This window comes from Neoarius graeffei, chromosome 4 (genome assembly GCF_027579695.1).
Source record: "Neoarius graeffei isolate fNeoGra1 chromosome 4, fNeoGra1.pri, whole genome shotgun sequence".
NCBI lineage: Eukaryota > Metazoa > Chordata > Actinopteri > Siluriformes > Ariidae > Neoarius > Neoarius graeffei.
In genome coordinates, this window is record NC_083572.1 from 6399492 (window position 1) to 6471580 (window position 72089).

Consider the following 72089-nt stretch of genomic DNA (forward strand, 5'->3'; position numbering starts at 1 on the left):
CTCTATACACCTATGGAGATATTGCACCAAAAACCAGACATTTGCAGCTAGAATAGTCATTTAGCACATTAGCAATGTATAGAGTGTATTTCTGATTAGTTTAAAGTGATCTTCATTGAAAAGAACAGTGCTTTTCTTTCAAAAATAAGGACATTTCAAAGTGACCCCAAACTTTTGAACGGTAGTGTGTATATATATATACGCACACATACATATATACACAAAATGGAATCATCTGCTGACAGCTCAGTCCCCCCCAGTTCAAAAATCCTATCTGCGCCCCTGGTTGCAACACTGCCTGTGTGCCTGATCATGTAGCGCATGCCAGACAAAGAGCATCCTGATTGGGTTACTCAGCAAAATAAGCCAATCAGCTTTCAGTGTGGGCGGGCTTTTATCCCTTTTCTCGAGGACCAAAGCTTTCAGTTGAGTCAGTGCAGCCTACAGGACCAGCATAGCAGAGAGAGAGAGAGCGCGCGCCCCAAAAAACGAAAGTGCAAAACCCACTTCAGCTCAGATTACACAAAAGAATCTCCCTGTCTAATAAGGGTAGAAAATAATGACAGTTTCACACGATGTACTGTTTGCAGCAGTGATTTCAGCATTGCCCATGGTGGCTTAACCTCCTAAGGCCCAAGCTGTTTTTTTACATGCATTTTTTATTTCTCTTTGCTATTTGGGCTTATTAGAACCTGAATAGAATAAAAACTAAGCATCATCTTTTGATAAGATGTACTTTTAGAGAAAAAGTATGTCCACATATGTGGATTCTTGTTCCGAATTTCTAAAAAGTGCTGTCCACGCATGTGACCGCTAAGCCCTAGGAGGTTAAATGATTGTAAAGGACATGTTGAGGTGAGGAGTGTCATTTCATGTGCATTATATTATTTAGGTCTACAACAGGCTGTCATGAAAAGACCAAACTTATTGAAGATTTCCGTAAAGTAACAATGTATGAATATGCATCATATATATCAAATACACGTCATATATAAGTGTGTATCTTTTATAAATGAGGTTAGCTTGTCTAATGTAGCATGTTGGGGAGAATCATAGTATCATATCTACAACCCCGATTCCAAAAAAGTTGGGACAAAGTACAAATTGTAAATAAAAACGGAATGCAATGATGTGGAAGTTTCAAAATTCCATATTTTATTCAGAATAGAACATAGATGACATATCAAATGTTTAAACTGAGAAAATGTATCATTTAAAGAGAAAAATTAGGTGATTTTAAATTTCATGACAACAACACATCTCAAAAAAGTTGGTACAAGGCCATGTTTACCACTGTGAGACATCCCCTTTTCTCTTTACAACAGTCTGTAAACGTCTGGGGACTGAGGAGACAAGTTGCTCAAGTTCAGGGATAGGAATGTTAACCCATTCTTGTCTAATGTAGGATTCTAGTTGCCCAACTGTCTTAGGTCTTTTTTGTCGTATCTTTCGTTTTATGATGCGCCAAATGTTTTCTATGGGTGAAAGATCTGGACTGCAGGCTGGCCAGTTCAGTACCCGGACCCTTCTTCTACGCAGCCATGATGCTGTAATTGATGCAGTATGTGGTTTGGCATTGTCATGTTGGAAAATGCAAGGTCTTCCCTGAAAGAGACGTCGTCTGGATGGGAGCATATGTTGCGCTAGAACCTGGATATACCTTTCAGCATTAATGGTGTCTTTCCAGATGTGTAAGCTGCCCATGCCACACGCACTAATGCAACCCCATACCATCAGAGATGCAGGCTTCTGAACTGAGCGCTGATAACAACTCGGGTCGTCCTTCTCCTCTTTAGTCCGAATGACACGGCGTCCCTGATTTCCATAAAGAACTTCAAATTTTGATTCGTCTGACCACAGAACAGTTTTCCACTTTGCCACAGTCCATTTTAAATGAGCCTTGGCCCGGAGAAGACATCTGCGCTTCTGGATCATGTTTAGATACGGCTTCTTCTTTGAACTATAGGGTTTTAGCTGGCAACGGCGGATGGCACGGTGAATTGTGTTCACAGATAATGTTCTCTGGAAATATTCCTGAGCCCATTTTGTGATTTCCAATACAGAAGCATGCCTGTATGTGATGCAGTGCCGTCTAAGGGCCCGAAGATCACGGGCACCCAGTATGGTTTTCCGGCCTTGACCCTTACGCACAGAGATTCTTCCAGATTCTCTGAATCTTTTGATGATATTATGCACTGTAGATGATTATATATTCAAACTCTTTGCAATTTTACACTGTCGAACTCCTTTCTGATATTGCTCCACTATTTGTCGGCGCAGAATTAGGGGTATTGGTGATCCTCTTCCCATCTTTACTTCTGAGAGCCGCTGCCACTCCAAGATGCTCTTTTTATACCCAGTCATGTTAATGACCTATTGCTAATTGACCTAATGAGTTGCAATTTGGTCCTCCAGCTGTTCCTTTTTTGTACCTTTAACTTTTCCAGCCTCTTATTGCCCCTGTCCCAACTTTTTTGAGATGTGTTGCTGTCATGAAATTTCAAATGAGCCAATATTTGGCATGAAATTTTAAAATGTCTCACTTTCGACATTTGATATGTTGTCTATGTTCTATTGCGAATACAATATCAGTTTTTGAGATTTGTAAATTATCGCATTCCGTTTTTATTTACAATTTGTACTTTGTCCCAACTTTTTTGGAATCGGGGTTGTATATTTCTGATAAAATTTTAGGTATGATACCGTGTATAACTCTCCTACTTATTGCTCATTTCATGGGGGGGGGAATTGCTGGGATGTGCCGCGCAGGAGCGTCTGCCCACATTTTTTTAGGCCGAGATGAACTTATAGTTTTTGATTTTAAAAAATTTTTCCAATTTGTAATGCCCATTGTACATGCCTGTTCTTTAACTCAAAATCACCATCTCGATCTTCAAACTGACCATATGGTATCTGCATTACATTACACAACATCCTGTCCAGATAAAACCTAGTTAGTCCACACAACAGTTGAAAGGGAAGTGATGAGTGATGTTGAATGTTGCCTGCTTAATATGCAAGAGCTCCTGCTACCATGATAACATCAGAAGAAAGCTTCAGAGAATTATATGACAGAACTTTTTTCTGGTTTGCACTTCATTGTAAAGGATTAGAGTATTCAAAGACATGAATAGCAAAAATGCAGAAATATAGTACTGTAGAGCTCGTTTATATTAAAAGGTGCATTGATTTTTTGAAATCATCAAATGTGAATTGATTTAAAAACAAGTCTCTTGTACCATATTAATCATTTTCACCTGGGAGTCCACCAAGAAGGGGAATTTATTTCCAAATACATTGCAACTTCTCATCTCATCTCATTATCTCTAGCCGCTTTATCCTTCTACAAGGTTGCAGGCAAGCTGGAGCCTATCCCAGCTGACTACGGGCGAAAGGCGGGGTACACCCTGGACAAGTCGCCAGGTCATCACAGGGCTGACACATAGACACAGACAACCATTCACACTCACACCTACAGTCAATTTAGAGTCACCAGTTAACCTAACCTGCATGTCTTTGGACTGTGGGGGAAACCGGAGCACCCGGAGGAAACCCATGCGGACAACATGCAAACTCGACACAGAAAGGCCCTCGCCGGCCCCGGGGCTCGAACCCAGGACCTTCTTGCTGTGAGGCAACAGCGCTAACCACTACACCACCGTGCCGCCCCACATTGCAACTTTTTGCTGATAAAATTAATGGTTTTGGGGTAAAAATAAATAAATAAAAAATAGCCAAAAATCATTAGCCCCTGGAACCCCTGGGCCCCGGGCCATGGGCCCCGCCCCCTTGGGCTATGGGCCCCGCCCTGGTTTTTTCAGACTTTTTAAATATTTTTCATTCTCATCCCTGGTACAGAACATAACATGTTGAAATGGACATGTTTCTAACACCCCTGTTACTCATCATTTATCTATGAAATCTAACAAGGTCTAAAAATAAGTGACTGATTTCAGTTTCATGGCTCATCTTCAGGAACTTGCAGCTGTTTATTTTTGTCAGCATGAGGTTCGTGTTTCAGCTCTGAGAGCCAGCAGCTGCTCCTCTCATGCTTTCAACAGTAGGCCTCGTCCACTCTCTCTCTCTCTCTCTCTAAACACTGAAGTGTTCTTCTTCAATGTCAGTCTGATCAACTTTTCATTGAACTCTTTAACCACAGCCTGGAGATGAATCGTGCAGGAGTGTGTCTGATTGCTGGGATTTTTCTTCTTCTAGTCGGTGAGTTCAGTCTGAGGGTCGACTCGCTGAGTAGAAATGAATCGCTTGTTATTTCTAGGCAGGTAAAAGTATCAAAGGTAAAACCTACATCCTCAGTTACAGCCGAGCTCTCCAGCATCATGGAAGAACTTCTAGAAACATCTGAAACAAGCCAGAGGTTAAACTATTTCTCTCACAAGGGAGCTGTTTCAGTGTGATTGTTGTTAATTGTTATAGTCCAAGTGTTCTTTGTTATGTCTGAATGTTGTGTTGTCTTTTTTGCCCAGGGCTGAGAGATAAAAAAAAAAAAAAAATTGTCCTAATGTGACTACCCTGGTTAAATAACCTAAAGGGTAATTTTAAAAAAAATAATTCAAGCATTATAGACATTTAGACATATAGACATTATAGACACGCTTATCCAGAGTGACATACAGCAAGCACGCGCGCACACAGAGCACACCTGGAGGTTAGGCGCCTTGCTCAAGGGCACTTTCGAACCAGCAACCAGAACCAGCTACCCAAGGCTGCTTCTCTAACCTTAAGGTAATGGCTGCCTCATTATTGCATATATTCTAATAATCTGCCGGTGGAAATGATGCATAGCGTAGCCTACTTGCTACAGTCTGTCATGTGTCCAGCTTCATTTGTTCAGATCACATTATTGCAACATTAAAGTCAATGAGATCCTGCAATGTACAGTGTGACTGAATGCTGTGTTAATTTTTAAAGGCTGCTGTGAATGGGCGAGGAATCCTGGGAACGCGCCGCTATGTGCCACATGCCTCCTGTTTCTAATTCTGGTCAGCACCTCACACTTGCTTTGTGCCCTTCATTATTAGAGAGTTTTAAGCTTTTCAGGTCCTCCTTTAATTAAACGAAACGCCACGGAAAACAGTTGCGACAGTGTATAGGGTGGGTTGGTTTAATTTTTTGGGGAATTTCAACCTCATATGAGATGAGTTCCTATCCCACTTCTTCTTAAATGCTTTTTCTCACTTCTACATGGGGTCGATTGGATATAAGTGGGCTGGTAGGGTAGTCCAAGGGTCCAACCATGGCAGCTTGGCAGCACTGGGGCTCAAACCACCAACTTGCCAATCAGTAACCCAGAGTTTTAACCTGTTGACCCACCACCACCCCTTTATGAGCTATTTTTCCCCACAAGTAAGCCAGAATCCGTCAATTACACACTACATTTCTGAAATCCTCCAAATCTTCATTGTCTACCTCCATGAAATGTAGCACATGTTGAGATTTAATTTTATTAATGGCTTGGAGAATTTGCACATTCAAAATAAAATCCAAATTAACCTTCAGATAAATGAATATCTAGAACTTATCCAAGAAAAGTCAGGAATTCTAATGTCGAACATGTACGTTTCTAAATTCCTCATGCTATTGGGTGTAAATAGTTTGTGTTGCTGTAAAGTCCAATCCATTTATAACATCAGCACGCTTCCAGAAACAGTGCTGGCTCCATACAGTGGCTTGCATAAGTATTTAGACCTGAAATGGATTTAATTGGAATCGTATATCATGTAAAATGGTTTGGAAGTGCATAAGAAATAATTTTAGCCACCATCAGAAGTGGCATAAATATTTGAATGGCGTTTACCTGCGTCCAATGTTTCAGTATCTGATTCTGGAAGAACCTCAAGTTTGTTAGAGAACATAACTAAACAATGAGCATCATGAAGCCCAAGGAGCTGTCAGACCAAGTTCTGGAAAAGTGTCCCAAGCTTTGAACACAGGAAGAATATGGTGCAAGCAAAGCACGGCGTCCACCAGAAGATGTATAAAAAGGGGTTTAGTCAGAGAAGCAACCATGTGTGCAATATGTAAAATATTTCACTCTAGGTCCATCAGTGAGCCATTCAGGACTACTGACTACCCTTTCATATGAAGATATTGATGCTAAACCTTCTGAGAATGGTCTGGTCTGTCATCAAACTCTCCAAAGATCCTTAGTTATGTCACAGGTGGCCAAAATGAAAGGTCATATCAAGGGCAGCTGGTCTAAATGTACTGTTTCATCCGGGTTCTTTTGTGCCATTGATATATAATTTGTTGTTAACAAGCCAGATTATTTAGGATATTTGTAGAATTTCTAGTGTGACAGCAGCACCGAAGAAACGAACTGCGAGACTGGGGCTGATTTCTTTCTCGACCAAACTGTAGATTCATGCAGCCAATCCAGTGACAATCATGTCAGGTGATTACACTGAATGACACGCCTCCGAGATTTCATCACCATATCTGGGCTGATATTCAAAGTAGAAAAGTTTTCATTTAGTTTGGTGGAGCATTACAGATTTGAAGATACTACCAGAGATCACAAATGTAGCTTGTCTGTCTTTAAGCGTGTGATAGTTTCTTCCACATCATTCTTATTACATCATCGATGAGACCTTGTGTTGAATAACACTGAGTTATAGATAGATAAGATGAGATATTATCTTCTCTATTATTTGCTAAATGAGATGCTCATGTACTGTAACGTTTACTCACATTTCAAATTGAGAAATAATGGCGCCAGTTCTCGACAAAGTAAGCTGAAGCGGAAATGTAATCGGTAAGCTGATCCAAGAGCCGGAAAAGACCACGGTGATGCTGCAGCGTGCTTGACATGACGAGGCATATCCTCCAGCAGCTCAGATGGTGTGTTTTTAGAGGTGTCATGTGCAGTTGCTTGTCTCTGTCAGTTCTAATCCCCCTTGCGTGCGTGTGTGTTTGCGTTTGTTCGATAGTAGGGATGCTTTAGAGTATCTCAAACTAATTGTGTATGTGTGTTGCAGGCCCAGGTCCAGGTCAGTGTTCTCCTGATGAGACGAGACTGGTAAAGAATCTGTTTAAAGGTTATAACAAGGTGGTCCGGCCTGTCAGCCATTTCAGCGACGCTGTGGTGGTGACTGTCGGGCTGCAGCTCATTCAGCTCATCAGTGTGGTAAATCTGCACCTCTCACTGTGGTTATTTATTTATTTATTTATTCAGAACATTTCAGCAATTACTAAGCACAAATCCATAATGCAGTAACATATTTCACTGTATAGATGGCGTAGCTTGGTTCCCCCTACCCACACACACACACTTAGTGCTTGAAGTTCACACATGATACACTTTTAAAACCTCTGCAGCAATATTATGTTCCTCAGCTGCAATTTTTAACCATGGATATCTCTAATAAACCACGTCGATAATAATCCTGTATATTTCTTGTTTATGTCGAGGTGAGTGTCATTAAAATGCCACGCGTCACTGTTTTTACATTTAAAATCAATTTTCACCTTTCATTAATTTGCACATTTTCATTTTCAAGCATTTATTATTATTATTATTATTATTATTATTATTATTATTATTTCATTCCTCTCAACAGTTTTATGTATGGAATGCCATTTAAGTCAATATAAACAAGTGTTGCCAGGCAAAACAAACCTCGCCCGGTAGCACTTCTGATGAATATGAAGGAAGATATTGTGAAAAAAGTAGGTCCCCTATGGGTCCATGTGGCTACTGCTTATAAATAAAATAGTTTTCTGATCCCATGTCCATACAGTAAATATAGCATATATATTTACTCGATGAGGCCGTAGCCACAAAAATGAAGCGTAATCAGAATATAAACAGAATTAATATATACCAAGTGTCTGTACTTTATATTATTCTACTCTTACAGTTTTTGAAACTGAAACCTCCGACCCGAGGCTGACATACACACGCTGTCGCCATGACCCAAACTCTTATTTCCTGGAAATGGCCCGGCGCTAGAGCTCAGTGGAACGCACTTTCCCTGTGTAATAAAGCATAAACATGTCTGAAAGCCATTTCTTTAGTCCATTTCTTTCGAACGGTGAACCGAATTGTACACTACCGTTCAAAAGTTTGGGGTCACTTTGAAATGTCCTTATTTTTGAAAGAAAAGCACTGTTCTTTTCAATGAAGATCACTTTAAACTAATCAGAAATCCACTCTATACATTGCTAATGTGGTAAATGACTATTCTAGCTGCAAATGTCTGGTTTTTGGTGCAATATCTCCATAGGTGTATAGAGGCCCATTTCCAGCAACTCTCACTCCAGTGTTCTAATGGTACAATGTGTTTGCTCATTGCCTCAGAAGGCTAATGGATGATTAGAAAACCCTTGTACAATCATGTTAGCACAGCTGAAAACAGTTGAGCTCTTTAGAGAAGCTATAAAACTGACCTTCCTTTGAGCAGATTGAGTTTCTGGAGCATCACATTTGTGGGGTCGATTAAATGCTCAAAATGGCCAGAAAAATGTCTTGACTATATTTTCTATTCATTTTACAACTTATGGTGGTAAATAAAAGTGTGACTTTTCATGGAAAACACAAAATTGTCTGGGTGACCCCAAACTTTTGAACGGTAGTGTATACACTCACTGGCCATTTTAATCAGAACACGTGCATGTGCAGTGCGTGACTGTTCCACTCTTACATTCTTACAGCATGATGACGTAGTGGCTAGCGCCTCTATATGAGGCAGTAGCCACAACAAAAACAATTTTGACCTTTTTGGTGACCTTGACCGGATAACCTTCAAAATGTTGGAGGTTCTATTTGAGACCAATGCTCATCTATCCCGAAGGTTTCATGAAGATTGATCCAGCTGTTTTCCCCTAATATCGTTCACAAAGAAAACAAAGAAACCCGACCGAAAACAATACTGCGCCCCCTGGTGGACTCCGTCCCAGGTGAGGAGATAGATAGATAGATAGATAGATAGATAGATAGATAGATAGATAGATAGATAGATAGATAGATAGATAGATAGATAGATAGATAGATAGGTTTTATTTCAAAATAAACGTGGAATTATGAAATAAAAGTAATCCTTTGAAAATGTCATTTTGAAATAAAAAAACCTATTTATTTTATTTATTTATTGAGCTATACTGACTCATTTTATTTATTTAGTGTCTCTCTTATTATTATTTATTTCAGGATTTATTTTATAGCTATATTTATTTCATAAATGCTACAACCCCAATTCCAAAAAAGTTGGGACAAAGTACAAATTGTAAATAAAAATGGAATGCAATAATTTACAAATCTCAAAAACTGATATTGTATTCACAATAGAACATAGACAACATATCAAATGTCGAATGTGAGACATTTTGAAATTTCATGCCAAATATTGGCTCATTTGAAATGTCATGACGGCAACACATCTCAAAAAAGTTGGGACAGGGGCAATAAGAGGCTGGAAAAGTTAAAGGTACAAAAAAGGAACAGCTGGAGGACCAAATTGCAACTCATTAGGTCAATTGGCAATAGGTCATTAACATGACTGGGTATAAAAAGAGCATCTTGGAGTAGCAGCGGCTTTCAGAAGTAAAGATGGGAAGAGGATCACCAATCCCCCTAATTCTGCGTCGACAAATAGTGGAGCGATATCAGAAAGGAGTTCGACAGTGTAAAATTGCAAAGAGTTTGAACATATCATCATCTACAGTGCATAATATCATCAAAAGATTCAGAGAATCTGGAAGAATCTCTGTGCGTAAGGGTCAAGGCCGGAAAACCATACTGGGTGCCCGTGATCTTCGGGCCCTTAGACGGCACTGCATCACATACAGGCATGCTTCTGTATTGGAAATCACAAAATGGGCTCAGGAATATTTCCAGAGAACATTATCTGTGAACACAATTCACCGTGCCATCCGCCGTTGCCAGCTAAAACTCTATAGTTCAAAGAAGAAGCCGTATCTAAACACGATCCAGAAGCGCAGACGTCTTCTCTGGGCCAAGGCTCATTTAAAATGGACTGTGGCAAAGTGGAAAACTGTTCTGTGGTCAGACGAATCAAAATGTGAAGTTCTTTATGGAAATCAGGGACGCCGTGTCATTCGGACTAAAGAGGAGAAGGACGACCCGAGTTGTTATCAGCGCTCAGTTCAGAAGCCTGCATCTCTGATGGTATGGGGTTGCATTAGTGCGTGTGGCATGGGCAGCTTACACATCTGGAAAGACACCATCAATGCTGAAAGGTATATCCAGGTTCTAGAGCAACATATGCTCCCATCCAGACGACGTCTCTTTCAGGGAAGACCTTGCATTTTCCAACATGACAATGCCAAACCACATACTGCATCAATTACAGCATCATGGCTGCGTAGAAGAAGGCAGGGGCGATTCTAGCATCTGATCTTTGGGGGTGCTTAGCCCCCAGAGCTGACAGAGGCACCTGGCTTGAACGACAGTGTTTCCACGTTTATTCCGCATTTAGACTAGACTTAACTAGACAAGAAGACTAGACTAGACAAGACTAGACTGATGCAATGTTTTAACAGAAGCTGACCCAATAAACTATGATATCTACACATTTACAACCACTGACACAGATATTTACGTTATATTTTTAACTAAACAAGACCTACTACTGCATTTGTAATGTTGGAGCTATTCATTTAGAACAGTGGTAATTGTTAATTAATGTGTTATTGTGTATTATGTAATAATAGTGTGTATTATTATGATTTTACATTAGTTTACATTAGTTTATATTTTTTGTTATATTTGTTATATTTTGGTAGTGTTCTTTTGAAAATGTAGGCTATATCCAAACCACACTCACTGTCCCCCCAGACAATGACCAGGGTTTGGATTTGTGAATGATAAGCAAACGTAAACGCTATGTTACATTAAATAAAATTGACTAACACACGGTGGTCTAGCACCGTAGCACTTGTACAGCTCTGCACAAAAGTATCTCGATATCATATCGAGATACTTTTGATGATCGATGATAAATGTCATTTTTATCATTCTGTTCATAGACCAGGGAACATCAATATTGCATTATGCATATTATTGTGTTGTGTTTAACAATTGTAACTCCAGTCCGTACCTTCACATCTCGCTATGCCAGTAATACTCAGGTGCTACTTCGAGTTCCTCATCAGCGTGGAATCCAGTTAAAAAAAAAACACCATGTCGTAGCAAGCACTCGTGCGGACAGGCAACCCAATCAGAGGGGACGCAAGGAGGAGAGGTATTTTACTGGTCATAGACTATCACGTAACAGGTGAATTCAAGAACACACACACGCCCGCGCACACATTCATTGCGCAGTGCGCAAGGGCACTTATTTCTGAAAATTACGTCCAAAAGCAGTGTTTTTGAGGGTGCTGAGCTAGGGGGTGCTGAGCTCGTTTTTGGGGGTGCTTGAGCACCCCCAAAAATAGGCTAAACACGCCCCTGGAAGAAGGGTCCGGGTACTGAACTGGCCAGCCTGCAGTCCAGATCTTTCACCCATAGAAAACATTTGGCGCATCATAAAACGGAAGATACGACAAAAAAGACCCAAGACAGTTGAGCAACTAGAATCCTACATTAGACAAGAATGGGTTAACATTCCTATCCCTAAACTTGAGCAACTTGTCTCCTCAGTCCCCAGACGTTTACAGACTGTTGTAAAGAGAAAAGGGGATGTCTCACAGTGGGAAACATGGCCTTGTCCCAACTTTTTTGAGATGTGTTGTTGTCATGAAATTTAAAATCACCTCATTTTTCTCTTTAAATGATACATTTTCTCAGTTTAAACATTTGATATGTCATCTATGTTCTATTCTGAATAAAATATGGAATTTTGAAACTTCCACATCATTGCATTCCGTTTTTATTTACAATTTGTACTTTGTCCCAACTTTTTTTGAATCGGGGTTGTATTTATTTATTTGATATTGACTTAATTATCATTCCAAACTTTTGAACTATCTTTCAATGATTTTATTCAATCTTGAACTAGATATATTTATACATAATTATTATTATTTAAAATACACACAACTGTGAAACCAAAATCTTTGTCTCAAGGATGTGCAAACTTTTGAACTTAACTGTAAGTATTTGTTTCATTTCATTGAGTTCTATCAGTTTGTCCATGCTCATCTCTCTCTCTTGCTCATATCTTACACAGACACTCACATTCTGTCTCTCTTTCTTCACCCACAGGATGAAGTTAATCAGATCGTCACCAGTAACGTGCGTGTCAAGCAGGTCTGTGTCTCTCTCCATGTCTCGCTGAAAGTCACTGTAGGAGCTTCATCCTCACTGAACTCTTACCACATGCTTAGGACTTTAACCGGGTTTAGCTGTTGTTTAAAAGGTTAGACTGAAACATTTTTCCTCAAGCAGTATCAAGATGTGAGAAGTCAAAAGCCACGTCAGTCAAAAACCTCAGGCAGATGAAAGATAACTAACCAACTAAACCGTCTGCATCGCCGAAACGTAAGAATATGAAACAGATGAGAATATTGTATTAACAGGCTCATTCTAATATGGTATTGTTTCTGTAGTAACAGCTCATTCGCAGGGACTTGTCTGAGAGATGCGTTTATTTAACATTTGTGGAAGGAGTCTCCAGTGTCAGCGCTCAGTAACAGTCAGAGTTAAAGCGGTAATCTTCAGGACAGGGGAGTTTCTACTTTGCAGTTTGTCTGTAACATGGCAAGCTGCATTTCTTTATGAAAAAAGAGAACAAAGAGACTGATTAGATGACCACCGTTTATAGCCGCTATAATTAAGTTATTCCACAAAATCGAACCGTACGTGAGCTGATAGCCAATGAGGTATTTGGTGTAGCGACAAGATTGAGTGGAATAACTGTTTTATTCTATCCACATTCACTGGATTTTGAGAAACAGAGCATTTTTATTTAAATTTTTTGCAAATTCGATAAATAAAATCTTTATACAAAACGTCCGACAAAATCATTTCCGCTTAGAATGTAAACAAACCGGTGAAATGACAGGAGCGATTTGTGAAAAATGCGATAATAATAATAATTCTTGAAAAATTAAAAAAAGATACGTTCTTACCAGCAAATAATTTTATTCCATATTTTGTTGTGCTTTTTTTCTGTATTTTTTGGGATTTTGTTTTCGAGTAGTTTTTATTTCATCCTCGGTTGGTTCAACAACACACTCCACCATTTTGTTGTTCTTCTTTAGGGTTTTTTTTGGCGGTTGGCAAACCAACTTAACCTCCTAGGGCTTAGCGGCCACATGTGTGCACAGCACTTTATGGAAATTCGGAACAAGAATCCACATATGTGGACATACTTTTTCTCTAAAAGTACATCTTATCAAAAGATGATGCTTAGTTTTTATTCTAATCAGGTTCTAATAAGCCCAAATAGCAAAGAGAAATAAAAAATGCATGTAAAAAAACAGCTTGGTCCTTAGGAGGTTAAAGATGCATTACTGCCACCGACTGGGCTGGAGTGTAGAACAGGAGATATTGGGGGGGGGGGAATATATTATTTTACCTATTTCTGTTTCTTTTAAATATTTGATAACAAAGTGATATATCTGACTTGATGCGCGACGCCGTTTTTTCTCTCTCCACTCACTCGGTATATGAGCTGATATCCTAGTAGTAGACTAGCCAATCAGAGTGCACGATTTCTCATATCCAGTGAATGTGGATAGAATATTGTAAGTGATAACAAGAATGAAGTTGTCTCACAGACATTCTACAACACTTTAATGAATGAAGATTGCAATTGCTGTGGTGTAAGAGGAATAAAACACTTCAGGATGTGCTCTTATTGAGAAATATACTTCAGACCGTAACAATGACTCGACTACATCGCACCAACCTGTCACTGATGATCAATTTTCCGCTGTCTCATTGACTTGAATCACTAAAAAGAATCATTTTGCAGTGATAAATGAAGCAGAAATGTATTCAGTGGTAAATACGGTGTGTTTTATTCCCTTTATCATTTTCTTTTTTTCATTCAGCAATGGAAGGACGTGAACCTGAACTGGAATCCAAACGAATACGGAGGAATCAAGAAGATTCGAATTCCCTCCTCCGATATCTGGAAACCAGATTTAGTGCTTTATAACAAGTAAGCTCATGATACATTTCTGTAGACTCTTAAAAGGACACATCGGAAATGTCTAACTGGTTGTGTGTGTTATTTATTTGTTCATAATGAGACGTATTGCGACTGTTATATTTCACATTACGTGCAAAATTGGAGTGTGCATGTCCATTTAAATGAGCACATTCTGTATGTGGAGTGATTGGGTGTGATAATGTGTGTTGCAGTGCTGATGGAGACTTCGCCATCGTGCACGAGACAAAAGTCTTGCTGGAACACACTGGGTCGATCACGTGGAATCCTCCAGCCATCTTTAAGAGCTACTGTGAGATTGTTGTAGTTTACTTCCCTTTTGACCTGCAGAACTGCAGCATGAAGCTCGGGATATGGACCTACGACGGCAATCTGGTTGTCATCAACCCGGTACACACACGCACACAGTTGAACGTAAATACATGCCTCACCTTTCACACAAAGAAACAGATCAGACACATGCTTCCATAGAAGCATTGAAGCAGTTTGTGGATAAGTGGTGCTTGAAAGTTTGTGAACCCTTTAGAATTTTCTATATTTCTGCATAAATATGACCTAAAACATCATCAGATTTTCACACAAGTCCTAAAAGTAGATAAAGAGAACCCAGTTAAACAAATGAGACAAAAATATTATACTTGGTCATTTATTTATTGAGGAAAATGATCCAATATTACATATCTGTGAGTGGCAAAAGTATGTGAACCTTAGCTTTCAGTATCTGGTGTGACCCCCTTGTGCAGCAATAACTGCAACTAAACGTTTGCGGTAACTGTTGATCAGTCCTGCACACCGGCTTGGAGGAATTTTAGCCCGTTCCTCCGTACAGAACAGCTTCAACTCTGGGATGTTGGTGGGTTTCCTCACATGAACTGCTCGCTTCAGGTCCTTCCACAACATTTCCATTGAATTAAGGTCAGGACTTTGACTTGGCCATTCCAAAACATTAACTTTATTCTTCTTTAATCATTCTTTGGTAGAACGACTTGTGTGCTTAGGGTCGTTGTCTTGCTGCATGACCCACCTTCTCTTGAGATTCAGTTCATGGACAGATGTCCTGACATTTTCCTTTAGAATTCGCTGGTATAATTCAGAATTCATTGTTCCATCAATGATGGCAAGCCATCCTGGCCCAGATGCAGCAAAACAGGCCCAAACCATGATACTACCACCACCATGTTTCACAGATAGGATAAGGTTCTTATGCTGGAATGCAGTGTTTTCCTTCCTCCAAACATAACGCTTCTCATTTAAACCAAAATTTCCATTTTGGTCTCATCCATCCACAAAACATTTTTCCAATAGCCTTCTGACTTGTCCACATGACCTTTAGCAAACTGCAGACGAGCAGCAATGTTCTTTTTGGAGAGCAGTGGCTTTCTCCTTGCAACCCTGCCATGCACACCATTGTTGTTCAGTGTTCTCCTGATGGTGGACTCATGAACATTAATATTAGCCAATGTGAGAAAGGCCTTCAGTTGCTTAGAAGTTACCCTGGGGTCCTTTGTGACCTCACTGACTGACTATTACACGCCTTGCTCTTGGAGTGATCTGTGTTGGTCGACCACTCCTGGGGAGGGTAACAATGGTCTTGAATTTCCTCCATTTGTACACAATCTGTCTGACTGTGGATTGGTGGAGTCCAAACTCTTTATAGATGGTTTTGTAACCTTTTACTGCCTGATGAGCATCAACAATAATTTTCTGAGGTCCTCAGAAATCTCCTTTGTTCGTGCCATGATACACTTCCACAAACATGTGTTGTGAAGATCAGACTTTGATAGATCCCTGTTCTTTAAATAAAACAGGGTGCCCACTCACACCTGATTGTCATGGGGGTTAAGTGTCTTGCTCAAAGGGCACTCCAGCCATTCCTGCTGGTCCAGGGACTCAAACCAGCAATCTTTTGGTCCCAAAGCTGCTTCTCGAACCATTAGATCACAGCTTCCCAAATAATAGAGGGAAATATTACTACAGAGAGCTGTTCAGAGGATGTGAAAGCAGTTGGAGGCAGTTATAAAGGCGAAGGGTGGAAGTACTTAAAGGTTGTCACACTGAAAGAGGATGAAAACATCAAATAATTTTGATTTTTAATTACTGATATCTTAAAACAGTAGTTCTCAAACTACAGGCAGTGGAAGGGCAAAAGCTAAAACCTTGGACCACCGATCAGAAGGTCATGATTTCCACTCCTAGGACCGCCATGCTATCACTGTTGGGCTCTTGAGCAAGGCCAGGTGCTCAGTTGTTAAATAAATAAATAAATAAATCGATCAATGTAAATCACTCGAGAGAAGGAGGTCTGCCGAATACCGTTAATGTGCGGGCTGCAAAAAAAAATCTCTATTTACTTTTTCGGTTTTAATTTAGTCAAGTTTTAAAATCCGCTTCAAGCAAAACAGGTAAAACAGCAGGATGTGTTTAAAAATAGCAGATCTCTGCCACTGTTTTTAATTAAATATGTGGTAAGTAGGGAAGTCAAACCCAAAAGGATAGAGAAGCAGCTTTGGGACCAAAAAGTTGCCAGTTTGATTCCCTGGACCAGCAGGAATAGCTGAGGTGCCCTTGAACAAGGCACCAAACCCCCCAACTGTTCCCCAGGCTGCCCAACGCTATGGGTATGTCAGAGTCTTGATGTACATTGTTCTGGATAAGAGCATCTGCTAAATGCCTGTAATGTAATGCAAGTGCAATACACTTGAGGGACATAAATGGACTTTGGACTAAAACGAGATCGAGAAATACTGTCTTAACATACACAATTTGAGTCCTTTGTTACTTGAATTTATCATCCATATCCATGTTGTCTTATGCAAAAAGGACCTGGTGTGTATGTGTGTGTGTGTGTGTGTGTGTGTGTGTGTGTGTAGGACAACGACCGTCCAGACCTTAGTAACTTCATGGAGAGCGGCGAGTGGGTGATGAAGGACTACCAGAGCTGGAAACACTTGGTTTATTATGCGTGTTGCCCAGAGACACCGTATCTGGACATCACCTATCACTTCCTGATGCTGAGATTGCCACTGTACTTCATCGTGAACGTCATCATCCCCTGTATGCTCTTCTCCTTCCTCACTGGCCTCGTCTTCTACCTGCCCACCGACTCCGGTAACTCTGTGTGCAGGTGTGTGTATGAAGTTCAACATCTCAGTTTTGCTGTATATTACTTGAATTATCTCTCGTGTGTGTAGGTGAGAAGATGACCCTCAGTATCTCTGTCCTGTTGTCTCTCACTGTGTTCCTCCTGGTGATCGTCGAGCTGATCCCGTCCACCTCCAGCGCTGTCCCGCTCATCGGCAAATACATGCTCTTCACCATGATCCTCGTCATTGCCTCCATCATCATCACCGTCATCGTCATCAACACGCACCACCGCTCACCCAGCACACATACCATGCCTCCCTGGGTCCGCAAGGTACGGTATACCGAGGACTGGTCAGATTGACAGCCAAACACATAATAACTAAATAATATTGCTAATATTTAAATAATACTGGCTGGCGTTGAGTGGTATATCAGATATATTCCATTCCATTGATGTACCACAAAAAAAGACAGCCAATATTATCTCATCTCATCTCATTATCTCTAGCCGCTTTATCCTGTCCTACAGGGTCGCAGGCAAGCTGGAGCCTATCCCAGCCGACTACGGGCGAAAGGCGGGGTACACCCTGGACAAGTCGCCAGGTCATCACAGGGCTGACACATAGACACAGACAACCATTCACACTCACATTCACACCTACGGTCAATTTAGAGTCACCAGTTAACCTAACCTGCATGTCTTTGGACTGTGGGGGAAACCGGAGCACCCGGAGGAAACCCACGCGGACACGGGGAGAACATGCAAACTCCACACAGAAAGGCCCTCGCCGGCCCCGGGGCTCGAACCCAGGACCTTCTTGCTGTGAGGCGACAGCGCTAACCGCTACACCACCGTGCCGCCCAGCCAATATTATTATTATTATTATTATAATACATTCCTTTCAGGTGTTCAACGTGTCTTTCTGTTTCAAAATTCTCTCAAATTCTTCCATATTTTGTAACAAAGCAAACCTGGCGGCCATGTTTGTTTACAAATTGTCCCAGTCGCTCGCTAGCGCGGAAGTTTTACGGCCTGTATGGATAATAATCACGCATATTTAATAGGCTCTGGTATTCCTTGTGCTGTGGCTATGTCAGTGTGGGGTTTTTTTTATCCCATAAAAGCTACATATAGTACTTGTCTAGTCAAAATGTGAGCAACATTCCTGTACAAACTGATATTTATTTCTCTACAGATGATGAAATCACTGTGTTGTTTTGAGTTGGATTCATTCTCTCTCCATGCCACAGATCTTCATCGATACCATTCCGAACTTCATGTTCTTCTCCTCCATGAAGCAGCCGTCTCAGGAGCGGAAGGGCAGGCAACCTTTTCCTGCCGACTTTGACATCTCTGATATCTCTGGAAAACCCATGCCCACTTCCGTCACGTTTCATTCGCCCATCATCAAGAACCCGGACGTGCAGAGCGCCATTGAGGGTGTCAAATACATCGCCGAGACCATGAGGGGTGACGAAGAATCCAACAATGTAAGAGCAACCTTTCTGTTCCTCAAACTCTCTATTTTTTTGCACATTGCCTTTTCTTCCTCTGGTCCTTCCCCTTTTTTTTTTTAATTCCCCAGCATGTTTGAATTTAGACTTGCCCAAATTTTGACCTCCGTGGATTTTTTGTGTGTGTCAAAATCTTCCTCTCCTCTATAGCGCTTCCTCTTTTGATGATTTGTTCTTTCTGTCCCCGTCTCCTCCAGGCTATTGAGGAGTGGAAGTTCGTGGCCATGGTGCTGGATCACATTCTGCTCTGCTTATTCATGGTCGTGTGTATCATCGGGACAATAGGAGTCTTCGCCGGACGCCTCATAGAACTCAACATGTTGTAAGCAGGAAATTGACTGGAGACCTGAAATGAAGCTAGGGGTTGGAGTTCAGCACCAGCTCCATCATATAGCTTTCTAGCAACCAAGTCAACTCTGATTGGATGCTCAAGGCGCCCTGAGCATAGTTTACTGCTGAAAGCTCACCCAATCTTGTCCGAGTCATAATAATTTTCTTCAACGGACACGTTTAAAGGAAAAAAATCCACCCTGAATGACGTGAATGACATGATCTTTAATTTCATCCAAGGTCTAGTTTGTAATGACAGTCGTGAGAAGAGTTGAGGTTTCTGAGTTGTAGTTGAAACTCCTTTCATCGACATTTTAGTCAAGCCCTCACTTTATTTTTACCCACAGTGATGCAGCGGTGCTTTATTGCTGTCAACTCCTGACAGCCATCATCTCGTTGATCACAAACTAGCCGTATTCAGTTTCGGTCAGAAGTTTACATACAGTGACATGAATGTCATCTTGGATATGAATGTCATGGCAATATTTGGGCTTTCAGTAATTTCTTTGAACTGTTCTTTTTCTGTGGCAGAATGATTGTACAGCATACAGCTTTCATTAAAAAAACACTAGAATTTGGTGCACAAGTTTTAATTTTCTTTGGGTTTTCTGAAATCAACACAGGGTCAAAAATATACATACAGCACACCTAATATTTGGCTAAAATATCTCTTCGCATGATTCACCTTGACCAAACATTTTTGTTCACCATGAACAAGCTTCTGGCAGAATTCTGGTTGGATATTTCATGACTCTTCATGGTAGAATTGGTAGAGTTCAATTAAATTTTTTTTTCTTGACATGGACTTGACTTATAAGCACGGTCCATATATTTTCAATAGGGTTGAAGTCAGGACTTGTTTTAAGCTTAATGTCAGCCTGCTTTATCCTCCACAACCAGCTCTGATGTGTGTTTGGGTTAATTGTCCTGTTGTAACTCCCAAGTCGTGTTCAAGTTTCTGATGGTTTATGCTGAAGGATTCTGAGGTCGTCCTCCTTCTTCATTATTCCATCCACTTTGTGCAATGAACCAGTTCCACTGGCAGCAAAACAGCCCCAGAGCATGATGACCCTACCACCACCACCAGCTGGTACAGTGTCCCTCTGTACATGGTGCTCATTGTGGACAAACAACTCAATCTTTTTCTCATCTGACCATACAGCTTTCCGCCAGAAGGCTTTTTCTTTGTCCGTGTGGTCAGCTTCAAACTTTAAGCTTGAAGGTGTCAATTTTGGAGCAGGGGGTTATTTCTTGGACAACAGCCTCTTAGTCCATGGTGATCTGAACTGTAGACAGTGATCCATCAGCTTCCAGTTCATGGCAGGGCTGTGCCATGGTGGTTCCCAGGTTGTTTCTGACCATCCAAACCAATTTCCTTTCAGCTGAGGGTGACAGTTTGGGTTTTCTTGAAGCAAAGTGGCTTGGCAAAGTGACTACACCTCACAATAACTTACATACAATTGTTTGAACTGATCTTGGAATTTGCAGTTGTTTAGAAATGGCTCCAAGAGACATTCCGGAGTTGTGTATATCTGCGATCCTCTTTCTCAGATCTGCACTGAGCTCCTTGGACTTTCCCATTTTACTGTGTGTTGGTCAATCCGATGAGTGCTGTGAACAAACCCTTTTTATGAAGGCACAGAGAAGCTACCAGCTGTAGTCAGTCATGATCACTAACAGGAAGTTAAGAGACCTCAGCCTTGGCAAGATAAGAGACATTTTGGAAGTTTCAGCACCTCTGAATTAATAATCTAAGTGAACGTATGTATATTTTTGACCCTGTATGTATAATTTTGACCCTGTGTTGATTTCAGAAAACTCAAAGAAAATTAAAACTTGTGCACTAAATTCTAGGTTTTTTTTATTTTATTAAAGCTGTATGCTGTACAATCATTCTGCCACAGAAAAAGAACAGTTTAAAGAAATTACTGAAAGCCCATATATTGCCATGACATTCATATCCAAGATGACATTCATGTCACTGTATGTAAACTTCTGACCACAACTGTAACTGCATTACATCCCAGATCTTTCAGTCCAGTGTCTCGACTATTACTACACTGGATTTCTCATTAATATGGACTGGAAAAAGATGTGTGAGAAAAGATGCTCTTGCTACATGTTTTGAGATCATTGAAACGTTTCTCTTCAGTTAAACCACCTGTGATGTCAGCGCTGTACACAACCACTAACAAATATTTCAATGTAAATGTGTTTCAGGGTGGAATTTTCCTTGAACAGGACGTTTTTCTTTTCTCGTGGTTTCCTGGTATCCGTTTGATTGATTTGCAGTTCTTGGTATTGGTATGACCACGGAAATGTCACATGTTCAACAATATCTGGTGTCTGAAGCAAATGAATGTGTGCTTTGCATCAGTATAATGTCTAAACAGGTTACTTTTTATTTTTAAAATTTCTGATTTTGGTTTGCAGATTTTAGGTTAACACACAATAACCGATCATGCTCAATGATTGTGTCTAAATCTATACAGGTTTATCAACTCTTGGTTTTTTTTTTTCTTTCACTGACTTTTTGATCTGTGTCATGAAACAGAAACTAAAAAACTTTTAAAATGCCTTAGGACTTTAAAAGGCAGATCAGGAAAGTTGATATCTCTTTGCACAACAGTTTATTTATTAACTGTTAGTTATGTTTTGACCAGTGCTGATCTGCATGATGTAGTGTATGGATTTGTAATGTATGATTAATTTTTTGTACTCATTAGTAAGAGCTCGGTCCAGTTGAACAGGACAGTGGCGAGATTTTAAAATTTTAAGGTGAACCTACCCGTTCATGAATGGGGTCACAGGACCCAATACACTTCACTTACACTCCAACACACTGTGTATTGGGCATTATTTCGTAAACTCTTACTGTTTTCTTTTAAATAAGATTTGTTTTTAATTATGCATTTTCCTCCACATGACTACATGATTTCATTTGAGTCATGTCATGAATGTAAACTTCAAAGTGTGTTTTCAGTTTTCCGTTTGACTAGGAGCTTGTGAGTTTTTTTTTTTTTTTTTTAATTTAATGATGACCACCATGATGTCCACACTCACATTGCTTCCTTGTTTTTGCTAAAAAGTGTGAAGTGTGTTGGGAAAGATTTTGTCACCTGACATACTTCCACATTTTGTGATGATTTGGATATTTCATATTGTGTTTTGCATGTACAGCGTGTCACATAACAAATTTTAAGAACAACACCGGAAACTTGGACTCGTCAAACACAAGGATGGTTCGACCTCAGGAACGTCCCTTTGACATTTCCAAAGTAAAACAGAAGTGATATACAGTCCAGTGGCTTAAATCACTTTAATAGACAAATGAACAAAACTTTTTGTGCAGTGTCAGTTTCTCACTTCACGTGTTTACTATAAAATGATTTAAAGTGTTTTTGAAAATTCCTTTTGTGCTTTGGTTCTTTTTCGATTTGCAATAAATGCTTGGTTAAGGTGGTTGGTTGAAATGATATTTTTTCCAAAGAATAACTTTTTATTGCATTTCTATTTTAAAAATGTGGCTCAAAAGTGATTTATAATTTAATTCCAAAATTTAAACAAACTGAAAATAAAGAAAACTAGACAGGGACACTCTAACGAGTGCAAACCCCGCCTTTTCCCTATTAAAATACATTGGGCGAAAATTTCGAAGTTCTGCCATGACCTTGACCTTTGACCTTTGACCTCCAAAATTTAATGGTTTCCTTCCTGGGTGATTGGCAACACATGTACAAAATTTGGTCCAAATCGATCCATTGGTTCTTGAGATATCTTGCAGACACACAGACAGACAGACAGACAGACAGATACACACACACACACACAGACTGACGCAGGTGAAAATAATAACCCCTCCGACTACTGTCGGCAGGGTTAAATATTCAGATATCAAAATATAAACAGGCATGAATTTAATCAAAGCAATAAATATGTGAACTAGAACTAAGTATGTAAAACTGAAAAAAAATAATGATAGATAGATAGATAGATAGATAGATAGATAGATAGATAGATAGATAGATAGATAGATAGATAGATAGATACTCTGATTGTGTACTTGTACTGTGATTCTGTGGTATGAAGTTTCTGGAAATATCAGAGTTATCATTTCAGATTTATCAGCTACAGCAACGTGGTTCTTTGGCCATACACAATATGGCCAAAAGTATGTGGACACCTGACCTGACCGTGGTTCTTCTTCAAACTGTTGCCGTGAAGTCGGAAGCACACAACTGTACAGAATGTCGTTGTATACTGTAACATTACAATTTCCCTTCACTGGAACTAAGAAGCAAAACCCAGTTCCAGCATGACAATGCTCCTGTGCACAAAGCTCCATGAAGACATGGTGTCTTGAGGTTGGAGTGGAAGAACTTGCGCGTCCTGCACAGAACCCTGACTGAACTCAACCCCACTGAACACCTTTGAGATGAACTGGAACACTGATTGCACCCCAGACCTCCTCACCCAACAGTAGTGACTGATTTCACTAACGTTCTTGGAGTTGAACGGGCATAAATCTAAAATCTAGCAGAAAACCTTCCCAGAAGAGTGGAGGTTATTATAACAGGAAAGAGGAATGTTCAAGCACATGGGTGTGATGGTCAGGCGTGCATACAGTGTACACCTTATGGCGTGCAATTGAATTGAAAAAGTTGAAAAGGGAAGAGTCAAGTTTATTTGTATAGCGCTTTTAACAATAAACATTGTCGCAAAGCAGCTTTACAGAATTTGAACGACTTAAAACATGAGCTAATTTTATCCCTAATCTATCCCCAATGAGCAAGCCTGTGGCGACGGTGGCAAGGAAAAACTCCCTCAGACGACATGAGGAAGAAACCTCGAGAGGAACCAGACTCAAAAGGGAACCCATCCTCATTTGGGCAACAACAGACAGCCTGACTATAATATTAACAGTTTTAACAGGTATAACCCTCAACTCTCCTCATGGGGCCGTCCTTCACAGGAGCGATGTGATAAAACTCCGACCAGACACAGGGCACCAGGATGGATCAAGCAGGTCCGAGGGGCAGAAGAGGCCAGCATCTCAATCCCAGGATCAACATGTAACTCAGAGGGACAGATTGGGGGGGGAGAAAAAGAAAACACAGGTTGTTAGGTATGCCCTAAAAATGACAAGTATTAAATCTGTGTGGTAGGCTCGCAGAGACGAGAGTCTTTACATCAGGCATAACACACAACAATGGCATGTTAATATGGTAAAAAATATATCATGACCTGCTCTGGCTGGATGCTTGATTGGGTGATGGGAGCACACTCCTCAGCAATGATGGGACGCAGATTGGACCCTTAGGGCTGGCCAAGACAATTCAGTTACATTTCACCGGGTCTGGGACATGCGACAGAAAGTCTGACGGCCGATTCCCTGCAGGCTACGATAGCCAGTCAAGGTCTCCACCCTCTCCACCAAAAGATTTCCTGTTGACTCCATGTAACTCAGAGGGACAGATTTGGGGTGGGGTGGGGTGGGGGGGAGGGAAAGAAAACACAGGTTGTTAGGTATGCCCAATGTCACCTGAATAAGTAGGAACAGTATACATATTGCACCGAGTACAAGCAGGGACTCCGGCAACTAACTATGACAGCATAACTAAAAGGAGAGAGCCAGAAGGTAACACAGGCATGAGGGAGCCCCGGGACATAAAGCAGCAGCCACTACACCGTCAACAAACTCGAGTGAGCAAGCGAGTGGGGACTGACAGCATCCATACATCCCAGTCAAGATGCTAAGCTAGTCAAGAGCTAGTCTGTGTAAGTCCACCGGGGAGAAAACTAGAGCAATAAAGTCAAGTCAAGTTTATTTGTATAGCGCTTTTAACAATAAACATTGTCGCAAAGCAGCTTTACAGAATTTGAATGACTTAAAACATGAGCTAATTTTGTCCCTAATCTATCCCCAATGAGCACGCCTGTGGCGACGGTGGCAAGGAAAAACTCCTTCAGACGACATGAGGAAGAAACCTCGAGAGGAACCAGACTCAAAAGGGAACCCATCCTCATTTGGGCAAAAACAGACAACATGACTATAACATTAACAGTTTTAACATGAAGACAGTTTGGTTGATGTTATAAACTCTTCATTGATGGAAACTTGAGTGCAAAACTGTTCATGACAACTGCAGTCCTAAAGTTAGCAAGTCAACTGTAGTCCTCAGCCATAAAAGCATGACTGTAAGAGTCCAGAGCGTCCTCCAGGTATAACCCTCAACTGTCCTCATGGGGCCGTCCTCCACAGGAGCGATGCGATAAAACTCCAACCAGACACAGGGCACCAGGATGGATCAAGCAGGTCCAAAAGAAATAAACTCGGGGCCAGCTATTTACAAAATATGCTAATGATATGTTGTTGTTGTTTTAAATTGCATGGCTTTCATCTTTTTTTTATTTAGAGAAATGCAAATTAAGCAGTTATTTAAAGCTAGAGTAGGTCATTTTGGAGAAACCAACAAGAATAAGCTAGATTTTAAAAGCATTCAACCAAAAAAATCCCACCCACCCTGTCCACCCCCAAGCTGGAGCCTATCCCAGCTGACTATGGGCAAGAGGTGGGGTACACCCTGGACAAGTCGCCAAGTCATCGCAGGGCTGATGCATAGACACAGACAACCATTCACACTCACGGTCAATTTAGAGCCACCAATTAGCCTAACCTGCATGTCTTTGGACTGTAGGGGAAACCGGAGCACCCGGAGGAAACCCACGCGGACATGGCAAGAACATGCAAACTCCACACTGTGGGGCGGCATGGTGGTGCAGTGGTTAGCACAGTCGCCTCACAGCAAGAAGGTTCTGGGTTCGAACCTAGCGGCCAGCGAAGGCCTTTCTGTGTGGAGTTTGCATGTTCTCCCCGTGTCTGCGTGGGTTTCCTCCGGGTGCTCCGGTTTCCCCCACAGTCCAAAGACATGCAGTTAGGTTAACATGGGGTCTGGGTTCACTGCTGGGTTCACTCTGGGTTCACTGCTTCAGATGGGTTAAATGCAGAGGATGAATTTCACTGTGCTTGAAGTGTGCATGTGACAAATAAAGGTTTCTTCTTCACACAGAAAGGCCCTCGTCAGCCGCTGGGCTCGAACCCAGAACCTTCTTGCTGTGAGCACTACACCAGTGAAGTCCATACAAGGTTATAGAAACCCTAATGCGGCTAGTTTAAAAAAAAATGTTAGAAAAATTACAGTGGGGGTGGTGTAGTGGTTAGCGCTGTCGCCTCACAGCAAGAAGGTCCGGGTTTGAGCCCCGTGGCCGGCGAGGGCCTTTCTGTGCGGAGTTTGCATGTTCTCCCCGTGGGTTTCCTCCGGGTGCTCCGGTTTCCCCCACAGTCCAAAGACATGCAGGTTAGGCTAACTGGTGACTCTAAATTGAGCGTAGGTGTGAATGTGAGTGTGAATGGTTGTCTGTGTCTATGTGTCAGCCCTGTGATGCCCTGGCGACTTGTCCAGGGTGTACCCCGCCTTTCGCCCGTAGTCAGCTGGGATAGGCTCCAGCTTGCCTGCGACCCTGTAGAACAGGATAAAGCGGCTACAGATAACGAGATGAGATGAGAATTCATAGTAACTTTACTGACATATTGAAGCCTGTAAATTTCAGTGAACTACTCTGCTCGGATCTGCTCACGTCGGGTACGCGTTTACGTCATACATGTGTCATATACTGTCCATGCCAGCCCGGGAAGTAAGAAAGTAAGAGCATGTCTGATTACATCGATCCAACGGACCTTCAAGCTGCTCTGGCAGCTTTAATAAACGTCCAGGAGTCCTTCGAACATCTATACCGAATCTGCACATATACCGTTAATGAACAGAGGCGGGTATAGCATGCGCTTACTTTTTTACTTACTTTCTTACTTACCATAGCCAGAGTAGTCAAAGTTTTCGCGGCGCAGATGTGCAGATCAGACAAGACGGAAGACGTTGCGCATGCGTGCAGACATAGCGGAGGTCTTTCACAGCACCGCCTGGCATGCACATCTGTGACAGAGCGCAATGCGTCTGTCACTAAACAGCGGTTCCTCCCGCTGGTCATGTTTCAATGGTCAAGTGCAATGGACTAAACCACAGTTGCAAAGACATTCCAAATACAATCTGTGTTGTATGTCTGTTGTGGGTTTGGTAATGGGGGCTTTACAAGTATGTTTTGTTACGAGTACATTTGTTACAACTTTTAGATATGTAAACCTGAAATGTTTGGTCCATGTGTTCATAGTAAAAGACGCGACACAGGTTTAAACAGCGCAAGCATTTATTAGTTTTCACTATAAACAATAGCATGTAAAGATTCATTAAGTGCGCACGTTTAACATCTGAATCCTTTTCTGTTAGAGTTTATCTAAAGGGGCGGTCACACAGCACTCCGCGTCTATATCACGTACAAAAAGATAGAAAAATCTGGTGGACGTGGTCGTAAGTGCTAATTTTTGGTCAATTTTGGCTTTGCCGTGCTTTGTACGGGGTATGGCCGTCGGCGGCTGTTTCACTGCTGCAGCACTGCCTAAGCACAGCTAACCAAGTCCAGCCACGCACCCAGATGTTCCGTACCACCCTCCTCCTCCTCCTTCTTCTTCTCTCAGCAAGGATATGTTGAGCCTGTATCAGTTGGTTCTGTTGGTGCTGGAGCATTAAGATGAGGACATCACAGCGTTGAGGGTTCATGTTCACCCCTTGACATCTAGACTGCAAGTGCCGAGGTCTCAGAAAATTACGGTATTTATCTCATCTCATTATCTCTAGCCGCTTTATCCTTCTACAGGGTCGCAGGCGAGCTGGAGCCTATCCCAGCTGACTACGGGCGAAAGGCGGGGTACACCCTGGACAAGTCGCCAGGTCATCACAGGGCTGACACATAGACACAGACAACCATTCACACTCACATTCACACCTACGGTCAATTTAGAGTCACCAGTTAACCTAACCTGCATGTCTTTGGACTGTGGGGGAAACCGGAGCACCCGGAGGAAACCCACGGGGACAACATGCAAACTCCACACAGAAAGGCCCTCGCCGGCCCCGGGGCTCGAACCCAGGACCTTCTTGCTGTGAGGCGACAGCGCTAACCACACTGTAAAAAAAAATCTTGTCAAATTTACAGTGAAAAACTGGCAGCTGTGGTTGCCATTTTTTCACCGTAAAAAATACAGTGACAGTGTATATGGCTTTACGGTAAGGTATATCAACACTTGTAAAAACAACAGTTTGAAAATGTTCAATTTTACAGGTATTCAATGTACAATAATCAGTACATAACTGTTAATTTTACGGATATTCATTGTACAATAAACAATGATTCAAAATGATGGTTACAAGCAATGATCTACTAGACAGATATATATATATTTTTTAGGCTTTTTTCACCTTTATTGGACAGGACAGTGCAGAGACAGGAAATGAGCTGGAAAGAGAGACGGGGAGGGATCGAGAAATGACCTCAGGTCGGAATTGAACCCAGGTCCCCAGATTCATTGTATGACGCCTTAGTTGACTTAGCCACAATGGTGGGCATGTTTTTTTTTTTTTTTTTTAACAGGGCAATGATGTAATTTTAACCATCACATTCTGTTTTAGTCTTACAGTTTGTCTGTGTTTAAACTACAACAATTTGTAAATTATGCAAAAAAATATGATCAATTCAACATATTCTTACTGTTAAATTAACAGTGGCATTTGGTTAGGAGTTTTACAGTATATTGATGTAAATTACACACTGCTTCATTGTTTTTGTATTTACAGTTTTTTTATGTCATGATTTTACATAAATTCACTGTTAATTCTACGGACATTTTTTACAGTGCACTACACCACCGTGCCGCCCTTTACGGTATTTATACATGCCGCAAATCAGAAGTGATGCAGAAGTGATTAGACAGTGATCAATCAAATTTAGAACTTGTTTGAGATGTCGTTTAACGGGCTTAGACAGTGCTATGTACGCGGAAAAATCCATTTCTCAGTGATAAGCCGCTAAACACACGCTATATCCCGTGATACCAACGCGTAACACCCGTCCGATGACCGTGCTCTGCCCGTGATAGACCGCCAAACTTTCGCGTCTTACCACGTCTCCCCAAGTTTTAATAACGGCCGGGACACTGATTATCACGTGTGTTGCACGTCTTTACCACGTGTGCCGGCCGTGGTTGTCCGCGGTCTAAAGTTTTGAGCAGTCCAAAACTTTTTGCCGCGTCCGACGCCGTTCCGATTTTCCCCTGCGTCCTGTCACGTCTGTATATCGACTGTAACACGTCTTAACTTCGACATCAACACGAACAACATCGTCTGCTTCACGGGAGAGCACTTTTTGACGGGTTTTGGCCGTGATAAAGCCGTAAAGCGCTGTGTGACCGGGCCTTTAGAGCGGAGAGAAATGGTCTAAAAATCTTACGTAAGTGTTTGTTGTAATATTTAAGGTCTGCACATTGTTGTAGGAGTGTAATGCATGCAGTGAAAATGTTTAGAACTGTTAAAATCTGTCTAGACTGATTAATAAACACAGAGATGGATTGTGCGACAAATGCAGAGTTCCTGAGACAATTTCTCATGTTTTGTTAGAATGTGTGCAATACAGTGTGCATAGACGTACGTTTTTTAACAACCTCTCCGGCCTTGGTGTTACTAATGTCTCTCTCCCTGTTTTGCTTCAGTTGAAGGATTATAAAGTTACCTCCATCCTGATTGGGTTTTTAAAAGCCTCTGGGCTTTATTCCAGAATCTAAGAGTCTGACATGGTAGTGGACTTGATTATCCTGTAGGTGGCGGTAATACACCAGTTGGTGTCTAATCTGCCATATAAGAAGAAGAAATCTGTCTAGATGTGTTGATTGATTTTAATTGTGTTAAGACTGTGCCGTAGTCTTTTAAATATATGCGCTGCACTGTTCATTCAGGGGAGATGGCCTCGGCAGGGAGAGGACGCGTGATTTGAGCTCTGTGTGAGTAATGCCAGAGTAGCCTCGCTTGCGTGGGCGTTTTGTCCCAGAATTTTTTTTTTTTGGTTGGTTTTGTCATCAGTGTTTTTTTTTGTTTGTTTGTCCTGTTTGTGTTAACTGCCGGCTTAAGAATAAAAAGAAAACTATTTTTGTACAAGAATTTTCCTTGTTTTGCTCATCATTCTGACTGACTACTCCATCCACTCGGCACACTCTATTACAACATCCAATTGAATTCCACACATTTATGCGGTCTGTGTCTATGTGTCAGCCCTGTGATGACCTGGCGACTTGTCCAGGGTGTACCCCGCCTCTCGCCCGTAGTCAGCTGGGATAGGATCCAGCTTGCCTGCGACCCTGTAGAACAGGATAAAGCGGCTAGAGATAATGAGATGAGATGAGACACTTATGCGTCACCGTATAGACGCAGATTTCCTCCTTGAAAACGGTCGTGTAGACGCGGAAAAAAGTGAGAACAAAAACGGACTTTTGCGTTTTTGTTTCAGACCGTCCCCATGTAAAGTGGGCCTAAATCTCTGTCTCTCTGACAGATGTTGCAGCTCCACATCTGGAGTCCCAGATTAAAGACGTTTTTGTCGGCGGAAAAAAAAAACCTCTCGGAAAACTGAACACGTCAGTAAGTCTGGATAAACCCCAACAAAAAACAGAGAGAGAGAGAGAGAGAGAGCTTCCGCTTTCTTGTGAGGCGTGCTGCGACCCTGAGAGGGTTTGAGAGCTGACTCGGGGCGGAAACTGTGCGGGTGTTTGTTTGCGTGCACGCGCGTCCGTGTTTGCGGGAAGGCGTGGCTCCCGCAGCTCTTCGTCCAGATGTCAAACCAGCCGCAAATGGACTGGAGCACGTTTTTGTGAGGATTATTTTTTCTCTCTGTTTCGAAGAAGAAAAAGAAGGGATTAACTAAATCCGGGTGGGATTTAAAAGGGAAAAAAATATTGGTGAGTGCAAGAAATCTTTTCAAACGCAACTTTCTAACCCTGTAGACCGGATGTGAACATGGAAATAAAACATTACACGAATAATCCTGGCAGGCTGAGGTGTTATTTTGTAGTGTTTTATTTCCCAAAACCCCCTGAACCCGGATTAGTGCCAACTTTATCATTCCCCTGTTCACTTCCTGAGCACTGGAGCACTTTATTATTATTATTATTATTATTATTATTATTATAGTCCCTTAATCCCTGTTTAATCTGAAACAAATCCAAGCCCAGTGCTGTTTTTAGTGTTCTTGTGACTTTACAATAATCTCATTATCCTGGAAGCAGAGACACGTTGTTGTTTTCACAGCCGCTAGATGCCTTGGCTGGGGTCCCTCTGTACCGCGCATGCGCACTCGAACCGAACTCTCATTTCTTATTCATTTTGTTTTGCTGTTGGTCTGATTTCCAGTGATTTAATATTTAGAGCACATATTTTCTAACATTTGTTTAGCCGTGGGCAATGAGGTTATGTGACTGTGTGAACAAAGTAGTAGTGTGTTTAGAAAGAGAGCTGGGGGGAGAGAGAGACAGAAACTGAAAGAGAGATGGTATAGATGGAGAGGTGCAAAGAGTGAGACAGAAAAAGAGAGAGACAGTGACCGGGACAAAAAAGAAGGATGGAGAGAAAGGAACAGATAGTGATACACAGTGAAGAGAGAGATGGTGGCACAGATACATGATGAGACAGGGAGACGCAAAGAGAGAGAGAGAGTGAGAAACAGAAAGATGGAGAGATGCTAAGAGTGAGAGGGACACAAAAAGAAGGGTAGAGAGAAACAGAGATGATGACACATACACGATGAAAGAGACAGGGAGATGCAAAGAGAGAGAGACCAACAGAGAGCGAGAAACAGAAAGAGACAGTCAAAGATGGAGAGATGCTAAGAGTGAGATGGACACAAAAAGGCGGCTAGAGAGAAAGCAAAATGCAGAGAGAGAGAGAGATGGTGACACAGATACATGATGAAAGAGACAGAGAGACGCAAAGAGAGAGAGACCGACAGAGAACGAGAAACAGAAAGAGACACAAAGACAGAGAGATGCTAAGAGTGAGAGAGAGAGACACAAAAGGAAGGGGAGAGAGAAACAGAGATGATGACACAGATACATGATGAGAGAGACAGGGAGATGCAAAGAGAGAGAGACCAACAGAGAGCAAGAAACAGAAAGGCAGTCAAAGATGGAGAGATGCTAAGAGTGAGATGGACACAAAAAGGCGGCTAGAGAGAAAGCAAAATGCAGAGAGAGAGAGAGAGAGAGAGAGGGATGGTGACAGATACATGATGAAAGAGACAGGGAGATGCAAAGAGAGAGAGACCAACAGAGGGCGAGAAACAGAAAGAGACACAGTCAAAGATGGAGAGATGCTAAGAGTGAGATGGACACAAAAAGAAGGCTAGAGAGAACGTGCTCCGTTCATTTTCACGTGTGGCTCATCTATGAGATTCATTCATTTTCACACGGGGTTCGTCTGCATGATTCATTTGTTTTTCACACATGGTTTGTCTACGCGATTCGTTCGTTTTCACACATGGTTCGGCTACGCGATCCGTTCGTTTTCACACGTGGTTTGTCTACGAGATTCGTTCGTTTTCACACGTGGTTTGTCTGCATGATTTGTTCATTTTTCACACGGGGTTTGTTTTCATGAGTTGTTCGTTTTCACACGGCGTTCGTCTGCGCAAGTCGTTCGTTTTCACACAAGGTTTGTCTGCGCGGGTCGTTCGTTTTCCACATGGGGTTCGTCTGCGTGACTCGTTCGTTTTCACACAGGGTTCGATTGCGCAACTCGTTCGTTTTCCACGCGGGGTTCGTCTGCGCGACTCGTTCGTTTTCCACGCGGGGTTCGTCTGCGCGACTCGTTCGTTTTCCACGCGGGGTTCGTCTGCGCGACTCGTTCGTTTTCCACGCGGGGTTCGTCTGCGCGACTCGTTCGTTTTCCACGCGGGGTTCGTCTGCGCGACTCGTTCGTTTTCCACGCGGGGTTCGTCTGCGCGACTCGTTCGTTTTCCACGCGGGGTTCGTCTGCGCGACTCGTTCGTTTTCCACGCGGGGTTCGTCTGCGCGACTCGTTCGTTTTCCACGCGGGGTTCGTCTGCGCGACTCGTTCGTTTTCCACGCGGGGTTCGTCTGCGCGACTCGTTCGTTTTCCACGCGGGGTTCGTCTGCGCGACTCGTTCGTTTTCCACGTGGGGTTCGTCTGCGCGACTCGTTCGTTTTCCACGCGGGGTTCGTCTGCGCGATTAGTTTTTCATCTCAGTTTTTCATATTCACATGATGCCATGTGTACAGACAGGGATGAGAATTTTCCGCCGATCGGCGGATTTCCGACTTTTTCAGACCAAAATGATCATTTTTGAGATCGATGTAAATCCGTTGAGAAATTTTCGAGGGGGGGTATGATTAACAATCTGTGGTCACCTTATAACGCAGACATCCCAAGTCTCCCAGAACTTCCGGGAGTCTCCTGCATATTGATAGAAGCGAGCAAGAGCATGCGCGCACAACATTAAGGTCTGCATCACGCATCTTAGAATGTGCGCACGCGAGGGAGACTGTGTGCAGTGTTGCCAGATATTGCTGACGTTTTCCATCCCAAAATATGTTCAAAACCCGCCAAAATGCACTTAAAACCACCCAATGTTGCAACCACGGGTGCAGATAGAGGGGGGGACAGGGGGGATTCATCCCACCCAGATTTAAATTCACCTCATTCGGTCCCCCCCCACTTATAGGGAGGAAAAAACGTCTATGCTGTCTTTCTTTGCATAAGGCAAACCTCACAGAAAAATCAAAAGACTAATTACCATTCGGTTTATTGAGGTGCACAGCAGTGTATACATAGTTGCAACTGCGCAGACTGCACAGGTTGCGAGCTCGAGCTTGGTTGCTATGGTTACCCACAACAAGTTTGACAGGCATATCGGGGACAGCTCCTCCTAGTCCAGGACCCCAACACAGCATGATGAAGGGTGCCAAAAGGCAGAAAACGATTGCATCGTTTTTTCAAAAAAAAAACAACAACTGTAAGTAAACTGTGCCTTACTTTATCATATCACCTTGCGATTTTTTTGATAGTCTGTTCAAAGTAATGTCGTAGTGAAAGTAAAATCGTACGGAGTAGAGATGCCTTTCTGGTAGCCTCCTTCTTTCGGTGGTAGCCTGTAGATACAGTGCTCAGAAGGCAGTTTTAATGTTTAATCTGGCGTTCCCTGCCATAATTTCAGTGAGCATATTGTTTCATAAGGAAACTTTGCGAAGAGTTGTTGACTGACTGCCGCTCACGCAACACACAGGTATAGTTAGAAAGTCAGGATGCACTGGTTTACACTTTACACACACACACGCGTAGCCCAGCCTCTCGCTATGTTTAACAGTTGGAACTTAGCGGTTTTAAAACTAGTTTTGCAATTTCTGTGCATGATGATAATGTGTAAACTTTGGATTTCCATAGGCTATGTTAAAATGTTATCATTGTCCTGGCCTGCAGGTAGTTCCTGGTGATGGCAGTGAGGGAGGTGAAATAACACGTATACACACTACCGTTCAAAAGTTTGGGGTCACCCAGACAATTTTGTGTTTTCCATGAAAAGTCACACTTTTATTTCCCACCATAAGTTGTAAAATGAATAGAAAATATAGTCGAGACATTTTTCTGGCCATTTTGAGCATTTAATCGACCCCACAAATGTGATGCTCCAGAAACTCAATCTGCTCAAAGGAGGTCAGTTTTATAGCTTCTCTAAAGAGCTCAACTGTTTTCAGCTGTGCTAACATGATTGTACAAGGGTTTTCTAATCATCCATTAGCCTTCTGAGGCAATGAGCAAACACATTGTACCATTAGAACACTGGAGTGAGAGTTGCTGGAAATGGGCCTCTATACACCTATGGAGATATTGCACCAAAAACCAGACATTTGCAGCTAGAATAGTCATTTACCACATTAGCAATGTATAGAGTGGATTTCTGATTAGTTTAAAGTGATCTTCATTGAAAAGAACAGTGCTTTTCTTTCAAAAATAAGGACATTTCAAAGTGACCCCAAACTTTTGAACGGTAGTGTGTGTGTGTGTGTGTATGTATATATATATATATATATATATATATATATATATATATATATATATATATATATATATATACGCACACATACATATATACACAAAATGGAATCATTTGCTGACAACTCAGTCCCCCCCAGTTCAAAAATCCTATCTGCGCCCCTGGTTGCAACACTGCCTGTGTGCCTGATCATGTAGCGCATGCCAGACAAAGAGCATCCTGATTGGGTTACTCAGCAAAATAAGCCAATCAGCTTTCAGTGTGGGCGGGCTTTTATCCCTTTTCTCGAGGACCAAAGCTTTCAGTTGAGTCAGTGCAGCCTACAGGACCGGCATAGCAGAGAGAGAGAGCGCGCGCGCCCCAAAAAACGAAAGTACAAAACCCACTTCAGCTCAGATTACACAAAAGAATCTCCCTGTCTAATAAGGGTAGAAAATAATGACAGTTTCACCCGATGTACTGTTTGCAGCAGTGATTTCAGCATTGCCCATGGTGGCTTAAATGATTGTAAAGGACATGTTGAGGTGAGGAGTGTCAGTTCATGTGCATTATATTATTTAGGTCTACAACAGGCTGTCATGAAAAGACCAAACTTATTGAAGATTTCCGTAAAGTAACAATGTATAAATGTACATCATATTTATCAAATACACGTCATATATAAGTGTGTATCTTTTTATAAATGAGGTTAGCTTGTCTAATGTAGCATGTTGGGGAGAATCATAGTATCATATCTATATTTCTGATAAAATTTTAGGTATGATACCGTGTATAACTCTCCTACTTATTGCTCATTTCATGGGGGGGAATTGCTGGGATGTGCCGCGCGGGAGCGTCTGCCCACATTTTTTTAGGCCGAGATGAACTTATAGTTTTTGATTGATTTAAAAAATTTTTTCCAATTTGTATGCCCATTGTACATGCCTGTTCTTTAACTCAAAATCACCATCTCGATCTTCAAATTGACCGTATGGTATCTGCATTACATTACACAACATCCTGTCCAGATAAAACCTAGTTAGTCCACACAACAGTTGAAAGGGAAGTGATGAGTGATGTTGAATGTTGCCTGCTTAATATGCAAGCCCTCCTGCTACCATGATAACATCAGAAGAAAGCTTCAGAGAATTATATGACAGAACTTTTTTCTGGTTTGCACTTCATTGTAAAGGATTAGAGTATTCAAAGACATGAATAGCAAAAATGCAGAAATATAATACTGTAGAGCTCGTTTATATTAAAAGGTGCATTGATTTTTTGAAATCATCAAATGTGAATTGATTAAAAACAAGTCTCTTGTACCATATTAATCATTTTCACCTGGGAGTCCACCAAGAAGGGGAATTTATTTCCATATACCTTGCAACTTTTTGCTGATAAAATTAATGGTTTGGGGGTAAAAAAAATAAATAAAAAATAGCCAAAAATCATTAGCCCCTGGGCCCCGGGCCATGGGCCCCGCCCTGGTTTTTTCAGACTTTTTAAATATTTTTCATTCTCATCCCTGGTACAGAACGTAACATGTTGAAATGGACATGTTTCTAACACCCCTGTTACTCATCATTTATCTATGAAATCTAACAAGGTCTAAAAATAAGTGACTGATTTCAGTTTCATGGCTCATCTTCAGGAACTTGCATCTGTTTATTTTTGTCAGCATGAGGTTCGTGTTTCAGCTCTGAGAGCCAGCAGCTGCTCCTCTCATGCTTTCAACAATAGGCCTTGTCCACTCTCTCTCTCTCTCTCTCTAAACACTTAAGTGTTCTTCTTCAATGTCAGTCTGATCAACCTTTCACTGAACTCTTTAACCACAGCCTGGAGATGAATCGTGCAGGAGTGTGTCTGATTGCTGGGATTTTTCTTCTTCTAGTCGGTGAGTTCAGTCTGAGGGTCGACTCGCTGAGTAGAAATGAATCGCTTGTTATTTCTAGGCAGGTAAAAGTATCAAAGGTAAAACCTACATCCTCAGTTACAGCCGAGCTCTCCAGCATCATGGAAGAACTTCTAGAAACATCTGAAACAAGCCAGAGGTTAAACTATTTCTCTCACAAGGGAGCTGTTTCAGTGTGATTGTTGTTAATTGTTATAGTCCAAGTGTTCTTTGTTATGTCTGAATGTTGTGTTGTCTTTTTTGCCCAGGGCTGAGAGATAAAAAAAAAAAAATTGTCCTTATGTGACTACCCTGGTTAAATAACCTAAAGGGTAATTTAAAAAAAAATAATTCAAGCATTATAGACATTTAGCAGACACGCTTATCCAGAGTGACATACAGCAAGCACGCGCGCACACAGAGCACACCTGGAGGTTAGGCGCCTTGCTCAAGGGCACTTTCGAACCAGCAACCAGAACCAGCTACCCAAGGCTGCTTCTCTAACCTTAAGGTAATGGCTGCCTCATTATTGCATATATTCTAATAATCTGCCGGTGGAAATGATGCATAGCGTAGCCTACTTGCTACAGTCTGTCATGTGTCCAGCTTCATTTGTTCAGATCACATTATTGCAACGGGCGGCACGGTGGTGTAGTGGTTAGCGCTGTCGCCTCACAGCAAGAAGGTCCTGGGTTCGAGCCCCGGGGCCGGCGAGGGCCTTTCTGTGTGGAGTTTGCATGTTCTCCCCATGTCCGCGTGGGTTTCCTCCGGGTGCTCCGGTTTCCCTCACAGTCCAAAGACATGCAGGTTAGGTTAACTGGTGACTCTAAATTGACCGTAGGTGTGAATGTGAGTGTGAATGGTTGTCTGTGTCTATGTGTCAGCCCTGTGATGACCTGGCGACTTGTCCAGGGTGTACCCCGCCTTTCGCCCGTAGTCAGCTGGGATAGGCTCCAGCTTGCCTGCGACCCTGTAGAAGGATAAAGCGGCTAGAGATAATGAGATGAGATGAGATGAGACATTATTGCAACATTAAAGTCAATGAGATCCTGCAATGTACAGTGTGACTGAATGCTGTGTTAATTTTTAAAGGCTGCTGTGAATGGGCGAGGAATCCTGGGAACGCGCCGCTATGTGCCACATGCCTCCTGTTTCTAATTCTGGTCAGCGCCTCACACTCGCTTTGTGCCCTTCATTATTAGAGAGTTTTAAGCTTTTCAGGTCCTCCTTTAATTAAACGAAACGCCATGGAAAACAGTTGCGACAGTGTATAGGGTGGGTTGGTTTAATTTTTGGGGGAATTTCAACCTCATATGAGATGAGTTCCTATCCCACTTCTTCTTAAATGCTTTTTCTCACTTCTACATGGGGTCGATTGGATATAAGTGGGCTGGTAGGGTAATCCAAGGGTCCAACCATGGCAGCTTGGCAGCACTGGGGCTCAAACCACCAACTTGCCAATCAGTAACCCAGAGTTTTAACCTGTTGACCCACCACCACCCCTTTATGAGCTATTTTTCCCCACAAGTAAGCCAGAATCCGTCAATTACACACTACATTTCTGAAATCCTCCAAATCTTCATTGTCTACCTCCATGAAATGTAGCACATGTTGAGATTTAATTTTATTAATGGCTTGGAGAATTTGCACATTCAAAATAAAATCCAAATTAACCTTCAGATAAATGAATATCTAGAACTTATCCAAGAAAAGTCAGGAATTCTAATGTCGAACATGTACGTTTCTAAATTCCTCATGCTATTGGGTGTAAATAGTTTGTGTTGCTGTAAAGTCCAATCCATTTATAACATCAGCACGCTTCCAGAAACAGTGCTGGCTGATTTCCAGATGGCTTCTTACTCCATACAGTGGCTTGCATAAGTATTTAGACCTGAAATGGATTTAATTGGAATCGTATGTCATGTAAAATGGTTTGGAAGTGCATAAGAAATCATTTTAGCCACCATCAGAAGTGGCGTAAATATTTGAATGGCATTTACGTGCGTCCAATGTTTCAGTATAAATGCATCTGATTCTGGAAGAACCTCAAGTTTGTTAGAGAACATAACTAAACAACGAGCATCATGAAGCCCAAGGAGCTGTCAGACCAAGTTCTGGAAAAGTGTCCCAAGCTTTGAACACAGGAAGAATATGGCGCAAGCAAAGCAGGACGTCCACCAGAAGATGTATAAAAAGGGGTTTAGTCAGAGAAGCAACCATGTGTGCAAAAGTTCATGGATGCAATATGTAAAATATTTCACTCTAGGTCCATCAGTGAGCCATTCAGGACTACTGACTACCCTTTCATATGAAGATATTGATGCTAAACCTTCTGAGAATGGTCTGGTCTGTCATCAAACTCTCCATAAGATCCTTAGTTATGTCACAGGTGGCCAAAATGAAAGGTCATATCAAGGGCAGCTGGTCTAAATGTACTGTTTCATCCGGGTTCTTTTGTGCCATTGATATATAATTTGTTGTTAACAAGCCAGATTATTTAGGATATTTGTAGAATTTCTAGTGTGACAGCAGCACCGAAGAAACGAACTGCGAGACTGGGGCTGATTTCTTTCTCGACCAAACTGTAGATTCATGCAGCCAATCCAGTGACAATCATGTCAGGTGATTACACTGAATGACACGCCTCCGAGATTTCATCACCATATCTGGGCTGATATTCAAAGTAGAAAAGTTTTCATTTAGTTTGGTGGAGCATTACAGATTTGAAGATACTACCAGAGATCACAAATGTAGCTTGTCTGTCTTTAAGCGTGTGATAGTTTCTTCCACATCATTCTTATTACATCATTGATGAGACCTTGTGTTGAATAACACTGAGTTATAGATAGATAAGATGAGATATTATCTTCTCTATTATTTGCTAAATGAGATGCTCATGTACTGTAACGTTTACTCACATTTCAAATTGAGAAATAATGGCGCCAGTTCTCGACAAAGTAAGCTGAAGAGGAAATGTAATCGGTAAGCTGATCCAAGAGCCGGAAAAGACCACGGTGATGCTGCAGCGTGCTTGACATGACGAGGCATATCCTCCAGCAGCTCAGATGGTGTGTTTTTAGAGGTGTCATGTGCAGTTGCTTGTCTCTGTCAGTTCTAATCCCCCTTGCGTGCGTGTGTGTTTGCGTTTGTTCGATAGTAGGGATGCTTTAGAGTATCTCAAACTAATTGTGTATGTGTGTTGCAGGCCCAGGTCCAGGTCAGTGTTCTCCTGATGAGACGAGACTGGTAAAGAATCTGTTTAAAGGTTATAACAAGGTGGTCCGGCCTGTCAGCCATTTCAGCGACGCTGTGGTGGTGACTGTCGGGCTGCAGCTCATTCAGCTCATCAGTGTGGTAAATCTGCACCTCTCACTGTGGTTATTTATTTATTTATTTATTTATTCAGAACATTTCAGCAATTACTAAGCACAAATCCATAAAGCAGTAACATATTTCACTGTATAGATGGCGTAGCTTGGTTCCCCCTACCCACACACACACACACACGCACACACACTCTTAGTGCTTGAAGTTCACACATGATACACTTTTAAAACCTCTGCAGCAATATTATGTTCCTCAGCTGCAATTTTTAACCATGGATATCTCTAATAAACCACGTCGATGATAATCCTGTATATTTCTTGTTTATGTCGAGGTGAGTGTCATTAAAATGCCACGCGTCACTGTTTTTACATTTAAAATCAATTTTCACCTTTCATTAATTTGCACATTTTCATTTTCAAGCATTTATTATTATTATTATTATTATTATTATTATTATTATTATTATTATTTCATTCCTCTCAACAGTTTTATGTATGGAATGCCATTTAAGTCAATATAAGGGTGATTCTTAGACTACGGGTACTTTTATGTTATTTGGTCATATTTTAAAAAATACTTATAATTTTGGACAAATTCCACTTTCTTTGTCACACTACCAATGAAACCCACTTAAAAAAAATTACTAGCTTTCTATTATGATTTTTTCATACTTTTCAACCTCCTGGAAGGTGTCAAAATCACTGTTTTCTCCTTGTCGCACACCCAGACTTTTAAACTAAAAGACTGAAAATAAAGTTTAAGAATATGACTTAGCTGGTAATTATTAATATACCTGTATTAAATAATAGTCACATAAATACAATGTCATATAATATTTCATTTGAGTCCATCATTAATATATTTTTTTATACAAAATATACCTGTCGCACAGTATTGGCCTCATTTCCACCACAACACTGTAATGTCCCTTTAAAAAGTTTGTGAGAAAGATTGTGTGGTTACCATGGAAATCTACACTGACATCAGAGCACATGTCGAACATGGAGGGCATTTAAATTTTCATTAAAAACTACTGAAGAAAAATCAAGGTAAATATTGCTTGATCAGTAAATACATTTATTGTACGTCATTTCCAAACATGCTGTACTGTCATGGGTGTTTTTAAAGAGATGAAAATTTTAAGTTAAATAAGAGTATCTTGCATACATGAAATGCTAAGTATTAATTCAAAGCTAATCAGTGAAGCCATCTTCCATTTTTTCACAAAAAAGTGTAGAAATGTCATTTCCACCATGGTCATTTCCACCACACTGCTCTCTGTGGTGGAAAAGACAGTATGTGGTGGAAATGACATTTAGGATGATAACGTTCAGGTGACATGGATTGTGAAAGACGATATACAGTGGGGCAAAAAAGTATTTAGTCAGCCACCAATTGTGCAAGTTCTCCCACTTAAAAAGATGAGAGAGGCCTGTAATTTTCATCACAGGTACACTTCAACTATGAGAGACAGAATGGGGGGAAAGAATCCAGGAAATCACATTGTAGGATTTTTAATGAATTAATTGGTAAATTCCTCGGTAAAATAAGTATTTGGTCACCTACAAACAAGCAAGATTTCTGGCTCTCACAGACCTGTAACAACTTCTTTAAGAGGCTCCTCTGTCCTCCACTCGTTACCTGTATTAATGGCACCTGTTTGAACTCGTTATCAGTATAAAAGACACCTGTCCACAACCTCAAACAGTCACACTCCAAACTCCACTATGGCCAAGACCAAAGAGCTGTCAAAGGACACCAGAAACAAAATTGTAGACCTGCACCAGGCTGGGAAGACTGAATCTGCAATAGGTAAGCAGCTTGGTGTGAAGAAATCAACTGTGGGAGCAATTATTAGAAAATGGAAGACATACAAGACCACTGATAATCTCCCTCGATCTGGGGCTCCACGCAAGATCTCACCCCGTGGGGTCAAAATGATCACAAGAACGGTGAGCAAAAATCCCAGAACCACACGGGGGGACCTAGTGAATGACCTGCAGAGAGCTGGGACCAAAGTAACAAAGGCTACCATCAGTAACACACTACGCCGTCAGGGACTCAAATCCTGCAGTGCCAGACGTGTCCCCCTGCTTAAGCCAGTACATGTCCAGGCCCGTCTGAAGTTTGCTAGAGAGCATTTGGATGATCCAGAAGAAGATTGGGAGAATGTCATATGGTCAGATGAAACCAAAATAGAACTTTTTGGTAAAAACTCAACTTGTCGTGTTTGGAGGAGAAAGAATGCTGAGTTGCATCCAAAGAACACCATACCTACTGTGAAGCATGGGGGTGGAAACATCATGCTTTGGGGCTGTTTTTCTGCAAAGGGACCAGGACGACTGATCCGTGTAAAGGAAAGAATGAATGGGGCCATGTATCGTGAGATTTTGAGTGAAAACCTCCTTCCATCAGCAAGGGCATTGAAGATGAAACGTGGCTGGGTCTTTCAACATGACAATGATCCCAAACACACCGCCCGGGCAACGAAGGAGTGGCTTCGTAAGAAGCATTTCAAGGTCCTGGAGTGGCCTAGCCAGTCTCCAGATCTCAACCCCATAGAAAATCTTTGGAGGGAGTTGAAAGTCCGTGTTGCCCAGCGACAGCCCCAAAACATCACTGCTCTAGAGGAGATCTGCATGGAGGAATGGGCCAAAATACCAGCAACAGTGTGTGAAAACCTTGTGAAGACTTACAGAAAACGTTTGACCTCTGTCATTGCCAACAAAGGGTATATAACAAAGTATTGAGATGAACTTTTGTTATTGACCAAATACTTATTTTCCACCATAATTTGCAAATAAATTCTTTAAAAATCAGACAATGTGATTTTCTGGATTTTTTTTTTCTCATTCTGTCTCTCATAGTTGAAGTGTACCTATGATGAAAATTACAGGCCTCTCTCATCTTCTTAAGTGGGAGAACTTGCACAATTGGTGACTGACTAAATACTTTTTTGCCCCACTGTATGTAATACTTAATATAATAGAACATGTTACATAATATTAGAATAGAAATTTTTAAATATTATACAATATTAATATATTTATTTCATTTAATCTTTTTTTAAGATGCCGCCTAAAACAACAAAACAAAGGTCACAAGCCTATAGGGACAAGATAAAAGCTGACCCTACCCTCTGTTAGGTCATCTTTCTATTAGTAGGCAGTTCCATGATACAAATCATACAATTTCAGGAATTAGTTACAGTTTCAAGTACAGAGTGTTCATTTAAGAGACCAATTAGAAATTTTCAGAATCCACTTTTTAATATTTCTGCCTTAAGCCATAGGTTTAATGAGTTATTTGCAGCCTATGAACTGTACTCATTCATGTTTGAGACATCAAGTCAAACTGTTTGATGAAATTCAGATATTGGCTTGGCACTAAACTAAAAACAGGTGTGTTTAATTATTTTGTGAACTGTGAAATGAGTTTTATAATTTTTCTAATAAATATACTTTTATGTCAATTCATTGTCATTTCCACAACACCTGGTCATTTCCACCACCACACATATTTTTTGAAAATATTCAAACAGTTCTCATCACACATTAAAACTATATGCACAGTTTCTTAGATCTTGTGTTATTTAACATAAAAAATAATGCTATTTATTTTCTAACAAGGTCCTACCCAAACCAACGTTAAGTTTCCCACTGTGACAGGTGTTCAATACAGCATTTGGTCCATAGGACAGTTAATTTATCTCATTTAAAAATGCATGGTTGTTTTATATCATGGACAAATGGGTAAAGTTACTTACAAACATGATCCTAAACAATTATTAAATGGTGTAATTTATTCTACTTTTACTTTACAGTTGTAGATTGAGATGTGGTGGAAATGACGTTTCTTCACTGCGGGTCAGATAAAATGTCAAAAATAACAATTTGTCTTGTAATCTAAGTTTGAACTCTTACATATCTTAAAACTAGGTATGTTATTTAAATGTATGATACTGAATTAGGTAAATTTTGAAAAAGTTTTTTTTCATCAACTTCACAATGGTAAAAGTGCCCCTAGTTGAAGAAACGCCCATAAACAAGTGTTGCCAGGCAAAACAAACCTCGCCCGGTAGCACTTCTGATGAATATGAAGGAAGATATTGTGAAAAAAATAGGTCCCCTATGGGTCCATGTGGCTACTGCTTATAAATAAAATAGTTTTCTGATCCCATGTCCATACAGTAAATATAGCATATATATTTACTCGATGAGGCCGTAGCCACAAAAATGAAGCGTAATCAGAATATAAACAGAATTAATATATACCAAGTGTCTGTACTTTATATTATTCTACTCTTACAGTTTTCGAAACTGAAACCTCCGACCCGAGGCTGACATACACACGCTGTCGCCATGACCCAAACTCTTATTTCCTGGAAATGGCCCGGCGCTAGAGCTCAGTGGAACGCACTTTCCCTGTGTAATAAAGCATAAACATGTCTGAAAGCCATTTCTTTAGTCCATTTCTTTCGAACGGTGAACCGAATTGTACACTACCGTTCAAAAGTTTGGGGTCACTTTGAAATGTCCTTATTTTTGAAAGAAAAGCACTGTTCTTTCCAATGAAGATCACTTTAAACTAATCAGAAATCCACTCTATACATTGCTAATGTGCTAAATGACTATTCTAGCTGCAAATGTCTGGTTTTTGGTGCAATATCTCCATAGGTGTATAGAGGCCCATTTCCAGCAACTCTCACTCCAGTGTTCTAATGGTACAATGTGTTTGCTCATTGCCTCAGAAGGCTAATGGATGATTAGAAAACCCTTGTACAATCATGTTAGCACAGCTGAAAACAGTTGAGCTCTTTAGAGAAGCTATAAAACTGGCCTTCCTTTGAGCAGATTGAGTTTCTGGAGTATCACATTTGTGGGGTCGATTAAATGCTCAAAATGGCCAGAAAAATGTCTTGACTATATTTTCTATTCATTTTACAACTTATGGTGGGAAATAAAAGTGTGACTTTTCATGGAAAACACAAAATTGTCTGGGTGACCCAAAACGGTAGTGTATACACTCACTGGCCATTGTAATCGGAACACGTGCATGTGCAGTGCGTGACTGTTCCACTCTTACATTCTTACAGCATGATGACGTAGTGGCTAGCGCCTCTATATGAGGCAGTAGCCACAACAAAAACAATTTTGACCTTTTTGGTGACCTTGACCGGATAACCTTCAAAATGTTGGAGGTTCTATTTGAGACCGATGCTCATCTATCCCGAAGGTTTCATGAAGACTGATCCAGCCGTTTTCCCCTAATATCGTTCACAAAGAAAACAAAGAAACCCGACCGAAAACAATACCGCGCCCCCTGGTGGACTCCGTCCCAGGCGAGGTAATAGACAGATAGATAGACAGATAGATAGACAGATAGATAGATAGATAGATAGATAGATAGATAGGTTTTATTTCAAAATAAACGTGGAATTATGAAATAAAAGTAGTCCTTTGAAAATGTCATTTTGAAATTAAAAAAAACCCTATTTATTTATTTATTTATTTATTGAGCTATACTGACTCATTTATTTAGTTAGTGTCTCTCTTATTTATTTCAGGATTTATTTTATAGCTATATTTATTTCATAAATGCTACAACCCCGATTCCAAAAAAGTTGGGACAAAGTACAAATTGTAAATAAAAATGGAATGCAATAATTTACAAATCTCAAAAACTGATATTGTATTCGCAATAGAACATAGACAACATATCAAATGTCGAAAGTGAGACATTTTGAAATTTCATGCCAAATATTGGCTCATTTGAAATTTCATGACAGCAACACATCTCACAAAAGTTGGGACAGGGGCAATAAGAGGCTGGAAAAGTTAAAGGTACAAAAAAGGAACAGCTGGAGGACCAAATTGCAACTCATTAGGTCAATTGGCAATAGGTCATTAACATGACTGGGTATAAAAAGAGCATCTTGGAGTGGCAGCGGCTCTCAGAAGTAAAGATGGGAAGAGGATCGCCAATCCCCCTAATTCTGCACCGACAAATAGTGGAGCAATATCAGAAAGGAGTTCGACAGTGTAAAATTGCAAAGAGTTTGAACATATCATCATCTACAGTGCATAATATCATCAAAAGATTCAGAGAATCTGGAAGAATCTCTGTGCGTAAGGGTCAAGGCCGGAAAACCATACTGGGTGCCCGTGATCTTCGGGCCCTTAGACGGCACTGCATCACATACAGGCATGCTTCTGTATTGGAAATCACAAAATGGGCTCAGGAATATTTCCAGAGAACATTATCTGTGAACACAATTCACCGTGCCATCCGCCGTTGCCAGCTAAAACTCTATAGTTCAAAGAAGAAGCCGTATCTAAACATGATCCAGAAGCAGAGACGTCTTCTCTGGGCCAAGGCTCATTTAAAATGGACTGTGGCAAAGTGGAAAACTGTTCTGTGGTCAGACGAATCAAAATGTGAAGTTCTTTATGGAAATCAGGGACGCCGTGTCATTCAGACTAAAGAGGAGAAGGACGACCCAAGTTGTTATCAGCGCTCAGTTCAGAAGCCTGCATCTCTGATGGTATGGGGTTGCATTAGTGCGTGTGGCATGGGCAGCTTACACATCTGGAAAGACACCATCAATGCTGAAAGGTATATCCAGGTTCTAGAGCAACATATGCTCCCATCCAGACGACGTCTCTTTCAGGGAAGACCTTGCATTTTCCAACATGACAATGCCAAACCACATACTGCATCAATTACAGCATCATGGCTGCGTAGAAGAAGGGTCCGGGTACTGAACTGGCCAGCCTGCAGTCCAGATCTTTCACTCATAGAAAACATTTGGCGCATCATAAAACGGAAGATACGACAAAAAAGACCCAAGACAGTTGAGCAACTAGAATCCTACATTAGACAAGAATGGGTTAACATTCCTATCCCTAAACTTGAGCAACTTGTCTCCTCAGTCCCCAGACGTTTACAGACTGTTGTAAAGAGAAAAGGGGATGTCTCACAGTGGGAAACATGGCCTTGTCCCAACTTTTTTGAGATGTGGTGTTGTCGTGAAATTTAAAATCACCTAATTTTTCTCTTTAAATGATACATTTTCTCAGTTTAAACATTTGATGTGTCATCTTTGTTCTATTCTGAATAAAATATGGAATTTTGAAACTTCCACATCATTGCATTCCGTTTTTATTTACAATTTGTACTTTGTCCCAACTTTTTTTGAATCGGGGTTTTATTTATTTATTTATTTGATATTGACTTAATTATCATTCCAAACTTTTGAACTATCTTTCAATGATTTTATTCAATCTTGAACTAGATATCTTTATACATAATTATTATTATTATTATTATTTAAAACACACACACACACACACACACACACACACACAACTGTGAAACCAAAATCTTTGTCTCAAGGGTGTGCAAACTTTTGAACTTAACTGTAAGTATTTAATATGTTTCATTTCATTGAGTTCTATCAGTTTGTCCATGCTCATCTCTCTCTCTTGCTCATATCTTACACAGACACTCACATTCTGTCTCTCTTTCTTCACCCACAGGATGAAGTTAATCAGATCGTCACCAGTAACGTGCGTGTCAAGCAGGTCTGTGTCTCTCTCCATGTCTCGCTGAAAGTCACTGTAGGAGCTTCATCCTCACTGAACTCTTATCACATGCTTAGGACTTTAACCGGGTTTAGCTGTTGTTTAAAAGGTTAGACTGAAACATTTTTCCTCAAGCAGTATCAAGATGTGAGAAGTCAAAAGCCACGTCAGTCAAAAACCTCAGGCAGATGAAAGATAACTAACCAACTAAACCGTCTGCATCGCCGAAACGTAAGAATATGAAACAGATGAGAATATTGTATTAACAGGCTCATTCTAATATGGTATTGTTTCTGTAGTAACAGCTCATTCGCAGGGACTTGTCTGAGAGACGCGTTTATTTAACATTTGTGGAAGGAGTCTCCAGTGTCAGCGCTCAGTAACAGTCAGAGTTAAAGCGGTAATCTTCAGGACAGGGGAGTTTCTACTTTACAGTTTGTCTGTAACATGGCAAGCTGCATTTCTTTATGAAAAAAGAGAACAAAGAGACTGATTAGATGACCACCGTTTATAGCCGCTATAATTAAGTTATTCCACAAAATCGAACCGTACGTGAGCTGATAGCCAATGAGGTATTTGGCGTAGCGACAAGATTGAGTGGAATAACTGTTTTATTCTATCCACATTCACTGGATTTTGAGAAACAGAGCATTTTTATTTAAATTTTTTTGCAAATTCGATAAATAAAATCTTTATACAAAACGTCCGACAAAATCATTTCCGCTTAGAATGTAAACAAACCGGTGAAATGACAGGAGCGATTTGTGAAAAATGTGATAATAATAATAATTCTTGAAAAATTAAAAAAAGATACGTTCTTACCATCAAATAATTTTATTCCATATTTTGTTGTGCTTTTTTTCTGTTTTTTTGGGATTTTGTTTTCGAGTAGTTTTTATTTCATCCTCGGTTGGTTCAACAACACACTCCACCATTTTGTTGTTCTTCTTTAGGTTTTTTTTTTGCCGGTTGGCAAACCAACTTAAAGATGCATTACTGCCACCGACTGGGCTGGAGTGTAGAACAGGAGATATTGGGGGGGGGAATATATTATTTTACCTATTTCTGTTTCTTTTAAATATTTGATAACAAAGTGATATATTTGACTTGATGCACGACGCCATTTTTTTTCTCTCCACTCACTCGGTATAGAGGGTTCCCGCATGACGTCACCGCGCCGCGAGATTTCGGTAGTCGCCATATTGGAAGACCAAGTACACATCTATGCAAGTACATACATACATAAAACAAACTACACCTGAAATGTAGCCAGGGCCGGTTCTGCCCTAATCTGGACCCGGGTGCAACATCGCGCAACCCTCCCCCCCAAAAAAACACCAGTCTAAATCAGGACAACCAGTGTTCGAACTACGGGGGTACTCGGGGGATCCGAGATCCCCTGAAACAGACATGAGATCCCTTGAAAACATGATTTGGGAAATGTTGGGGGGTCTCTAAAATATTGTCAAAATGATGTTTATTGACATAGCAATCGTGTGTAACGGGAAGCATTTGCATATCCGAAGTGTTGTGTTTACATCAAAGATAAAATAAACCGATATGACAACGACTGCTGCTGCCAGGTTGGTTGTTGAGTAGCCTGACTGTTTTTTTTTTCTTGCATGTGGTATCATTGTTGACACGAGGTTGTTTTTTGAACATGCCAATGCGAACACGATTTCCCCTGACGAGTTATGACTTCAGACGCGATGCGTGTGTGGAGGTGTGGAGTCCGCGTGATATGTGCGTAAGATAGGCTTCTCGTGTTTGGAGATCCGCGCTCCGAGACAAGCGCAAGCACCCCCCAGGGATAAAAAGGGACCCCCCGAAAATATCGGCATAGTTCGAACACTGAGGACAACCATCACATAACTATAACTATAAACATTTTATATAAACTATTTTAACTAAATGGGCTATAATAAATAAGCCTGCAGGCAGCCACGGCGGGCTGCCTCAGAAAAGTAACCATTCAATGACACAACTGAAAGCCTGCAGCCACGGCGGGCTGCCTCAGAAAAGTAACCATTTGTCCTACCTTAAAACTCGTTTTGCTTTTTCTGCCTCCTTTTTCGTATTTTCGACCCTGCGTTTATTTTCTTTCCTTTTCTGAAAACCCGATTTGTATCCAGACATTTTGTTCTGCTACCAACGAACTAACTCGTCAGGTCTCGTCTCTCGAGTCCGCGATGAAGGGCAACAATTGATACATTTTTACAAACAGCCAATAAACAGCCAATGGAGCACTTGCATGTGACGTCACAGCCGATCCAGATTGTGACGTCACAGCCGATCCAGATTGTGACAGACGCCATCTTGTCGGTCAAACGCCATATTCCGCCTTCTACTTCTGGTTCTACTTCTGCTTTTACTTCTACCTTTTCTTCTGGAAAACCCTACTATATACAATTCTACTACAACGGCTGCGGCTACAAGCTCTCCCTACCTGTGCACGTTTTTTATGTTTTTTGTGTGTATTTTTGCGTGTTGTTCGTCTGTACTGGACTTCAATATCCACTACAACCGTATGGACTTACTGGACATTGGTTTCCAGCAGAAAATGACGGTTTGTAGCGATTTCCATCGCATGCACAACATTCCGGACGAGATAGCGAGACCAGCGGGGTCTCCGTGGATTGTTATTGGAAGCAAAGCGAAGGAGGCGGCGTCGGGAGAGGAAGCAAAAGTGAGGCTGCAGGCAGAGCCGGCCTGTTGACTAAGCTCAGAAAACAGTTATTCAAATCTCCACTGCCAAGCCTCTACCTCTCCAACGCCAGATCCATGTAAACAAGACGGACTATTTGGAATTACAGCTGGAATTACCTTATTCTATTCTATAATCGGCTGGTCAGTGCTATACTCAATACTTAAGTGACTTACCCATCCAATGAGGATTCTTGTTTACAAGATGCCACATCTGAGTCGCTGACAAATCCTGAATTTCTGTAAAGATAACTGTCCAGAGATTTATAAGCACGCAGTGCTTCACCACTGAACAGCGAGGGAAAGTTAATGAGGTAATTATACACGTCTGGGTATTCCACCTCTGGCAGTTCAAAATCCGGTCGTGAAAACTCCGTCCGGTAAGCCATAAGGGTCATAAATCTGTAGATCGTTTATTTTAGACATATATCTAGTTATCTGTTCATTAGAAAAATGAGCCGTGTAGTCCGTCGGTTGAAATTGATCCATTCTGTACACGAGTGCAGCAGTATTCAGCGGTGTTTTTGACCGACAAGATGGCGGTTGTGTACTTTCCAGTCACGTGACTGCAAGATCTCTATAGGGAGGTTGCAACGTTCAGGCTCTCCTTTGCTCACAGACACTCAGTAATGCACTTATTCTCTGTCTCCTGGCAGAAAGCTCCTTGGTTTGCTTGTGTCTCAATCACAGCTGGTATTCTGTAGAAAGACTTCTTTTCACCTTTCTCATCAGCTTTGTTGGAACACCCTAACACAGCACAAAAGTTTACCATTGTAGGTTTATGATGAATCAAGTACCTTGTGGGTTTAAATTCCGCACGCTGCCGTTATTTCCCCCTAATCACGAGTTTGTTGGTCTTCCAATATGGCGCAGGGTTTGTTTATTTCCGGTGACGTCAGTGGGAAGGGTCTATATGAGTTGATATCCTAGTAGTAGACTAGCCAATCAGAGCGCACGATTTCTCATATCCAGTGAATGTGGATAGAATATTGTAAGTGATAACAAGAATGAAGTTGTCTCACAGACATTCTACAACATGACTTTAATCTACAACACTTTAATGAATGAAGATTGCAATTGCTGTGGTGTAAGAGGAATAAAACACTTCAGGATGTGCTCTTATTGAGAAATATACTTCAGACCGTAACAATGACTCGACTACATCGCACCAACCTGTCACTGATGATCAATTTTCCGCTGTCTCATTGACTTGAATCACTAAAAAGAATCATTTTGCAGTGATAAATGAAGCAGAAATGTATTCAGTGGTAAATACGGTGTGTTTTATTCCCTTTATCATTTTCTTTTTTTCATTCAGCAATGGAAGGACGTGAACCTGAACTGGAATCCGGACGAATACGGAGGAATCAAGAAGATTCGAATTCCCTCCTCCGATATCTGGAAACCAGATTTAGTGCTTTATAACAAGTAAGCTCATGATATGTTTCTGTAGACTCTTAAAAGGACACATCGGAAATGTCTAACTGGTTGTGTGTGTTATTTACTTGTTCATAATGAGACGTATTGCGACTGTTATATTTCGCATTACGTGCAAAATTGGAGTGTGCATGTCCATTTAAATGAGCACATTCTGTATGTGGAGTGATTGGGTGTGATAATGTGTGTTGCAGCGCTGATGGAGACTTCACCATCGTGCACGAGACAAAAGTCTTGCTGGAACACACTGGGTCGATCACGTGGAATCCTCCAGCCATCTTTAAGAGCTACTGTGAGATTGTTGTAGTTTACTTCCCTTTTGACCTGCAGAACTGCAGCATGAAGCTCGGGATATGGACCTACGACGGCAATCTGGTTGTCATCAACCCGGTACACACACGCACACAGTTGAACGTAAATACATGCCTCACCTTTCACACAAAGAAACAGATCAGACACATGCTTCCATAGAAGCATTGAAGCAGTTTGTGGATAAGTGGTGCTTGAAAGTTTGTGAACCCTTTAGAATTTTCTATATTTCTGCATAAATATGACCTAAAACATCATCAGATTTTCACACAAGTCCTAAAAGTAGATAAAGAGAACCCAGTTAAACAAATGAGACAAAAATATTATACTTGGTCATTTATTTATTGAGGAAAATGATCCAATATTACATATCTGTGAGTGGCAAAAGTATGTGAACCTTTGCTTTCAGTATCTGGTGTGACCCCCTTGTGCAGCAATAACTGCAATTAAACGTTTGCGGTAACTGTTGATCAGTCCTGCACACCAGCTTGGAGGAATTTTAGCCCGTTCCTCCGTACAGAACAGCTTCAACTCTGGGATGTTGGTGGGTTTCCTCACATGAACTGCTCGCTTCAGGTCCTTCCACAACATTTCGATTGGATTAAGGTCAGGACTTTGACTTGGCCATTCCAAAACATTCACTTTATTCTTCTTTAATCATTCTTTGGTAGAACGACTTGTGTGCTTAGGGTCGTTGTCTTGCTCCATGACCCACCTTCTCTTGAGATTCAGTTCATGGACAGATGTCCTGACATTTTCCTTTAGAATTCGCTGGTATAATTCAGAATTCATTGTTCCATCAATGATGGCAAGCCATCCTGGCCCAGATGCAGCAAAACAGGCCCAAACCATGATACTACCACCACCATGTTTCACAGATGGGATAAGGTTCTTATGCTGGAATGCAGTGTTTTCCTTCCTCCAAACATAACGCTTCTCATTTAAACCAAAACGTTCTATTTTGGTCTCATCCATCCACAAAACATTTTTCCAATAGCCTTCTGACTTGTCCACATGACCTTTAGCAAACTGCAGACGAGCAGCAATGTTCTTTTTGGAGAGCAGTGGCTTTCTCCTTGCAACCCTGCCATGCACACCATTGTTGTTCAGTGTTCTCCTGATGGTGGACTCATGAACATTAACATTAGCCAATGTGAGAAAGGCCTTCAGTTGCTTAGAAGTTACCCTGGGGTCCTTTGTGACCTCGCCGACTATTACACGCCTTGCTCTTGGAGTGATCTGTGTTGGTCAACCACTCCTGGGGAGGGTAACAATGCTCTTGAATTTCCTCCATTTGTACACAATCTGTCTGACTGTGGATTGGTGGAGTCCAAACTCTTTAGAGATGGTTTTGTAACCTTTTACTGCCTGATGAGCATCAACAATAATTTTCTGAGGTCCTCAGAAATCTCCTTTGTTCGTGCCATGATACACTTCTTCCACAAACATGTGTTGTGAAGATCAGACTTTGATAGATCCCTGTTCTTTAAATAAAACAGGGTGCCCACTCACACCTGATTGTCATCCCATTGATTGAAAACACCTGACTCTAATTTCACCTTCAAATTAACTGTTAATCCTAGAGGTTCACATACTTTTGCCACTCACAGATATGTAATATTGGATCATTTTCCTCAATAAATAAATTACCAAGTATAATATTTTTGTCTCATTTGTTTAACTGGGTTCTCTTTATCTACTTTTAGGACTTGTGTGAAAATCTGATGATGTTTTAGGTCATATTTATGCAGAAATATAGAAAATTCTAAAGGGTTCACACACTTTCAAGCACCACTGTAAGTGAATGAGTAATGGTATTACCACATCTCTTAAAAAAAGAAAGAAAGAATGAATCAGCAAATTGGCTTAGTATCTCAATGTTGAGCCGACTCAAAGAGCCTAATAAAAGAACTGACTCAAGGAATCAACTATAAAAGCCAACTCCAAGAACCAAATCAAGGAGCCATCTCAAGAAAATAACTCGGGTACAAAACGAAGAAGAAGAAGCCTTTATTTGTCACATGTACACGCAGGCACAGTGAAATTCGTCCTCTGCATTTAACCCATCTGAAGCAGTGAACACACACAAGTGAGCAATGAGTGCACACACATCCCTAGAGCAGTGGGCAGCTATGCTACAGCGACTGGGGAGCAGTTGGAGGTTAGGTACCTTGCTCAAGGGCACGTCAGCCCAAGGCTGCCCCATGTTAACCTAACTGCATGTCTTTGGACTGTGGAGGAAACCCATCAGCCACTGGGCTCAAACCCAGAACCTTCTTGCTGTGAGGTGACAGTGCTAACCACTACACCACCCCCTTAACAGGGTCAGGTCAGGGTTCTGTGCAGGACCCTTGAGTTCTTCTACTCCAAACTTGACACTCCATGTCTTCATGGTGCTTTGTGCTCAACAGCATCGTCATCCTGGAACAGGTTTGGTCTTCTTAGTTCCAGAGAAGGGAAATAACAATTTGGAGAAGAACCACATCTGGGTGTGTCATGTCACATTACATCAAAGACATTTAGCTGACGCTCTTATCCAGAGTGACGTACAATGTACCCAGAACAGCCTGGGGGTTAAGTGTCTTGCTCAAAGGGCACTCCAGCCATTCCTGCTGGTCCAGGGACTCAAACCAGCAATCTTTTGGTCCCAAAGCTGCTTCTCGAACCATTAGATCACAGCTTCCCAAATAATAGAGGGAAATATTACTACAGAGAGCTGTTCAGAGGATGTGAAAGCAGTTGGAGGCAGTTATAAAGGCGAAGAGTGGAAGTACTTAAAGTTTGTCACACTGAAAGAGGATGAAAACATCAAATCATTTTGATTTTTAATTACTGATATCTTAAAACAGTAGTTCTCAAACTACAGGCAGTGGAAGGGCAAAAGCTAAAACCTTGGACCACCGATCAGAAGGCCATGATTTCCACTCCTAGGACCGCCATGCTATCACTGTTGGGCTCTTGAGCAAGGCCAGGTGCTCAGTTGTTAAATAAATAAATCGATCAATGTAAATCACTCGAGAGAAGGAGGTCTGCCGAATACCGTTAATGTGCGGGCTGCAAAAAAAAAAATCTCTATTTACTTTTTCAGTTTTAATTTAGTCAAGTTTTAAAATCTGCTTCAAGCAAAACAGGTAAAACAGCAGGATGTGTTTAAAAATAGCAGATCTCTGCCACTGTTTTTAATTAAATATGTGGTAAGTAGGGAAGTCAAACCCAAAAGGATAGAGAAGCAGCTTTGGGACCAAAAAGTTGCCAGTTTGATTCCCTGGACCAGCAGGAATAGCTGAGGTGCCCTTGAACAAGGCACCAAACCCCCCAACTGTTCCCCAGGCTGCCCAACGCTATGGGTATGTCAGAGTCTTGATGTACATTGTTCTGGATAAGAGCATCTGCTAAATGCCTGTAATGTAATGCAAGTGCAATACACTTGAGGGACATAAATGGACTTTGGACTAAAACGAGATCGAGAAATACTGTCTTAACATACACAATTTGAGTCCTTTGTTACTTGAATTTATCATCCATATCCATGTTGTTTTATGCAAAAAGGACCTGGTGTGTATCTGTGTGTGTGTGTAGGACAACGACCGTCCAGACCTTAGTAACTTCATGGAGAGCGGCGAGTGGGTGATGAAGGACTACCAGAGCTGGAAACACTGCGTTCGTTATGCGTGTTGCCTAGAGACACCGTATCTGGACATCACCTATCACTTCCTGATGCTGAGATTGCCACTGTACTTCATCGTGAACGTCATCATCCCCTGTATGCTCTTCTCCTTCCTCACTGGCCTCGTCTTCTACCTGCCCACCGACTCCGGTAACTCTGTGTGCAGGTGTGTGTATGAAGTTCAACATCTCAGTTTTGCTGTATATTACTTGAATTATCTCTCGTGTGTGTAGGTGAGAAGATGACCCTCAGTATCTCTGTCCTGTTGTCTCTCACTGTGTTCCTCCTGGTGATCGTCGAGCTGATCCCGTCCACCTCCAGCGCTGTCCCGCTCATCGGCAAATACATGCTCTTCACCATGATCCTCGTCATCACCTCCATCATCATCACCGTCTTCGTCATCAACATGCACCACCGCTCACCCAGCACACATACCATGCCTCCCTGGGTCCGCAAGGTACGGTATACCGAGGACTGGTCAGATTGACAGCCAAACACATAATAACTAAATAATATTGCTAATATTTAAATAATACTGGCTGGCGTTGAGTGGTATATCAGATATATTCCATTCCATTGATGTACCACAAAAAAGACAGCCAATATTATTATTATTATAATACATTCCTTTCAGGTGTTCAACGTGTCTTTCTGTTTCAAAATTCTCTCAAATTCTTCCATATTTTGTAACAAAGCAAACCTGGCAGCCATGTTTGTTTACAAATTGTCCCAGTCGCTCGCTAGCGCGGAAGTTTTACGGCCTGTATGGATAATAATCACGCATATTTAATAGGCTCTGGTATTCCTTGTGCTGTGGCTATGTCAGTGTGGGTTTTTTTTATCCCATAAAAGCTACATATAGTACTTGTCTAGTCAAAATGTGAGCAACATTCCTGTACAAACTGATATTTATTTCTCTACAGATGATGAAATCACTGTGTTGTTTTGAGTTGGATTCATTCTCTCTCCATGCCACAGATCTTCATCGATACCATTCCGAACTTCATGTTCTTCTCCTCCATGAAGCGGCCGTCTCGGGAGCGGAAGGGCAGGCAACCTTTTCCTGCCGACTTTGACATCTCTGATATCTCTGGAAAACCCATGCCCACTTCCGTCACGTTTCATTCGCCCATCATCAAGAACCCGGACGTGCAGAGCGCCATTGAGGGTGTCAAATACATCGCCGAGACCATGAGGGGTGACGAAGAATCCAACAATGTAAGAGCAATCTTTCTGTTCCTCAAACTCTCTATTTTTTTGCACATTGCCTTTTCTTCCTCTGGTCCTTCCCCTTTTTTGTTTTAATTCCCCAGCATGTTTGATTTTAGACTTGCCCAAATTTTGACCTCAGTGGATTTTTTTTGTGTGTCAAAATCTTCCTCTCCTCTATAGCGCTTCCTCTTTTGATGATTCGTTCTTTCTGTCCCCGTCTCCTCCAGGCTATTGAGGAGTGGAAGTTCGTGGCCATGGTGCTGGATCACATTCTGCTCTGCTTATTCATGGTCGTGTGTATCATCGGGACAATAGGAGTCTTCGCCGGACGCCTCATAGAACTCAACATGTTGTAAGCAGGAAATTGACTGGAGACCTGAAATGAAGCTAGGGGTTGGAGTTCAGCACCAGCTGCATCATATAGCTTTCTAGCAACCAAGTCAACTCTGATTGGATGCTCAAGGTGCCCTGAGCATAGTTTACTGCTGAAAGCTCACCCAATCTTGGCCGAGTCATAATAATTTTCTTCAACGGACACGTTTAAAGGAAAAAAATCCACCCTGAATGACGTGAATGACATGATCTTTAATTTCATCCAAGGTCTAGTTTGTAATGACAGTCGTGAGAAGAGTTGAGGTTTCTGAGTTGTAGTTGAAACTCCTTTCATCGACATTTTAGTCAAGCCCTCACTTTATTTTTACCCACAGTGATGCAGCGGTGCTTTATTGCTCTCAACTCCTGACAGCCATCATCTCATTGATCACAAACTAGCCGTATTCAGTTTCGGTCAGAAGTTTACATACAGTGACATGAATGTCATCTTGGATATGAATGTCATGGCAATATTTGGGCTTTCAGTAATTTCTTTGAACTGTTCTTTTTCTGTGGCAGAATGATTGTACAGCATACAGCTTTCATTAAAAAAACACTAGAATTTGGTGCACAAGTTTTAATTTTCTTTGGGTTTTCTGAAATCAACACAGGGTCAAAATTATACATACAGCACACCTAATATTTGGCTAAAATATCTCTTCGCATGATTCACCTTGACCAAACATTTTTGTTCACCATGAACAAGCTTCTGGCAGAATTCCGGTTGGATATTTCATGACTCTTCATGGTAGAATTGGTAGAGTTCAATTAAATTTGTTTTTTTTTTTCTTGACATGGACTTGACTTATAAGCAAGGTCCATATATTTTCAATAGGGTTGAAGTCAGGACTTGTTTTAAGCTTAATGTCAGCCTGCTTTATCCTCCACAACCAGCTCTGATGTGTGTTTGGGTTAATTGTCCTGTTGTAACTCCCAAGTCATGTTCAAGTTTCTGATGGTTTATGCTGAAGGATTCTGAGGTCGTCCTCCTTCTTCATTATTCCATCCACTTTGTGCAATGAACCAGTTCCACTGGCAGCAAAACAGCCCCAGAGCATGATGACCCTACCACCACCACCAGCTGGTACAGTGTCCCTCTGTACATGGTGCTCATTGTGGACAAACAACTCAATCTTTTTCTCATCTGACCATACAGCTTTCCGCCAGAAGGCTTTTTCTTTGTCCGTGTGGTCAGCTTCAAACTTTAAGCTTGAAGGTGTCAATTTTGGAGCAGGGGGTTATTTCTTGGACAACAGCCTCTTAGTCCATGGTGATCTGAACTGTAGACAGTGATCCATCAGCTTCCAGTTCATGGCAGGGCTGTGCCATGGTGGTTCCCAGGTTGTTTCTGACCATCCAAACCAATTTCCTTTCAGCTGAGGGTGACAGTTTGGGTTTTCTTGAAGCAAAGTGGCTTGGCAAAGTGACTACACCTCACAATAACTTACATACAATTGTTTGAACTGATCTTGGAATTTGCAGTTGTTTAGAAATGGCTCCAAGAGACATTCCGGAGTTGTGTATATCTGCGATCCTCTTTCTCAGATCTGCACTGAGCTCCTTGGACTTTCCCATTTTACTGTGTGTTGGTCAATCCGATGAGTGCTGTGAACAAACCCTTTTTATGAAGGCACAGAGAAGCTACCAGCTGTAGTCAGTCATGATCACTAACAGGAAGTTAAGAGACCTCAGCCTTGGCAAGATAAGAGACATTTTGGAAGTTTCAGCACCTCTGAATTAATAATCTAAGTGAACGTATGTATATTTTTGACCCTGTATGTATAATTTTGACCCTGTGTTGATTTCAGAAAACTCAAAGAAAATTAAAACTTGTGCACTAAATTCTAGGTTTTTTTTATTTTATTAAAGCTGTATGCTGTACAATCATTCTGCCACAGAAAAAGAACAGTTCAAAGAAATTACTGAAAGCCAAATATATTGCCATGACATTCATATCCAAGATGACATTCATGTCACTGTATGTAAACTTCTGACCACAACTGTAACTGCATTACATCCCAGATCTTTCAGTCCAGTGTCTCGACTATTACTACACTGGATTTCTCATTAATATGGACTGGAAAAAGATGTGTGAGAAAAGATGCTCTTGCTACATGTTTTGAGATCATTGAAACGTTTCTCTTCAGTTAAACCACCTGTGATGTCAGCGCTGTACACAACCACTAACAAATATTTCAATGTAAATGTGTTTCAGGGTGGAATTTTCCTTGAACAGGACGTTTTTCTTTTCTCGTGGTTTCCTGGTATCCGTTTGATTGATTTGCAGTTCTTGGTATTGGTATGACCACGGAAATGTCACATGTTCAACAATATCTGGTGTCTGAAGCAAATGAATGTGTGCTTTGCATCAGTATAATGTCTAAACAGGTTACTTTTTATTTTTAAAATTTCTGATTTTGGTTTGCAGATTTTAGGTTAACACACAATAACCGATCATGCTCAATGATTGTGTCTAAATCTATACAGGTTTATCAACTCTTGGTTTTTTTTTTTCTTTCACTGACTTTTTGATCTGTGTCATGAAACAGAAACTAAAAAACTTTTAAAATGCCTTAGGACTTTAAAAGGCAGATCAGGAAAGTTGATATCTCTTTGCACAACAGTTTATTTATTAACTGTTAGTTATGTTTTGACCAGTGCTGATCTGCATGATGTAGTGTATGGATTTGTAATGTATGATTAATTTTTTGTACTCATTAGTAAGAGCTCGGTCCAGTTGAACAGGACAGTGGCGAGATTTTAAAATTTTAAGGTGAACCTACCCGTTCATGAATGGGGTCACAGGACCCAATACACTTCACTTACACTCCAACACACTGTGTATTGGGCATTATTTCGTAAACTCTTACTGTTTTCTTTTAAATAAGATTTGTTTTTAATTATGCATTTTCCTCCACATGACTACATGATTTCATTTGAGTCATGTCATGAATGTAAACTTCAAAGTGTGTTTTCAGTTTTCCGTTTGACTAGGAGCTTGTGAGTTTTTTTTTTTGTTTGTTTTTTTTTTAATTTAATGATGACCACCATGATGTCCACACTCACATTGCTTCCTTGTTTTTGCTAAAAAGTGTGAAGTGTGTTGGGAAAGATTTTGTCACCTGACATACTTCCACATTTTGTGATGATTTGGATATTTCATATTGTGTTTTGCATGTACAGCGTGTCACATAACAAATTTTAAGAACAACACCGGAAACTTGGACTCGTCAAACACAAGGATGGTTCGACCTCAGGAACGTCCCTTTGACATTTCCAAAGTAAAACAGAAGTGATATACAGTCCAGTGGCTTAAATCACTTTAATAGACAAATGAACAAAACTTTTTGTGCAGTGTCAGTTTCTCACTTCACGTGTTTACTATAAAATGATTTAAAGTGTTTTTGAAAATTCCTTTTGTGCTTTGGTTCTTTTTCAATTTGCAATAAATGCTTCGTTAAGGTGGTTGGTTGAAATGATATTTTTTCCAAAGAATAACTTTTTATTGCATTTCTATTTTAAAAATGTGGCTCAAAAGTGATTTATAATTTAATTCCAAAATTTAAACAAACTGAAAATAAAGAAAAATATTCAGATATCAAAATATAAACAGGCATGAATTTAATCAAAGCAATAAATGTGTGAACTAGAACTAAGTATGTAAAACTGAAAAAAAATAGATAGATAGATAGATAGATAGATAGATAGATAGATAGATAGATAGATAGATAGATACTCTGATTGTGTACTTGTACTGTGATTCTGTGGTATGAAGTTTCTGGAAATATCAGAGTTATCATTTCAAATTTATCAGCTACAGCAACGTGGTTCTTTGGCCATACACAATATGGCCAAAAGTATGTGGACACCTGATCATCACACCCATATGTGGTTCTTCTTCAAACTGTTGCCGTGAAGTCGGAAGCACACAACTGTACAGAATGTCGTTGTATACTGTAACATTACAATTTCCCTTCACTGGAACTAAGAAGCAAAACCCAGTTCCAGCATGACAATGCTCCTGTGCACAAAGCTCCATGAAGACATGGTGTCTTGAGGTTGGAGTGGAAGAACTTGCGCGTCCTGTACAGAACCCTGACTGAACTCAACCCCACTGAACACCTTTGAGATGAACTGGAACACTGATTGCACCCCAGACCTCCTCACCCAACAGTAGTGACTGATTTCACTAACGTTCTTGGAGTTGAACGGGCATAAATCTAAAATCTAGCAGAAAACCTTCCCAGAAGAGTGGAGGTTATTATAACAGGAAAGAGGGATGTTCAAGCACATGGGTGTGATGGTCAGGCGTGCATACAGTGTACACCTTATGGCGTGCAATTGAATTGAAAAAGTTGAAAAGGGAAGAGCTAGTCTAAGTCCACCGGGGAGAAAACTAGAGCAATAAAGTCAAGTTTATTTGTATCGCGCTTTTAACAATAAACATTGTCGCAAAGCAGCTTTACAGAATTTGAACGACTTAAAACATGAGCTAATTTTGTCCCTAATCTATCCCCAATGAGCAAGCCTGTGGCGACGGTGGCAAGGAAAAACTCCCTCAGACGACATGAGGAAGAAACCTTGAGAGGAACCAGACTCAAAAGGGAACCCATCCTCATTTGGGCAAAAACAGACAGCATGACTATAATATTAACAGTTTTAACATGAGGACAGTTTCGTTGATGTTATAAACTCTTCATTGATGGAAACTTGAGTGCAAAACTGTTCATGACAACTGCAGTCCTAAAGTTAGCAAGTCAACTGTAGCCCTCAGCCATAAAAGCATTACTGTAAGAGTCCAGAGCATCCTCCAGGTATAACCCTCAACTGTCCTCATGGGGCCGTCCTCCACAGGAGCGATGCGATAAGACTCCAACCAGACACAGGGCACCAGGATGGATCAAGCAGGTCCAAAAGAAATAAACTCGGGGCCAGCTATTTACAAAATATGCTAATGATATGTTGTTGTTGTTTTAAATTGCATGGCTTTCATCTTTTTTTTATTTAGAGAAATGCAAATTAAGCAGTTATTTAAAGCTAGAGTAGGTCATTTTGGAGAAACCAACAAGAATAAGCTAGATTTTAAAAGCATTCAACCAAAAAATCCCACCCCCAAGCTGGAGCCTATCCCAGCTGACTATGGGCAAGAGGTGGGGTACACCCCGGACAAGTCGCCAAGTCATCGCAGGGCTGATACATAGACACAGACAACCATTCACACTCACGGTCAATTTAGAGCCACTAATTAGCCTAACCTGCATGTCTTTGGACTGTAGGGGAAACCGGAGCACCCGGAGGAAACCCACGCGGACATGGCAAGAACATGCAAACTCCACACTGTGGGGCGGCATGGTGGTGCAGTGGTTAGCACAGTTGCCTCACAGCAAGAAGGTTCTGGGTTCGAACCCAGCGGCCAGCGAGGGCCTTTCTGTGTGGAGTTTGCATGTTCTCCCCGTGTCTGCGTGGGTTTCCTCCGGGTGCTCCGGTTTCCCCCACAGTCCAAAGACATGCAGTTAGGTTAACATGGGGTCTGGGTTCACTGCTTCAGATGGGTTAAATGCAGAGGATGAATTTCACTGTGCTTGAAGTGTGCATGTGACAAATAAAGGTTTCTTCTTCACACAGAAAGGCCCTCGTCAGCCGCTGGGCTCGAACCCAGAACCTTCTTGCTGTGAAGTCCATACAAGGTTATAGAAACCCTAATGCGGCTAGTTTAAAAAAAAATGTTAGAAAAATTACAGTGGGGGTGGTGTAGTGGTTAGCGCTGTCGCCTCACAGCAAGAAGGTCCGGGTTTGAGCTGGGTTCTGTGCGGAGTTTGCATGTTCTCCCCATGGGTTTCCTCCGGGTGCTCCGGTTTCCCCCACAGTCCAAAGACATGCAGGTTAGGTTAACTGGTGACTCTAAATTGAGCGTAGGTGTGAATGTGAGTGTGAATGGTTGTCTGTGTCTATGTGTCAGCCCTGTGATGACCTGGCGACTTGTCCAGGGTGTACCCCGCCTTTCGCCCGTAGTCAGCTGGGATAGGCTCCAGCTTGCCTGCGACCCTGTAGAACAGGATAAAGCGGCTACACTCTAAAAAATAAAGGTGCTTCAGTGGTTCTTCAAATCTCTGGATGGTTCCATGGAGAGTCAAAACTCTGTGATGAACCATTACATTATGCAAAAGGTTCTTCACATTGGAAATGGTTCTTCAGAGCCTGGCATTCTCTTACCATTTGCTGGTCAATGCACATAGGCTATGTTTACACAAATCTGTCTTCACTGCTCAAACAAATGGTTTAAATGGTTCTTTAAAGAACTGTTGCATGAACGGTTCTTTGAAGCCCTGAAAAAAGGTTCTTCTATGGCATCGCCCTGAAGAACTGGTACTGGCCCCATTATTTTTTAGAGTGTAGAGATAATGAGATGAGATGAGATGAGAATTCATAGTAACTTTACTGACATATTGAAGCCTGTAAATTTCAGTGAACTTAATCTCTGTCTCTCTGACAGATGTTGCAGCTCCACATCTGGAATCCCAGAGTCCCAGATTAAAGACGTTTTTGTCGGCGGAAAAAAAAAAAACCTCTCGGAAAACTGAACACGTCAGTAAGTCTGGATAAACCCCCACAACAACAGAGAGAGAGAGAGAGAGCTTCCGCTTTCTTGTGAGGCGTGCTGCGACCCTGAGAGGGTTTGAGAGCTGACTCAGGCTCTGGGGCGGAAACTGTGCGGGTGTTTGTTTGCGTGCACGCGCGTCCGTGTTTGCGGGAAGGCGTGGCTCCCGCAGCTCTTCGTCCAGATGTCAAACCAGCCGCAAATGGACTGGAGCACGTTTTTGTGAGGATTATTTTTTCTCTCTGTTTCGAAGAAGAAGAAGAAGAAGGGATTAACAAAATCCGGGTGGGATTTAAAAGGAAAAAAAAATATTGGTGAGTGCAAGAAATCTTTTCAAACGCAACTTTCTAACCCTGTAGACCGGATGTGAACATGGAAATAAAACATTACACGAATAATCCTGGCAGGCTGAGGTGTTATTTTGTAGTGTTTTATTTCCCAAAACCCCCTGAACCCGGATTAGTGCCAACTTTATCATTCCCCTGTTCACTTCCTGAGCACTTTATTATTATTATTATTATTATTATTATTATTATTATTATAGTCCCTTAATCCCTGTTTAATCTGAAACAAATCCAAGCCCAGTGCTGTTTTTAGTGTTCTTGTGACTTTACAATAATCTCATTATCCTGGAAGCAGAGACACGTTGTTGTTTTCACAGCCGCTAGATGCCTTGGCTGGGGTCCCTCTGTACCGCGCATGCGCACTCGAACCGAACTCTCATTTCTTATTCATTTTGTTTTGCTGTTGGTCTGATTTCCAGTGATTTAATATTTAGAGCACATATTTTCTAACATTTGTTTAGCCGTGGGCAATGAGGTTATGTGACTGTGTGAACAAAGTAGTAGTGTGTTTAGAAAGAGAGCTGGGGGGAGAGAGAGACAGAAACTGAAAGAGAGATGGTATAGATGGAGAGGTGCAAAGAGTGAGACAGAAAAAGAGACAGTCAGTGACCAGGACAAAAAAGAAGGATAGAGAGAAAGCGAAACACAGAAGGAGAGAAACGAACAGATAGTGATACAGATACACAGTGAAGAGAGAGAGATGGTGGCACAGATACATGATGAGACAGGGAGACGCAAAGAGAGAGAGCGAGAGAGAGTGAGAAACAGAAAGATGGAGAGATGCTAAGAGTGAGAGAGACAAAAAGAAGGGTAGAGAGAAACAGAGATGATGACACCGATACACGATGAAAGAGACAGGGAGACGCAAAGAGAGAGAGACCAACAGAGAGCGAGAAACAGAAAGAGACAGTCAAAGATGGAGAGATGCTAAGAGTGAGATGGACACAAAAAGGTGGCTAGAGAGAAAGCAAAATGCAGACAGAGAGAGAGAGAGAGATGGTGACACAGATACATGATGAAAGAGACAGAGAGACGCAAAGAGAGAGAGACCGACAGAGAGCGAGAAACAAAGAGACACAGTCAAAGATGGAGAGATGCTAAGAGTGAGAGAGAGAGACACAAAAAGAAGGGTAGAGAGAAACAGAGATGATGACACAGATACAAGATGAGAGAGACAGGGAGACGCAAAGAGAGAGAGACCAACAGAGAGCAAGAAACAGAAAGACAGTCAAAGATGGAGAGATGCTAAGAGTGAGAGAGAGAGAGAGAGACACACAAAAAGAAGGGGAGAGAGAAACAGAGATGATGACACAGATACACGATGAGAGAGACCAACAGAGAGCGAGAAACAGAAAGAGACAGTCAAAGATGGAGAGATGCTAAGAGTGAGATGGACACAAAAAGGTGGCTAGAGAGAAAGCAAAATGCAGAGAGAGAGAGAGAGATGGTGACACAGATACATGATGAAAGAGACAGAGAGACGCAAAGAGAGAGAGACCGACAGAGAGCGAGAAACAGAAAGAGACACAGTCAAAGATGGAGAGATACTAAGAGTGAGAGAGAGAGACACAAAAAGAAGGGTAGAGAGAAACAGAGATGACACAGATACACGATGAGGGAGACGCAAAGAGAGAGAGACCAACAGAGAGCAAGAAACAGAAAGACAGTCAAAGATGGAGAGATGCTAAGAGTGAGATGGACACAAAAAGGCGGCTAGAGAGAAAGCAAAATGCAGAGAGAAAGAGAGAGAGAGAGATGGTGACACAGATACATGATGAAAGAGACAGAGAGATGCAAAGAGAGAGAGACCAACAGAGGGCGAGAAACAGAAAGAGACACAGTCAAAGATAGAGAGATGCTAAGAGTGAGATGGACACAAAAAGAAGGCTAGAGAGAGAGAGAAACAGAGATGGTGATACAGATACACAGTGAGAGAGAAAGGGAGATACATGGCCAAAGAGAGACACAAACAGATAAATAGATAGACTGAGAGAGAGAGAGACACATACACACTGAAAGAGACAGGGAGATGAAGAGAGAAAGAGACGGCCAGACAGAGAGCTACATGGTCAAAGAGAGACAGATACAACCAGATAGATGGACACAGAGAGAGAGAGAGAGACCCCGATATGGTCAACGAGAGAGAGACAAACCGAAAGAGAGACACATACACACTGAAATAGACAGGGAGATGAAGACAGACAGAGAGCTACATGGTCAAAGAGAAACAGATACAATCCGATAGATGGACAGAGAGAGAGAAGAGAAGGAGAGACACCAATTTATTTGTGGTCATGCTGTTCTTGTACAGAAATGTATCAGGATGCATATTAAACTCTTAACTTGGACCTGTCTTAAAATGCCTGCTGTATTTACCCTGGGGGCAGATAGAATAATCACACGGGGCATTTACTGATGCATGCTACACGGTTCATTAGAGCTTGAGGTCCGATGGCCGTAAATCAATCTCTGATGCTGACGAGCTCTATATACACTCTGTGGCTTTGGTTATGAGAAACCTACACACTTCAGGCCAGCGTGAAATCAGTGGGTGTTTGGGGTGTGAGTGCGTGTATTAAAGCCGCTGTTGGTATGATGTATGCCATTTGAGGAAATTGTGGTTCTATGAGCAATAAACACCTACATAAAAATGCACACAAACACTTCCCGTTCTTCCACTGATTATATTGTTCACTGAAGCAAATCTGTAGATCTCATGGAAGTCATTATGATAAATTATCTACAACCAATGTGTCAATGCTGATACTGGTAATGAACAAACAATAAAGCACTTCATGTATAATCTAAGGTTATAAAGAACAATTGATTGCATGTGTGCCCTTTTCATGGCCACTATATAAATCTGGGAAACATAAACATAGCGAAATAAAAATATAAAATCTTCCATGACCTCCCTGATTTGATTGATTGATTGAACTCATTTTAGGATGGCTATTGGGAGTCTACTTATATGTGGTCTGAAAAAAAAAATGGGATCGATGTATGATTAGTCTATGGAGCACTTGCATGTGACGTCACAGCTGATCCAGATTGTGACAGACGCCATCTTGTCGGTCAAACGCCATATTCCGCCTTCTACTTCTACTTCTGGTTCTACTTCTGCTTTTACTTCTACCTTTTCTTCTGGAAAACCCTACTATATACAATTCTACTACAACGGCTGCGGCTACAAGCTCTCCCTACCTGTGCACGTTTTTTATGTTTTTTGTGTGTATTTTTGCGTGTTGTTCGTCTGTACCGGACTTCAATATCCACTACAACCGTATGGACTTACTGGACATTGGTTTCCAGCAGAAAATGACGGTTTGTAGCGATTTCCATCGCATGCACAACATTCCGGACGAGAAAAAAAAAACATTCCGGACGAGATAGCGAGACCAGCGGGGTCTCCGTGGATTGTCATCGGAAGCAAAGCGAAGGAGGCAGCGCCGGGAGCGGAAGCAAAAGCGAGGCTGCAGGCAGAGCCGGCCTGTTGACTAAGCTCAGAAAACAGCCACTCAAACCTCCACTGCTAAGCCTCTACCTCTCCAATGCCAGATCCATGTAAACAAGACGGACGATTTGGAATTACAGCTGGAATTACCTTATTCTATTCTATAATCGGCTGGTCAGTGCATCTAGTATCAGTACTAGTAATACTTAAGTGACTTACCCATCCAGTGAGGATTCTTGTTTACAAGATGCCACGTCTGAGTCGCTGACAAATCCTGAATTTCTGTAAAGATAACTGTCCAGAGATTTATAAGCACGCAGTGCTTCACCACTGAACAGCGAGGGAAAGTTAATGAGGTAATTATACACGTCCGGGTATTCCGCTGGCAGTTCAAAATCCGGTCGTGAAAACTCCGTCCGGTAAGCCATAAGGGTCACTAATCTGTAGATCGTTTATTTTAGACATATATCTAGTTATCTGTTCATTAGAAAAATGAGCCGTGTAGTCCGTCGGTTGAAATTGATCCATTCTGTACACGAGTGCAGCAGTATTCAGCGGTGTTTTTGACCGACAAGATGGTGGTTGTGTACTTTCCGGTCACGTGACTGCAAGATCTCTATAGGGATGCTAATTTATGATCATGCCAGTAAAAGCAGCTGCTGAGGAATTTAAGACTGAGGTGTGGTAATATCTCGGCTGACTGTTGTAATTGGGATGACATGAAATTGGTTTTGTAGATGATTGTACAATAGAGTTCTTCCTCTTCTTTTTTTCACCCAGAAACCAAGGCGAAGAAGGGGTGGGGTGCACAAACCTTTGCATTCAGCTGTGTTTTACTTTTAAGAAGTTGAGCCGTGATTGCTTAATTTCAGCACCTGATTTTAATCATTAATTCCTAGAAATGCTGTGTATAAGCGTGATGCTTGTAGACTTCAAGGTTTAAAACGAGTCTGCATGACTCAAGCGCACTATCTGATTCGACACCAGCAGAGGAAGTATAACCATTTTTGTAGAGGAAGTGGAAAGAAATGTGAACGAAAGAAAGACAGAGAGTCATCCGTTCCTATTTCCTGGCTGGTGTGTGCCGACAATGCGCTACCTGGTGTTTTGAATGTTCCTCCAGTTGAAGTATGTTACATAGACCGCCAGTAATTTCTGCTCTTTTGAATGGTGTGTGTGTGTGTGTGTGTGTGTGAGGTTAAGATTACACCACACTTTGTGGGTGGCACTACTTCTGCTGTTATTAGACACCTAACAATGTGCTGAAGTTTGTTGGACTGTGGGGCGTGGTGTTGTGGGCCTTGACAGTAGAGGGATCATGTGAGAGAGAGAGAGAGAGAGAGAGACAGACAAGATAGCTGTACATTCTTGTCTTGTATATCAGATAGAAGTAGAAAGACGGAGACATTCTGTGTGTGGGTGGGGGGGGGGATTTACAGAGACAAACCAAGAGAGACGGTGCCACAGAAAGACACAAAGGGAGACACGTGCAGAAAGAAAGGGAGACACAGACAGAGATTAAGGAGAGGCAGACACTGAGAGGTAGAGACACTGCAAGAAAAAAAACTTGGAGAAATAAAGAGAAAGTGAGAGAGACGAGAGAGAGAGATGTGCACACGTGCGCACACACCATATATAATCACACACACATGGAGAGACAGAGACAAAGAGTGTGTGTGATGGAAAGATACACAGAGAAAGAAAGAGAGAAAGAATGACACAGATGGTACAGGAGAGACAGATAGACACATGTATAGAGAGAGGGATACAAGAGAGACAGGGACACTCGGGGGGGGACTCAGAAACTGAGAAAGAGAGGAATACAAGATGGAGACAGAGGGACATGGGGAAGAGAGAGACAGAGGGACATGGGGAGAGAGAGAGAGAGAGATACACACAGGATGGAGACAAAGAGAAAGAAAGAGAGACAGAAGGACACTTGGGGGGACTCAGAAACGGAGAAAGAGAGGGATGCAAGATGGAGACAAAGAGAGAGAGAGAGACAGGGACAGAGAGAGAGAGACAGAGGGACACTCGGGGGACTCAGAAACGGAGAAAGAGAGGGATACAAGATGGAGACAAAGAGAGACAGAGGGACTGGGGGAAGGAGAGAGAGATACAAGATGGAGACAAAGAGAGAGATGGACACGGGGAGAGAGAAAGGAAAAAAGAGAGACAGAGGGACACTCGGGGGGACTCAAACGGAGAAAGAGAGGGATACAAGATGGGGAGAGGGAGAGAGAGAGAGACAGACACAGAGAGAGAAAGAAAGAGAAACACTCGGGGGGGACTCAGAAATGGAGAAAGAGAGGGATACAAGATGGAGACAGAGAGAGACAGGGACACAGAGAGAGGGAGAGAGAGACTCAGAAATGGAGAAAGAGAGGGATACAAGCTGGAGACAGAGGGACACTCGGAGAGAGACACATTGAGGGTGAGACGGAGACAAATGTAGCAAGACAGTGTGACAAAGATTCAAAGAGAGACAGTGATGACACGCAGACAGAGACAGATCGACACATGCATTGAGAGAGATACAGAGAGAGCCAATCTGAGAGAGAGAGGGACATAGAGGGAGACGGGTGGAATAAGATGGATTGACGGTGATGTTACAGGGACAGCATGGTGTTTATATCCGTATGTTTCTCTGTTAGGCGTTTTCTCTCACATGGTTCCTCAGTTTAACTGTAACGTGATCCGATGAAATAATACAATGATGAAGCGCCACTATTTAATAAAATTCCCAGAAGCTGGCATGGTCAACGTTCTGAGCTCATGCTGTAAGCAGGAACCTCGTCCACCCAGATCATGTGCACTTTGTGAGCGCAGACCACACCTTCAGTCAATAGTGCTGTGGAGAGTGATTAAGGGATGGTACGAGTGGAAGAGCCGGGCTGTGAATGCGAAAGGACGTGAGGGATGAGGAACTCGTTGGAAGGGGTGGAGTTTAACCTCCTAAATCTGAGTTATTTCATAACGCCATTGTGTGTAAATGAGGAAATCTTTACATGGTGATCAGAAATGTTCATCATCATACAGGATGAGTTCACGACACTGAAGTTTCTGTCAAACCGCTTTTCGAGCTCATTTTCGTTTGAACAAGTGAATTGAGTTTTACGAGGTTCGCCACTCGTTCTGTAAATGTTGTGCAAGGACTGAACACTGTTCCTGGTTTCACATTACATCATATTGATTTCTTAAGTAAGATCTTCACTTTAAAGGGGAATGAGAGCGATGTGTTTCATAACAGGAGACAGTTCTGACGAATTAATGGTTGCGTGATGTGTATTACCTCATCGAGTCCTGAGTTCATCCACTTTAAACACTCTGTAGTTTAAACATCGTCTCAACACCTAATAGCGCTGTCCACGGAACACGGCCGCTTTAACCATTTTTGCGTTTTTGTATGCATCTGTAACTGTGACGAAATATTCGGTCTGAAATATTAGAAGGAAAATGCGCCAGTATAAACAGAAGGCTGTGTTACGTGTGTAATATATAAAACAGTCAGGTTTAAATAAATAAACTCACACAGGGTTAGTTGTTCTATTTTTTTTCCTTCATTGCTATATACAAGGCTTAATTATTAAAGCTTCAGGTATATTATTGTTTGTTCAAGCTGTGCTACAGGGAATCGCTTGAAGGCTTTGCTTCCTGTACAAACCTTAAAACCTCTCTCTCTCTCTCTCTCTCTCTCTCCCCTGAGAGCCCACTGAAGACATTCTGCCTGAACGTTCATCCGCTGTAGCTCCGTTATCGCTAGCTGTTTCCTTGTATGATATTTTCTGAGGTTCTCCATCGCAAGCCCGTTCAAAACATGTTTTACTTAAATTTCTCGATCACTTTTTTTTAAAAAATACATCCAGTAGCGACGGAAGTAGTGTGTTCATGATGTACAGTGGGGCAAAAAAGTATTTAATCAGCCACCAATTGTGCAAGTTCTCCCACTTAAAAAGATGAGAGAGGCCTGTAATTTTCATCATAGGTACACTTCAACTATGAGAGACAGAATGAGAAAAAAAATCCAGAAAATCACATTGTCTGATTTTTAAAGAATTTATTTGCAAATTATGGTGGAAAATAAGTATTTGGTCAATAACAAAAGTTCATCTCAATACTTTGTTATATACCCTTTGTTGGCAATGACAGAGGTCAAACGTTTTCTGTAAGTCTTCACAAGGTTTTCACA

The 72089-nt window shown here is 41.5% G+C and overlaps 3 protein-coding genes and 1 long non-coding RNA gene across 8 annotated transcripts in view; 3 read left to right on the forward strand and 1 right to left on the reverse strand.

Annotated features, from left to right (window-relative positions):
• The first annotated feature begins 4043 nt into the window (after window positions 1-4043).
• Window positions 4044-19495, forward strand: LOC132884780 (acetylcholine receptor subunit alpha). 2 transcript variants are annotated; one of them, XM_060918720.1, is made up of 9 exons: window positions 4044-4218; window positions 6996-7144; window positions 12182-12226; window positions 13975-14084; window positions 14288-14483; window positions 16964-17201; window positions 17285-17508; window positions 18429-18668; window positions 18890-19495. In XM_060918720.1, exons 1-9 carry the CDS (start codon window positions 4167-4169, stop codon window positions 19016-19018), a joined length of 1383 nt encoding a protein of 460 aa, XP_060774703.1. In that variant the 5' UTR covers window positions 4044-4166; the 3' UTR covers window positions 19019-19495. The 2 variants fall into 2 exon arrangements, with proteins under 2 accessions (XP_060774703.1, XP_060774702.1); XM_060918719.1 differs by lacking the exon at window positions 4044-4218 and adding an exon at window positions 4707-5000.
• Window positions 19496-23683: 4188 nt separating this feature from the next.
• LOC132884279 (uncharacterized) lies at window positions 23684-27175 on the reverse strand. The gene is made up of 2 exons (XR_009654432.1): window positions 26895-27175; window positions 23684-24484 (listed from the first exon to the last, which is right to left on the reverse strand). It is a non-coding gene; the product is annotated as an uncharacterized LOC132884279 (long non-coding RNA).
• A 9556-nt stretch (window positions 27176-36731) lies between these two features.
• On the forward strand, window positions 36732-57991 carry LOC132884781 (acetylcholine receptor subunit alpha-like). Of its 2 annotated transcripts, none has more exons than XM_060918722.1 (9): window positions 36732-36897; window positions 40100-40248; window positions 47760-47804; window positions 51826-51935; window positions 52139-52334; window positions 55833-56070; window positions 56154-56377; window positions 56899-57138; window positions 57360-57991. In XM_060918722.1, exons 1-9 carry the CDS (start codon window positions 36846-36848, stop codon window positions 57486-57488), a joined length of 1383 nt encoding a protein of 460 aa, XP_060774705.1. In that variant the 5' UTR covers window positions 36732-36845; the 3' UTR covers window positions 57489-57991. The 2 variants fall into 2 exon arrangements, with proteins under 2 accessions (XP_060774705.1, XP_060774704.1); XM_060918721.1 differs by lacking the exon at window positions 36732-36897 and adding an exon at window positions 37940-38057.
• A 6168-nt stretch (window positions 57992-64159) lies between these two features.
• The window catches only part of wipf1b (WAS/WASL interacting protein family, member 1b), a 55344-nt gene continuing 47414 nt past the window's right edge, over window positions 64160-72089 (forward strand). For 2 of the 3 annotated variants that reach the window (XR_009654492.1, XM_060918727.1), the window contains exon 1: window positions 64160-64416. The gene's annotated coding sequence lies outside the window, so the exon portion shown is untranslated. Of the gene's footprint in view, window positions 64417-68949; window positions 69029-72089 lie in introns of those variants that run through there. The other variant, XM_060918728.1, reaches the window with a different exon arrangement.

Coding starts and splice junctions, on each gene's coding strand:
- LOC132884781 (XM_060918721.1), top strand. CDS start 37,997: ATGGGCGAGGAATCCTGGGAACGCGCCGCTATGTGCCACATGCCTCCT. Junction 40,249..47,759: donor TCATTCAGCTCATCAGTGTG/GTAAATCTGCAC, acceptor CTTCACCCACAG/GATGAAGTTAATCAGATCGT. Junction 47,805..51,825: donor GTAACGTGCGTGTCAAGCAG/GTCTGTGTCTCT, acceptor TTTTTCATTCAG/CAATGGAAGGACGTGAACCT.
- LOC132884780 (XM_060918719.1), top strand. CDS start 4,940: ATGGGCGAGGAATCCTGGGAACGCGCCGCTATGTGCCACATGCCTCCT. Junction 5,001..6,995: donor GCCTCCTGTTTCTAATTCTG/GTCAGCACCTCA, acceptor TGTGTGTTGCAG/GCCCAGGTCCAGGTCAGTGT. Junction 14,484..16,963: donor ATCTGGTTGTCATCAACCCG/GTACACACACGC, acceptor GTGTGTGTGTAG/GACAACGACCGTCCAGACCT.